The sequence below is a fragment of the Malaclemys terrapin genome, chromosome 1 (assembly GCF_027887155.1).
Source record: "Malaclemys terrapin pileata isolate rMalTer1 chromosome 1, rMalTer1.hap1, whole genome shotgun sequence".
NCBI classification, from domain to species: Eukaryota; Metazoa; Chordata; order Testudines; family Emydidae; genus Malaclemys; species Malaclemys terrapin.
In genome coordinates this window covers 191,627,754-191,699,842 of record NC_071505.1, presented here as the reverse complement: position 1 = coordinate 191,699,842, position 72,089 = coordinate 191,627,754, and the positions used below count along the sequence as shown (strand labels likewise).

The window sequence follows — 72,089 nt, the reverse complement described above, 5'->3', positions numbered from 1 at the left end:
GTTATGAAAAAAAACTACATTTGTAAACTGAACTTTCACGATAAAGATTGAACTATAGTATGTGTATGAGGTGAATTAAAAATACTATTTATTTTGTTTATAATTTTTACGGTGTAATCAAAAACAATATATTGAGCACTGTACACTGTTGTGTTGTAACTGAAATCAATATATTTGAAAATGGAAAAAAATCCAAAATATTTAATAAATTTCACTTGGTATTCTATTACTTAACAGTGCGATTAAACTGCGATTAATTTTTTAAATTGTGATTAATTTGAGTTCATCGCGTAAGTTAACTGCGATTAATCGACAGCCCTAATTATAACTATTAATAACCTTAAGAGCTGCTGCCAGACAGATATCTTTGAAATTATTCCATTTAAAAGAAATTCTCTGGGTACAGACTATTTTTTGCTTCTCTCCCCTTGAACTTTACTTAAGGGCATTAGCCTTGTCAATTTGCTAAGTTATGGGAGCCGATGAACTTGCAAGAGACTTGATGACAATATTATTTGTGATAATCACTTCCACAGTAAACTAAAGTCAGAGAAAACAATATGAAGAAACATCTTCTATTCCACACATTCATATAGCAATATATGAAGAGACAAATGCAAAAATATCTGATGTACAAGTAAATTATTTCTAAAACTGAATAGTTTTTTTCCAAATTTCACTTTCAGAGAGAGCAGCCCTTGTAAAAAACATACCAAGGGTTATCTGATAACATTGTTAGTATTAGAACAGTTTACCTCGCCTTCAGCTCCTGATGGCATCTTGGTAACATTGAACGCTACACGCTTAGTCTGTGTACTGTACACACGCAGCACCCTACATAATGGAAAATATCGTTACCCACAAACAGGTACCTTCTGCACTGAGCAATATCCTTGTCTATTTCATACAGAGTTACAGCACCTTCCTTTTAAATCAAAACTTTCTGGATCCAGTTGACAGTTGTGACAAAAGGACTTCCTTCTAAACAGTCGGAGATTATTACTACTAAATATTATAAGACAGGACATTAACAAATAACCACTAAGGGCATCTCTACCCTACAAATTTTTGCTGCCGCAAGTTTTGTCAGCATAAAGCCACCACAGTTAGCATATTGCTTGTGTGTGTGCATGCTGGGCTCCTTGCATCGGCACTGCGCACATTCACCGGGAGCGCTTGTTCAATGCAGTGAGGAGCATCATGATGTGAAACTTGCCACTGTCCAGCACGCGGTCTTTTGGGAAGTTTTGGCAATGCCTGGTGGGGCAGAAACGAGTTGCGCAGGGGTGACTAGGACTGCAGGGTCAAGTTCCCATCATGCAACTTTCTCCACTCCCATGCCATCTCTATCTCATAATTTTCAAGTCTTTTTTAAAAATTCCATGCACTTGTGTGACTCTCTTGCTGTCCATCATCTCTGACAGAAGCACAGAGCCTGCACAGCTCTGCACTACTGTCGTCAGCATTGCAAACAAAGGACACGATCTTCTGGTATTTGCAGAACCATAAGAAGGGCTGCAGAAAACATAGACCTTTGTGGATTTATTCACAGAAACTTATTTGTGACGTGTGTATGTGCCCTTGAGGAAAAATCAGGGCTCAAAGTGAAATGGAAAAGACCTGAACAATTTCCTGGGACTTCCCTAGTGATTCCATCAGTTTCTACAGAACATGAACCGTCACTGAAAGAATAAATCATACTTCTAGCCGTTATTGTTGCAGTTTCCTTACGAATGTGAATTGAATGCAGGCCTGTGCAAGATTATCTTCCTAAATCTGCACGGGAGAAGTGTGAACAGACTTAATTCATGTCTTTCAGGGTGTGAACTCTGAAGTCTAAAGATAATTTAAATTGTCACTTTATTATTTCACAGCTGATCATTTTTTAGAGAAACATCCAAATATTGTGTTTATCCCGTGGAGATTCAAAAGGACTATTAGGTCTTTCTACTTGTCCTCTCTCTGATCCACTTGCAGGATCTGCTCCAAGTGAGATCAGTACCCTCTGAAATAGAACCCTCATAATTATGAAGGCTTTCCAGATATACCCAGACAGTTTTCTGTTTCTTAATTTCATCCTGCTACTCCTTATTACCCCTCTGGAATTGAGGCTAGTAATCCAGAGGAGAGGAAAGATAAAAGGAAAGAGGAAGATGAAGCGGGAGGGGATTTATTAAAAGGGCATCACTTTACACCTCCAGCCCCTGGAGAGAATAAAACCAATAAAAGATGTAGGTTAACATGTATCCATCTTTTTTTCTTCAGCACACACTAGCGACAAAGGGATAAATATAATTAAAGGGGTAAGACTTTGGTGATAAAAAGGTACCAAAGATCAACTAAACTATGGCACTAGCTACACAATGCCCATGTAATTTCTATAGTCTATGAAGACAGCCCACTGATGGGCTATTCTTCTGCATTACAGAGATGCGGAACACTTTGGTACTAAAGAAATCTCAAATCAGGGATCACTCTCCCAGAGGTTTATTAGCCAGTTGCAAAGTCTATCAAAATAGGATGCATACCCCCAAACAATTTAAAGTGACCTGCTACGTTAAAATGAAAAAAATTGAGTTAAACACAGATTTGTTTGCCAAACGACCTTACTAACCAGGCTGCTGAGGGTGGGGATATGGGGTGGGATGAAAAAAGAGGGACATTCAGCCCAGAAAAATTAAACTTCTGATATCTTCAGTGATCCCAGTGGAGGATCATTTGTTTAAAAGTTTAATTAAAATTATTTCTTTATTGAATGTTCCCTCAGATTTTGGATGCATTCAGCACAGAAATAAATTTGGGATTAACACCAATTCTCATTTCACCTTTGCAGTTCCCTTTGAAGGACCAATGTGAACAGCAATTAAAACTCACATTTCCAGATATTGATACTTGTGAAGTGAAAAGCATTCAGTTCTTTTCTTGACTTAATTAACATGCAACAAAGAATAGTAATAGAAAACACTTAAAACAATAACTTACCTATCACAGCTAAGAGTTGCAATGTACTGGCCGACAGGATCCCATGTTATTCCTTGTACATAACTCTTGTGTTCATTAAAAATTGAAACTTTTTGCCCTGAAAAAGCAAATAGTTTCTAAGTTCCAAAACTCAATTTCTATTTCATAATACACTTTTCATTTCAGAAATAAAACAAGGCCAATTATATATTTTTACACTTAAATAGAAAACATTCTTGTAAAGTGTCTTACAATGACGGTAGTGGGAGAAAAGGCTCTCTAATGATATCAACTCAACCCACAAAACTCTCCACCAACCAGGGGACCTGGTGCTAGGAGGCATGAGGGGCCACGAGTTCCCCCCCACACCCCCGTTACACTGCAGAGGGTGGCACTGTGACGGGTTGGATCATAGAAACCCCCCTGAGAGCTGCCACCTGATGTGCCAAGACTACTTCTATCAGTTTTCCCTGCCAGCTCAGGACTCCAGCACCAAGTCTTGCTGAGCCAGACACTCCCGTCTGCTCCAGCACAGACACAGGGTCTGAATCACTTGCCCCAAAGCTGCAGGTTTACCTGAAAACAGCTCACAGACGTGTGCTTGTCTTTAGCACTCAGATGCCCAACTCCCAATGGGGTCTAAACCCAAATAAATCTGTTTTACCCTGTATAAAGCTTATGCAGGGTAAACTCAAATTGTTCGCCCTCTATTACACTGATAGAGAGATATGCACAGATGTTTGCTCCCCCAGGTATTAATACATACTCTGAGTTAATTAATAAGTAAAAAGTGATTTTATTAAATACAGAAAGTAGGATCTAAGTGGTTCCAAGTAGTAACAGACAGAACAAAGTAAGTCGCCAAGCAAGATAAAATAAAATGTGCAAATCTATGTCTAATCGAACTAAATACAGATAATCTCACCCTTAGAGATGCTTCAGTAAGTTTTTTCCTCAGACTGGACACCTTCCAGGCCTGAGCACAATTCTTTCCCTTGGTACAGCTCTTATTCCAGCTTAGGTGGTAGCTAGGGGATTCTTCATGATGGCTCTCCTCTCTCTCCCTTTGTTCTGTTCCACCCCTTTATATATCTTTTGCATAAGGCGGGAACCCTCTGGGTTTCCACCCCACCCCCACCACCACCCCGGAAAAGCACCAGGTTAAGGATGGATTCCAGTTCAGGTGACATGATCACATGTCACTGCAAGACTTCATTGCCCATTTGCCAGCACACATATATACAAGAAGACTCACAGGTAAAACACAGCCATCTGCAGACAATGGTCCTGGTTAATGGGAGTCATCAAGATTCCAAACCACCATTAATGGCCCACACTTTGCATAATTACAATAGGCCCTCAGAGTTATATTTTATATTTCTAGTTTTAGATATAAGAGTGGTACATTTATACAAATAGGATGATCACACTCAGTAGATTATAAGCTTTGTAATGATACCTTACAAAAGACCTTTTGCATGAAGCATATCCCAGTTACATTATATGTACTTATCATATTTTTATAAAACCATGTAGACTGCAACGTCACAGGCACCACTGACACTCATGTTTAACATGTATGCAGAGGAATCTGTTAAAAATATTACAAGAAGAGATTCCAGAGTATTATACCAGTCCAACATACTGACTCCATGTGTCACAATGAAGAAGCGACTGTCTCATTCTTGCATGGAGGACAACTGCGTACTTTGCAGGAAAAATACTCCAGCACGAGAAGAGTGGCTCAAAATTTTTTTTCATCATTTGGCATAACGAAGCTGCTGCCTTTCAATGTTAAGTGAAGTTTCTTAATAGTTCCCAAGAGGCGGCTGACACTAAAATGATCTTGCATGCCTTCAATGTCACAGTGAAAGATGTGCACACGACACACATGAGCTAGTGTTGTGAGATGCTACCGAAAACTTCTGCAAGATTCTGTTTTTGTGCCTGCTGCTAGGGAACAGAATCGCTGTATATTCCTCAGAGATGTGTTCCTACTACTCGGACCATTAAATGCCACCACACTGCCAGGATGTGACATTACTGGAAGACCAAATTGTCTTACCAGAAGGCATCTGATTCATCCTCCTAAGACATTCTCCACCCTTTGAAGGTGCTTGGAATGGCTGAGACAATCACTGATGAGGTCATAAATAAACTTGGCATATGAATGCCTCCAGTGTACCAGTTGAAGACCAACATTAAAGACACTTGCAGAGCTACATATCACAGGGGTAGCCGTGTTAGTCTGGATCTGTAAAAAGCAACAGAGAGTCCTGTGGCACCTTTAAGACTAACAGAAGTATTGGAGCATAAGCTTTCATGGGTGAATGCCCACTTTGTCGGATGCATGTAATGGAAATTTCCAGGGGCACGAATCAGTCTGCATGTTAATGGATGTTTTCCAAGAAGTAGAAAAACAGAGAAAAGTTATCAAGAGGGGGCAAATTATCAAGCAATGGAATGGCTCTGGGATGATCAAATGCGAACTATCCTCCCCTTTTGGGCATGGATAGGTCTTGGATGATGGACTAATCACACCAGTGTATGTGAAATGCCTCGCACTCCAGAATCAATCCTTTCGCTAATCAAATGCTCACAAAAGCAAAGACCAGATGCTCACCACCTGGCAAACATTTGGCCAGCAGCTTGCTTTTTACAGAGATGTACGAGTGCGCTGCAGATGAGAATCAGTGTGACATGTCTAGCAGTGGTGACCTAGATGGAGACAACATTGACGATGAATAAATATTTTCAGGCCTATATGTCAAGGCTAGCTTCCCTAGAATTACCAAAGATTAATGTCTTCTTTACTTAAGCAATGCATCTCTGTGTTAACGTATAATTTTGAATGTTTTCTCAAATATAAATCTATATAATTATTCAAAATTTGTCACGTTTGGTATCACTGTGGTTGTGGGAGAAAGGGCTTTTAAAATGGGTATCAACCCATCTCTGACAACACTGTATTATCAAAATTTTCACCACTGGAGGACCTGGAGCTGGGAGAGCAGTGAGTCCCCCCTGCCATGCCACAGAGTGACACCATTGAAACTATGATTCTGTAGATTGCGTGAATCAAATTACCCCTCCCTGACCCTTTTGTCTCTAACCTGTCCACAAAATAAGATTTCACTACATCACGCGCCCAGACTAAGAGGTATTTCCACCCCACCCTCACAAATTCAGGAGATAATTTGACCATATTGTCTTAAAAAATATATATATATATATATATATGCTTTTGTTATTTCTTAAGCATTAAGCAATTCTACTTATCGCAGGATGGATTCCACAAAGAAAAATTAGAAACTTAGCAATTACCTTTATTGACATCCCACATTATAGCTGTGTTATCTACTGATGCAGATGCCATGCAGTTTCCATCAGGGGTCCAGCAAATATCGTACACATCCTCTAAGTGGCCTCTGGAATCCGGGGTAGTAGATTGTGATCATTAGTAATAGCAAGAACAAGAGTTATGAACAAAGTCAGATTTTTTTTAAATGTTAAAAGCCTATAACAAAAGGTTATCAATTATTGCAATAGTGAGATGGCTAGCCACTGCTTTTTATTTTTAAACTATATTATATATATTTTCATATATTCATTCCTCCTAGTAGGACTAACACACATATAACCCTGCTAACCTCTGTATAACATGGCATTTTTCAAAGAAATAAAAACCCTGAATTCACAAATGACTTCAAATGATGGAGAATTAAATATGTGAAAAATGAACATCCCCAGGAATGTGTGCAATATAGACAACACACAATTGTTCATGTACTAATAAATTATATAAATATGAGAAAGGTCACTTTTTCAGAAAACTTTCCTTTACAGATACGTTTTTTCACAAGAAGTGTTCAATAAAAGGTTGGCATATCAAGTGGAGTCATATCAAACCTCAGAATCTAAGTTTAGTTCCTATTGCATTTGAACCAATGTCTTCTGATATCAAGTCCAAGTTAGGAGAATCTCCATGAAAAATAAGTTTTAAAAATGGTAAGAATCACTAGCATTATTTTGTAGATTTACACCACAATGTGACTACTTGAATGATAAAATATGTTACATTCCCATTTTTAAAAATTCTAATTTTGAGAAAAATAATTCTAATTAACTTATCTTGGAAGCTGTTCCAGTCTTGTATGGAAATTATACAAAAAATTTTGAAGGCATATTTTATACTATACACACTTTGTACCTATTCAAGTTTATCAGGTAGAGATACTAGATTTTTTTTTTTTTTTTTTTGGTAAAACAGTGTGAATTACTAATGAATTTAATGACCATAAGGGGTGCAAACTGAGAGAACCTGGAGACCAAAGTGCTCAGTTTATCCACAGATGCTGCTCAAACAGAGGATAGTGTTCCACATATAGTCCCATGAAGGGACAAAAGGTGATTTCAATTTCCACAGCCTTTCATTCCTTTGCTTCTCCACTGAGAGTGGCAACAGGATGCCATTCAGTTCCCCTGTGGTAATGGTGCTCTGATGTCTTGCCCACTAGGAACTGGACTGAAACCATGACTCATTTCACTTAGATAAATGAACTATTTTAACTGTGAATACACATACATTTTAATAAGCACCATATATAATGTGAAATAAAGGTTATTTTGTATTAGATGAATACATAATAAAAAATGTAAAAGTAACAATTGTATTACTGTAATTTGCAAATAATATTTCCAGACAGCTGGAATAAGACTTTTCAACAACTCTAAAAACTAGTTTAAACAATTTGGCTGGGACTGACATTTAGCAAACAGGCATGATTCATTTTTATCTTTTGGCACTTTTTTGTTTAATATTTATTATTAAATTACGTTCACTATAAATACAGTAATAAAAATGTCTGTTTTCTTAAAATGTCCCTGTGCAAAAGTGGACAAAGACAGAGCTTTTGAAGTACATAATCATAAGTAGGTGCAGAGAGCTATGCCACAGATATCAGATCTTTTGCCTTTACATCTTAGAAGACTGAGGAAACAGACTGGTACAGAACACCAGCATTCACTGATACTAAATAGGGGCAGAAGTTAGAAAGCATAACAGGAATTAGCTGTGGAGCAGGTGAATTTTCTAAAAACTGTGAAGGGGATTTGTATATGTTGAGTGGAAGGCCATTCCAGACATAAAGAGCATCATTGAATGAAGAAAACTCTCAAAAAGCCCAATAAATTACCTTAAAGTTTTAATTACTGTCCAATTCTCTTTGTTCAGCTGAGCTTCATCTTCATCTTGAAATGCTATTGGTTCTGGTTCTTTGTTATCATTCAATTTCCACAATAAAATCACAGCATCTGTGGAATAATTTGACTTGTTGATAAATTTTTCTGATAATGAATTATTATATTGGCCTTATACTGCTAACCCAAAGATAGACATGTAATGTGCAACTCAACCAGCAAAAATATTTAGACTAGCCTTGGAGATTTTTTTTTGGTAATTGACCTAGAAATGCTTTTTTCCCCACCATTACCTTTATTACGCAGGAACAGTAAACAAATGTATAAGTTAGTTTTGATTTATGTTGATCTAGCCTTTTTCATTAAACAATCTGATTAAGAAGGAAATTTCCGAAGGTCCAAGTGGGAGTCAGGTTCCCAACTTTCAAAGGGTACCTAACTGCCCTTTGTGCCTTTGGAAATCTTCCCTTAAAATATGACACATTTGTGTCAAACACAATAGAGAGCTATCCAATCCCTTTGGTCCTGAGGATAAAGCACTGGTCTGGGACTCAGGAGATGGATTTAATTTCACAACTCGGCCACAGAGTCCCTTTATGATATTGGGCAAGCTGCTCAATGCCACATCTGTAAAACAGGAATAATTCTTTCACATCTGTAAAACAGAGAAAATACTTCCCTATCTCACAAGGAGGCTGGAGGAATAAACTCATTAGGGTGTGTGGGGCACTCATGTATTATGGTAATAGAAAGGGCAGTGGTTCATACAAACCCGAAGATAGACACTTTCTGTGCTCACTTTTACATGAGATGTATGTATATTCTTTATATTGGTCTTTATTATAATGTTACTCACCATCTCCTCCTGATGCTAAAATCTCACCACTGGGAGAGAAACGCACAACATTCACTGCTTTGGTATGGCGAGCTAGATTGGACAAGAATTCCACAATTGCTTTCCCATCTGGTCCTTTTTCCACTTTCCATATCTAGTTATAAAAGTATTACAGATAGTAAATTGGCTTCTATACCTGAAAATTGATCTATTTTCAGTTTTGTAATTAGTGTGCACCATTTTCTTCAGTTCAGTTATTTATATATTTTACAAGGAGGCAGGAGGAGTGCAGTCATTCAAAAATTTCAAAACCCTACCCAAACTAGATGAAATTAGGAAGAAGCAGATTAGCCAGAACTTGAAGACTAAACTCAAACTGATAGAGTTCATGCCCCACTTTCACATAACTGTTCATCTGAGTCACTTATTTGTGGGCAGTGGAAAACCAGAAGAATGTGAAATTTTAAAGTAAAATTAAATTCCTTGGTAGTTATCTTGCACACACTAAAATCAGTGAAAGTTTGGAACTCACACGAACAGCAGTGTCTACTCCTGCTGAGGCCAGTCGATTTATTTTCCCATCAGTTCCGTGTTGGAAGTCTAAGCTATACACCGGCTCTTTGTTGTGCCATGCTATTTCACAAGTGATGACCTTCATTCTTTCTAAAGGAAAACAGGGCAAGAATCAGATATTTTGCATTTATTATGACAAACATTATAATAAAAGTTAACAATACAGTGTCCACAAGCACTGTGGAAATAAGAAAAACATTACAGCAAAGCACAAAAGATGACTACATTTAAGTAACTATGGTTTATAATAACTGAAATTTTCTGTAAGAACATTCTCTGAAAAGGTTACTAAGCCATGGCTCTCCACTCCATTACTAGAAATCTTATGACGACAGAGGTAGTTGTGCTGGAACAGTGCTTAGGTACATTTTCTGTGGGCATATCATTTTTCCCATCCCCAGACCTCAAAGTGGCTGAATTCTTCATGCTGCTCTGATCTCTCTACTCCCTGCTCTGACGGCAGCACAAATCTTGCATACATTGGTGTTTGAATCACAAGCATTGCCAAAGCAGCAAGAGTAATTACTCCTGAGGGCATTCTGCGCCAAAAAATTAAAAATTCTGCACCAAAAAAATAAAAATTCTGCACATAGTATTTTAAAATTTTGCAAATTTTATTTGTCAAATAAACGTGGAGGCTCCAGCATGGCATTAGGAAGCACAGGCCCCTGGCTGCACAGAGGTGGGAGATAATTGTGCAGCTCTCCCGCCACAACACAGACTCAGCGGTGAGGCAGCACCCAACCCTGATACAGTGCAAGGACTGGGTCTGCCCCAGAAACATCCCAGGGCCCTGCCCCTCTGTGACAGGTGCACCACGTGTGGGCAGGCAGGCTCATTAAGGCATGACCCAAGTGTGGAGGGGCTTAGTGCGGGGAGATTCAAGTGAGAGTTGAAAGGGTTGGGGGGGGGCAATCTGGGTGCGGGCGGCTCAGTGGGGAATCCAGATGCACAGGAGCTTGTTGGGGGGTCCTGGGTGCAACAATAATGGGACTCTGCAGGAGGGTCCAGGTGAAGGTAGTTGGGGCTCAGCAGGAGGAGTGTCGGAGGGGTGGGGGAAGAGAGCTTGGCAGGAGAGTGTGTGGGGCTCAGTGGTGGGGTCCAGATGCTGAAGAAGTGGGGCTCGGGGATGGGGAGGGAAGATCCAGGTGCAACTGGTTGGCTTGGTATGGTGGGGATCTGGGTGTGGGTGGTCCAGGTACTGGGGGAGTGGGGCTTGTTGGAGGGGTTCTGGGTGCGGGGGGGAGTGGCGCTTGGCAGGAGGTTCTGGATGCAAGGAGGCTGGATGGATGGGAGAGCAGCTCCCTGTACACGGATCCCTCCCCCTGCAGATGAGGAGTGATGGGTGCAGAAAGCACGGGGGGAAGGGGGAAAGAGTTTGCAGAGCTTCTTACAACCAGGGGGAGAAATCTGGGGGTGGGTCTGACACAGCCCCAGATGCTGTGCAAGGAAAGAGGAAGTCCCATCCTCCCCAGCCCAGCCAAGACTAGCAGCTGAGCCTGGCACAGGGTAGGAGCCACCAACTGAGTCTTCCCCAGTCCTGCCCCCTGCCCCACAGTGATTTACCTCTGCTGGTTACCCTGGGCACCCAAAACATACTGCTGGGGAGGGTCACATGACCATTCTAGTGGCTTCCTTTTGCTTCCCCATCAGAAAGTCATTTTTCTGCAGGGAAGCAAAAAAATCTGCAGGAGACATAAATTCTGCACATGCGCAGTGGTGCAGAATTCCCCTAGGAGTAAGTAATGCTAGAAACCTGGCAAGCAGTGAGGGAGGAAGGGGTAAAAGAGGAATTCACCATTTAGTGCAGACCTCCTGGACCATAAACGTTATCTGCATTTTAAGGGAAAATTACCAAGTGAAATGAAGAGAAAAGAATTAGCATGTTGGAGTGGGAAGGGAGATGAAAGGATAGAAGAAAAAGAGGGAAAATAGAGACAGAACAGAACAAAAATCATTCCTCCTAGGAACAGAGGGCTTGTTAGTCACAGAAAAGATGCTATGCCTCAGCAATAACAAAACAACAACACTCACTTACCTAGCAGCTTTCTTCCAAAGGTCTCAACGAACTTTGCACATCACCACTGTTCTACAGGAAGACTGAGGCACTCAGCTGAGAACTGTCACACAAAGCCGGAGGTGCACAGTTAAAGGTTTGAATCAAACTAAAGTACAATATGCACTCGTTTGCCAAACAGAGTATGAAGTTTAAAAGGAAGGTGAAGCAAGTCAAGCTGACAAATCCCTGCAAATGAAGAGGCCCCCTTCAAAATACTCCATCTCTGGAACAAATCCCACCCCCGGAAATACCAGCCGGACAAGAGAATCCTGGAGCGACACAAACCCACCCCCGGGACACAGAACAATCTAGGAAGTCACAGCAAGGCTGAATGCGGCCCTTTAGCGGCCCCTCGCCAAATCCCATCTCAACAGAGTCGGGGCTCTGTACGCCCAGCATGTCACATGCACCCCGCAGGGGGCACCTCTCCTAGCCCCGCCCTTGCACCCCGTGCCCCAGCTCCCGTCCGTGCGCCCCGAGCCCGCTGCCGCCCCTACCTGAGGCTGGGCGCGCGCGGAGTAGGGGAGGCGGGTCCGACCGGCAGGCGAGGTTCGCCTTTCCCGCGCGCGCGCCGCGGCTCCCCCGCAGTGACCGCGCATGCGTCCGATAAAGGCCGGGTCCAGGGAAAGGGACACGCCCGCTGCTGACTCGTTTCTGGGGGACGTTACGGGGCAACAGCGCCACCTGCTGGGCAGCGCCGCTGCGTTCCGCCTCGTGCCTCCCCCGCGGCCCGCTAAACCCAGAGCCTCGGTCCCAAGCTACGAGCCATAGCTACAAGTGGGGGGTGTATTACGTGTGTGTGCGTAGAGGTGGGTGGGAGAGAGGGAGCAGGGTGTCTGTGTAGGGGTGGGAGAGAGCAGGGTTTGTGTATAGGGCCAGTGTCTGTCTAGGAGTTGGAGGGGGCAGGGGGTGTGTGTGCAGGGATGGTAGGGGGGAGCAGGGTGTGTGTGTAGAGAGGGTGGGGGGAGCAGGGTGTGTGTGTGTGTAGGGGCAGGGTGTGTGTGTAGAGAGGGTGGGGGGAGCAGGGTGTGTGTGTAGAGAGGGTGGGGGGAGCAGGGTGTGTGTGTGTGTGTGTGTAGGGGCAGGGTGTGTGTGTAGAGAGGGTGGGGGGAGCAGGGTGTGTGTGTGTGTGTGTGTGTGTAGGGGCAGGGTGTGTGTGTAGAGAGGGTGGGGGGAGCAGGGTGTGTGTGTGTGTGTAGGGGCAGGGTGTGTGTGTAGAGAGGGTGGGGGGAGCAGGGTGTGTGTGTGTGTGTAGGGGCAGGGTGTGTGTGTAGAGAGGGTGGGGGGAGCAGGGTGTGTGTGTAGAGAGGGTGGGGGGAGCAGGGTGTGTGTGTGTGTGTAGGGGCAGGGTGTATGTGTAGAGAGGGTGGGGGGAGCAGGGTGTATGCATATAGGGGTAGAGCGTGTGCGTTGCTTTACAGAATGATGGAGATTCAAGTGTATTTTCCTCTGTTCATTCAGTCCCCTCCCGTGGCAAAGTGAAAATTTCTCGAGTTCAATCGTTCCACTAGAGTGGATCAGATAAGAAAAGGCCCTTCCCCATAATCGCTCCAGCTGTCTGCTCCGTTCTTTCAGGCTCCTGTAAGCCATTCCAGGTAGGTGCGCGCTGGCAGAGCCGTGGGGTTAGCACAGCCATAGGGATCCTACCCTCTATAGAGCAGCAGGGGGTCTTTTTTGTTAGAGACAATTGCTTAAAGCACATTTTCCTATGTAAGTATTAAGGGGGTGGAGGCATTAGAGAATACCGAAATGGTAACAGAATTGAAACGGTTGCATTGCTCTTATGATTACTGAAATTAATTGTACCTAACCCGACATGGACTCCTCATCCATAGATCACAAAGCACTTTATAAAGCTGAGTATTGTCCCCATTTTACAGGGTGGCAGAGGGGTTACAGCCCTGGATTTCAACTTTGTTTTTGGAATTTACAGCATTTCCTAGTTGCCAAATTTTGTTAAGTTCCCTTAGTGGCATTTTATGCAAATTATGTAGCAATCTAATTTGCATTCTTGCAAGTTTCCATAGGACGATACGCTTCCTCTGATGGCCAACACATTCTGCCCAGAGCAGTAGCAGGATGTCAGGTGACATGAAATTGCACAAAACTTGCCAATTAGCCCCAGGGCTGCTAGACTACTGAGTGGAGGAGGGTGCCTGGTGTGTGTAAGGGTGGATGCTAGGCTGTCAAGGTGGGGGACTGCTAAAACTGGGGAGAGGGTGCTGGAGTGAGTCAAATTGCTAACAGGTGGTGGGGGGGGCAGCAGCTGGCTGTTTGGGAAGGAAGCTGGGGTAGGTAGGGGTACAATCCAGTGGTTGGGAGCTGGCTGAGGGACTGGCTGGAGACAGCCTGGCCCCTGTTCTTCATCTCTTCCCCTGGGTCTGCTACTGGTGCCATCTGTAGTTGTAATACAACAGGGAATATGGTGTGAGGAGACAGAGGTTGGGTGCAGACCCCACAGCAACCTCTGCTGTACTCAATTAACAGTTACAGACTTTTCTGTAACCCATCTGAATGCATGATGTTAGAGATCAGTATTCACAACCCCAAAAGTTAAAAAATAATGATTCAAACCCTAAAATTGTGAGACTTTTACAAAAGCCCATGATTATGTGCCAAAGATTAAATGGTGTTTTGGTCTGTCTTGACTTTTGAATTCCTTTTGCTCACCCCCAAACGTGTATCATAATTACAAAATGGCCAACCCTTGCAAATTTAGGTCTCGCTATACGTAACCTCATACCAAACATGTGTTATATGGGAACAATTTTTAATCCTTGCGGAGCTGGGCACAGTTCAAACAAGTGACCTAGTGCTGAAAGGCTCTGTAGCAGTGGTTCTCAAAGAGGGGTAGGAGTACCTGTGGGGGTATGCAGGAGGTCTTCCCAGGGGTACATTAACTCATCTAGATATTTGGCTAGTTCTATAAGAGGCTACATAAAAAGCACTAACAGAGTTAGTACAAACTAAAATTTTATGATGTGTTTATATTACTCTATATTCTATACACTGAAATGTAAATACAATATTTATATTCCACTTTATAGTATAGATTAAAAATGAAAGTAAGCAATTTCAGTAATAGTGTACTGTGACACTTCTATTTTTGTCTGATTTTGTAAGGAAGTAGTTTAAGTGAGGTGAAACTTGGGAGTATATAAGACAAATCGGACTCCTCAAAGGGGTACAGTAGTCTGGAAAGGTTAAGAGGCACTGCTCTGTAGCTCAAGTAGTAATGCCCTAAGTCACTCAATCTCCAATAAGTGCCAATGTTACACCTTTCAGAATGAGGATTACTTTCTGGAAAGATAAATTATTAAACTTAAGTTCTGGCCTTTTTGGAGCTTACAGAGCAAGAATCTACTCTTTGATTACACAGAGAGTCTTCCATGGATTACTCTGAACCAAACATAAGTAAAAATACAGCAGTAAAGTATATATTAGTACAACATCCAATTTCACTTCCAAATATTTGCAATATAAAATCATTTCAACAAGTGCTTCAGGGCTCTTAAACTGAGTTTTATATATAATGTATTTTTTCCACCCTATCTGGGTCATCTGCAAGGTTGGAACCCACTGCCTTCCAGTCCACAGCACAGACCTCTTCCATGTCAAGATATAACTAGTGGTGGTGCTGGTGTGCGCGCACAGGGGTGGCATATGCTGATATTCTTTACACGGACTAGCCCTTACAGGGAGGGACGGATGGCACATTGCCAGTGGGTTACACACAAGCTTTTGTGGACTGCTGGGCATTGGGAATCTTGGTTTCCATTGCTGGCTTTGGGAGCAGCGTGTGGTCTAGTGCAGGGGTAGGCAACCTATGGCACATGTGCCAAAGGCAGCACATGAGCTGATTTTCAGTGGCACTCACACTGCCTGGGTCCGGGGGACTCTGCATTTTAATTTAATTTTAAATAAAACTTCTTAAACATTTTAAAAACCTTATTTACTTTACATACAATAGTTTAGTTATATATTACTTATAGAAAGACTTTCTAAAAATGTTAATGTATTACTGGCACACAAAACCTTAAGTTAGAGTGAATAAATGAAGACTTGGCACACCACTTCTGAAAGGTTACTGACCCTTGGTCTAGTGGTTACAGACTGGATAACCAAAGATACCTGTGACAGATTTGTCCAGGGTATTGCAGGAAACTGACCAACCTTCTTGAAGTTTGTTTCGTAGGCTATGGATTGTATGCAATTCCATGTGGGGAGGGAGACCAGAGTCTTCCAGGAACTAAGCTGAGTGGAGGGGTTGGGTTAGGCAAATTCACTCCAGTTGTAACACTTCCAGAGAGCTAGCACTGACTGGAGTCTTGCATATACTTGTTCAAACTGAACTCTCCAGGGACCAAAAAAGAAGGAATTTTGTTTAGAGTTAAAACTAATGGAGAACTTTCCTTCTAATCCAGCAAATGGGGAGGGCCCCAATCCTCAGGAAAGTGTTGAAAGGACTGACAGACTAGAGCCCTTGTGGAAGATGGGGTGTGATCTATAGTAAGTTTAGTGTAGGTGTACATTCTTTTATTGTTTTAATGTTTTTTCTGTAATTTTTTTTACTTTAAGAATAAATGTGCTTGCTTAGAAAGAGCTGTGTGGTAACTTAATTGTGGTACTTACACTGTTTACGGTCCCTGACAAGAAAAGTAAAACAGGCCTGCTTAGGCAGTCTGACTGCTGGGTAATTCACAGTACAGGCAGGGAACTGTGCAGCCTGGAAATAACCTCATTAGGAGCGAGAGAGACGTGACAGCTGGGAGGTTAGAATGGGTGCCCTTGCTGGACCACAGAGTGGGAGCAGAGATGCAGTTGCTCAGAACTGTGACAGTACCAACCCTTTGTTTAGGAAATCTGGCATTGAATCTGGGATTTCAGAATATGGAAACACTAGCCTCCAGCACTGGAGTTAAAGAATCAGGTCTCTTAGCATGGAAGTAGAGTCAAACATCTATATGTGGTCTAACTGCTAAAGAGAGTGACAGAACAACACTTAGTGCGGATTACAGAAGCAAGCAATTTGACATTCTTCTGAAAGGCAGCATGGTAAAGTGAAGGCCAGATTTCTCGTAAGGATGAATGTTAAAATAAAGCTGGAGATAGCTAGTATGCATATTCTTATTTAAAACAAAATTATTTTTTTATTGACCAGTTAAAAGTTTTGATCTGACAGAAAACCAGAATGTGCTTTTTACAAAAAAATACATCTATGTACTTTAACAAGTAAACTTACTTCCATTTACCCGCTGTTCCTCAAAATTTAAATGTACAGTATAAATTTTTAATTTTCAATATAGACATTTTACCAGTCATCTATAATAAATTCAACTACAGAAGTATCTGGACAAAACACTGAGAAAATAAATAAACAATGACAAAGAATGAAAAATTGCACACCAGTTTATCAAAAAATAACAATGTTCATATACCTAAGTCATATTTCAGCTACCTGTTCAAAATTAAACATTAAATTTAGCCATTATAAGCACAATAGTATTTCTTTATCCCTACTAGCATAATACTAGATCAGGTATTCAAGATACTCTTACGCTAAACAGACTAGCATAGTACAACTAAGGGAATGCAACCTAATTTAAACAGGACAGTAAGGTTGCTTAAGCCAAAAAAAATGTAGGTTTTGTAGAAACAGATGTTTCACATTAATATGTTTAATATTAAAGGGATGTTTTCATGATTGTTTTAAAGGTTTTAATTGAAACAATTTTTGTTTAGATCACTAGTCAAATGAGAAGGACACCTCTGTTGGCTGGGGAAAAAAAGATGGTTTGAAGGAGCATACCATCACTATCCCCATATTTGTCCTCAACACTTAAATTTAAACATTCACCTGTTTTGCAGATATTGCAGCACAGTGCTGATACATGAGAACCAGGAAAAGAGACTAGAAACAAAAGGACTAGCCCATTTTTGGTCCATAAAAAATGTGCAAAATTTAAAACTGCATAAACAGTGAAAGCAAATTAGATTTAAGTTTTCAGCTTTAATAAATTCATTGGTCATTACCACCATCGGTAAGGTAATTAATTTGTTTTTAAAAATATCTTTAACTTAAATGCCTTTTTAATTACATAATTCCTCTAAAACTGAGTAGCCCATTGTAATCATACATACAGCATGCTGCATTATAGGTATTTTCATGGGAAGCTAAATTAGGAGACAGATTGATTACAGTAGTGTCATTTCAAAGAAAGCTAGTAGAGGGGGGTTTCTATGGCAGAGTCAGTACTCAATATTGCAACAATTCAGTGTTCTGAGGTTTATTATTTTAGGACATATCTTGTCCCTATTCTGTATTTGCCAACATCACAAAACCACTATACAATTTAACATGATTTGCGGTCTTCACTCAAGGGGGTAGTATTAAAATGGTAGTATTTCAGGTCAGTATTGAGATGCATCGGCAGAGCTATGAATAAGCTCACACAGCACATACCAAAACTATGCCTACTTGTGGTTAGTACCACAGCAGTATGCTTCTGAGTGGTATGAGCATCTGCAATTCCCACTGGCTTTGGTGGGAATTGCAGGTATTAGCACTTGTCAGGATCAGACCCATGTTGTACAAAAAAAACCCAACAACCCATATTGCTACCAGGGACCATAGCCCAAAAATTTTATGTACCAACTAAATTTGAGTAAAGGCAAATGCACAAAACTTGCCTGTTTCATTACTGTTTACAAGCAGAATACTGATATTTACAACAATGCTATTGTGGTTTGGTTTTGGAGGGGGATCAGAGAGGGTAAGTTTAGTTTTGGGGGAACAAATACATTTAAGGATCACAGAATACAAAAGTTAAAAGCAAAATGAAAAGCTCTGTAAAAACTGCTTAAGATTCCAAAGTAATAGAAAATATTTGCAAGTTTAATTACAAACATTTATTTTTAAAACAAAATTCTTAATAAGTTAGGTACATCCACGGCCTGTCAATGTTGACTGTTCCTTTAAGGAGAAAGTTAAAGGTACGTGAAAAGTACCCACAGTATTTGTGACACCTGAGTGCACACAGTATATATATATTTTACACTGGATTTATATCTAAATTACTCAAACATAAAAACAAAACCAGTCTTTACAATTTGGAAACCCTACAATATAGTGGAAGATTCAGCAAGTGTCTTAATGTCTTCAGTAAAGGATATTAAGTAGTGGTGATTTCATGCATTTGTTCCACAACTTGTCCTAAAATTTCATCAACTATATCAACATCATAATTTACTTGCTGCAAATCTAGATCAGGCATAATTATGGCCAGTAGCTGTCCAACGTTAACTCGGAGGGATCGCAGTTTCAGGCTGTAAGGAGATAATGTTGATCATATTAAGGAAGATTTTTATATAAAGTGCAGATAAATTCTGAGATTACAGTCCATAACATTTTATATTGAACTTTAGAAACAATATGACTGCCTTATTGAAAAGAGAAGGTTCTGCAAATCTGAGTTTTACAAAGAAACATATCAGCCAATATAAGACATGATGAAATTTAATTTAAATAATCCATGAAGTAACTCAAGGCAAGGATCTAGCTGAACCAGTTTTTTCCAAGGTTTGAGCACCACAGTTCCTGAGCTGGAGGATTACATGCTCATTCCGTTTTAAACAAACGATGGGGATGGAACCAAGTTCTGCCCTCAGCATCACAAAATAGAGGCTCTTTTGAAGCAAAATGAAAGGGATTGTGTTTATTTGTTTGGGTAGCACAAACCCAAATACTGACCCAGATACCTTACTTCAATCTCCATTTTGCTTTCTCAAAACAATTCCAAAGTATTAAAAATTGGAAGTACATGCAGAAACATGATAGGGCATGGCACATCTGGCCCAAGTGTGAGACGCACACTGAAAGCCACCTCTAAAGACAGACACAAGGAGGGGGGAAAATACCAGCTGGAAAGAGAAATTAATTTGTCCAAGAACTACCTTAAAAATAAAGCTACAATAGGTGTGTAAAGCTACTTTTTAGCTATATTTTTCTGTTACACTCTATAGGTTTTTTCCTGCTTCAGCCTCTTTCCTACTTTCCTTTCCTCCTCCTGTTTATTTTTTCTGTATTCTCTCTTATTCTTGCTTTCCTGTGTTCATTTTCTCACCCCATGCCTCTTTGCTGCTCAAAGTTACTTCCAACTCAACTATCCTTTTTCTCTCTCTTCCTTCTGCCTGTACTTCCTTCCAGGTTAGCATCCATTCTGTTGATAAGTCCCAGTCTGATTTGTGGATGGCTAGTAGTGCAACAAATTCAAATAATCCGCAAATCCTTCCATGGAGTACAAGACATCAAAGTTGGAGGCCAACAGCAAAGAAAATGCTGGCAGACAGAGGAGCGATCACAACTGATGCAGCTACAGCTCAAACCTAACACTAGAGATCTGGCTAGCAGTGACAACTCTGAACAGACTTGTATGGAGTGGTAACTCAATCTATTACTACAATTTGCAGTAACATTTGAGGAAGTGTGTCAGTAATCCATAACAAAGAACATTTAACGCCTAGTCTACACTACAGAGTTAGGTCAACATAAGGAAGCTTACATTGACCTAATTTTATTACGCATCTACACTACAGTAAGCTGTCCTCTACGCTGACCTAATAACTTCACCTCCGTGCGCAAAAGTGTGCTTAGGTCAATGTAGTTAAGTTGCTTACATCACCTGTTGCTGCTTTTGACAGCCCGAGCCCCGTTGCCCTTGCATGGAGCCAGCCAGTGCCATCAGCCCCAGCTTCGCTGCCCCCACATGGGGCCAGCCACCCCAGCCCCATGTAGGGGCAAGCGGGACTGGGGCCGATGGCACCGGCCAGTGGGCGGCAGGGCCGGCCGCCAGCTGGTGCCATCAACCCCAGCTGCTCCCGGGTGGGGCAGAGCAGGCCAGCCAGTGCCACCAGCCCTGCTGACTGGCCGGCCGCCATGAGCGCCAGCCCCACCAAAACATACAGCCGTAGGGCACAGAGTTCCCACAGTCAGCCCCGCGCCAACTGTCAGCCCTGCAGTGGTGGGGCTCTGCCCATCAGCCCCCTGCAATGCCCCCACTTAAGTCAATGCAGGCGCGCCTGGTGAGGACACATATCATTGGCACAAGGAGGGTAGTGTGGACATGAACAGCTGATTTAATTACTGCGCTGGCTGTAAGTCAACGTAACTTACATTGACTTAATTTTGTAGTATAGACCTGTGCTAATATACATTTGGAGTAAAAATGCCTGAGAAAAATGGACAATATCTTCTGTGCGTTGTATAGCGGTAAGTAAGCAAGCTGTTAACGCCAATAAAAAGCCATTATTCTACCTGAATAAAGAGAAACCTTATTTCTTCTATTTTTATTTTATTTTTTTTTTAGGATTTTCAGACAAACTACACATTTAGATTCTTTAACACTTGCGATCTGGACCATATTATACATAAATTAATCTGAAATATTTTTTGGAAGATAATAAATTGTGAACAAATTAGCAGGGAAAAGAAGGGGCAGTGAAGATTCAGAAAGCCACAAAAGATTACAGAATCAATCATGAACTTTGACAGGGTTTTAAGGTACAAGCCCGATAGGCAATTCCAGGCAAATTTCTGGTCTAAAAGAAAGAAAAGCGATACCTTTCTTCATCAGAATAACTGACAGGATCTTCAATGTTACTGGTTGTAGAATCATTTGCACATGCTACCACTTGAGGAATTGTAGCTTTTAACTGTGCAACTTCTCTTTTAAGCTCTTCGCACTGAAAACCAATTTGAGTTTTTTCCATTTCCAGCAGTTCAATCTGAGACAGGTAAATCAAAGTAAGTTAATTTTATACTTCTGAAGTGAAGGTGGAGTAATTTAAAAATAAGGCGATTTAAATTATTGGCTTAACTAATGATCAAATCACTTGATTTTTAAAAGTTTACTGATGCTTTAAAAAACGAATCTGAAAATTTGTTTTACTGCAATAAATTAAAATTAACTAAATTATGCTTTCTAAAAACGTCACTACTGGTTGGGTATCATATCTATATTTTACAAAAATGCTACAGGAAAACAAAATATTGAAAATTAAAACAATGATCCTGCAAACATTTAAGCAGGTACGTAATTCTGCTCACATTAATATCAGATTTTCTTCAATGTGACTACTCATCTGCTTGAAACCAACATGAGTGTACACAAGTGTTTGTGGTATCAGAGGTTAAAATTGTAGTTATTAAAAAGTCTTAGTGCCATAAAATCTTTCCATTCAAAACAAATTGCTTCAATATTCACTATCAGAAGTTAAGACCTTCAATACATTAGTGAACATACTTTACATATGCCAAAATTTTCAAAAACAGAAGCCTAAAGTTAGGCATTTAAAGCTAATTTAGACACCTAACAGTTGGATTTTCAAAAGCACTTAACATATTTAGGAGCACAAGTTCCATTGATTTCACACTGCAAACCCTGATGGTTGTATAGACTGGTCAAAGCATTTCAGCTTTCTTGACTTGTGGAAGTTCAATATATCAAAAAGTGGACTTGAGTACAAACACAACATGGGCAATTTACTTATCAATTCTGTATCTGTGTGTTTTCAGATTAAGGCTATTAATGAGGCTCTTAAAATGCTCATCTATGCTGAAAAAGTAAAGTATGAAACTTGGAAGGGCGCAGTCTATAAAATCTGAAATTCTATGAACAATTAGAAAGCCAAAGAAATATAAAAAACATCCACATTAGCAATTTAATATTATAAGATAGGGAAATAACTAGCAACATTTAAAGAATTGATCTTTTAAAAACTAATTTATCCATCCTGTGTGAATTCCAAAAATAAAACCTGTTCGTTTCTAAAATTAGCTGTCACTTTCTTGGTTTTAGCTAATTCTTGGTGAGCAAAAAGTAATGGCAGAGTATAGATACTCTCCTCTAAAAAATGTTTTGAAAAAGATGGAGACAAATTACCCAAACTGATCAATTTCCATAACACACAGCAATTTTCTTTAGAATATTTTTTAAAAAAAATTAATGGCTTCTCTCCAAAATGAAAATTTTACTCCTCACAAAAGATGCCAGATTGGGTGTCAGAAGCTTTGGATGGCAGCTGATCTAGGAGAAGGTCAACTCCAAATTAAAACCACAGCAGGGTCAGCCATGAGTGGGCTACTTAGCTCCTAGGCTCTTGGTGTGTTCTTTGAATGCAAGTATTTAAAACATGTAACTGACACTCTTTTCCAGGCAACAGCGACAAATTGGCAAAGTCCTGAGAATAGCAACTTGGAATGTAGGTTCACTTAGGGATAGGTCAGGAGAGGTGGTAGAGGCAATGACTAGAAAGAAAATCCATATACAATATCTGCAGGAAACTACATGGTGTAGAGGCAGAAGTATGATCTTGAAAGATGGATTTTTTAGTTTGGAGAAAAAAAGAAAATGAATGGGGTAGCTTTCATCATGAGCTCAAATCACTGATGTCAAAGGGTAGAAAGAAGAGGAAAATGACTGATAGTATGGTTGATGAGAGAGAATAGGGTGGTTTGATGTCAAAGTTTGCTCCTCAATCAGGCAGACCTATGGAAGAGAGGAAGAACTTTAGAAATGAGCTGAAAAGTTGGTGGTTATGGTTTAGAGTGACACCTTGTTAGTGACCAGCAATCATGTTGGTGAAGGGAGCCCAACAGAAGGAGTGGTGGGTAAATTTGGCTTTGGTAAAAGAAATACAGAAGGAGAGAACTGGGTTAAGTGGTGTTTAATGGGAGTTCAGCGGTGAATACGGTTTAAAAAAAAATCCCATATGAGGATATAATATAGTGGAAAAAGCAAAGCCCAGGTAGATTATATTTTGGTAAGAGAACATAGGAAAATGGTGAAGGACAAAGGTTGTTCTGCTACATATTCACTCAGTATAACAAGTATTAATAGCTAAAATGTATAACCTGAGAACACAGGAAAGTATGAAATTGAGGAAGAAATTGCACTGGTAGTTAAGTTATGTCAGGGGGCAGAAAGGAAGTTTGCCAAACAGTAAAGGAAGGTTTTCATGCTTTGCCAAAGACAGTGAAGTGAGTGGAGGGAGAATTAAGGAAGTTTAAGAACATAAGAACAGCCATACTGGGTCAGACCAAAGGTCCATTTAGCCCAGTATCCGGTCCTCAGACAGTGGCCAAATCCAGGTGTCCCTGCAGGAATGAACAGAATAGGTAATCAAGTGATCCATTCCCTGTTGCCTATTCCCAGCTTCTGGCAAACAGAGGATACAGACACCATCCCTGCCCATTTCATTAAGGCAGTGAAGGTAATGTGGCAGAATGAGTGGTAAGATAGGGTACTTTTGGATAACAAGTAATTAAAAACAAATAATTATTTAAAGAATTTGAGAAAGGTTGTGATGAGAATAAAAAAAGCACACAACATGCAAAAAAGGCAGTTGCTAAGGCGAGAATGGAGGCTGAAGAGGAATTATACAGAAAGCTGGAGGAAGATGATGTCAAGAAAATATCAGAGGGGTAGCCGTGTTAGTCTGGATCTGTAAAAAGCAACAAAGACTCCTGTGGCACCTTATAGACTAACAGATGTATTGGAGCATAAGCTTTCATGGGTGAATACCCACTTCATCAGATGGGTTGGCAAAAGAGAGGAACAAATGAAACACAAAAGATAGAGCTTTCTGCATGAAGGATGGGAACTGTGTGATGACTAACCCTAAAGGTGTAGTAGAGATTGGAAATATTTTTTCCATATGGCTGTTAAACAAGAAGAGAATTGCAACAATTCTTGCAATCATGGAAAAGCCACCAAGAGGTATTGATCTCTGTAGAGGAGGTAAAAGCTCTGAATAAGATGAACGGTAAGCCATCAAGTGAAGATGAGATAACTGTTGATATGATCAAGGCAATTGCAGATACTCACTTCATACATTACTATGTGTTTGCTGGGATCCCACTTAACTGGAGAATGGGATAGATTGTGCCTCTCTGGGAGGGCATGCGTGATGCAAATGATCCAAATACTTATTGGGCATCACTCGGTTAAATCAGACTCAAAGTTCTTGAAAGAGTTTTGGAGGTAAGGTTTTGGTGCAAGGCGGAGGAAAATATAGGAGAAGAGATTTAAGAAGGGAAGGAATACTACAGACATTATATTTACGATGAGACAGAAGTTTGAAAGAATTATAAATGGAGGGTGTAACTGCTATGTAGCATTTATTGACAAATTCATATGACTTGATTCTGCATTGTTTGCAGTATTGAAATCGATAGGACGGGACTTCAGAAATGGATAGGATAGAGGAACTTTATTGAGGGTCAAGAGCTAAGGTGGTAACAATACATGGAATTTCAGAGAGTTCTGAGGCGGCAGCGGGAGTCAGACAAAGCAGTGTGCCGAGTCCACTTTTCTTCATCCTAGTTATGGAGTTAAGTAATAGGAGAACCAAACCTGTGGAGATAGAGAAAGGTAATCTGTGCTGACCATCTGGCCCTTTTGGCTGATAGCAAAGAGGAACTGGTAAATACTGTATCAGAGTAGGCATCTGTGTTTGAAGATCATAGTTTGAAGGTAAACACAAAAGACTGCAATTATGCAAGTAAGGAAGAGTGACAGAAGAGCTGTTGACTGAAGTTTCTGGAGAGAAGAAAGAATCTATATGCTTGGGAAGTATATTTCATGCCACTGGACCAAGATCTGGAGAACTGAAAAGAACCCCACAATGTGCATGGATGGCAGTGAAAAAGGCAGGAGTACTGTGGAACTTGCAATTAATTCACAAACTGAAAGGAAGAGTATTCACTGCATTTGTCTGTCCCTGCCTGCTCTGATTTGGCAACAGTGGATAACAGAAAATAATATACTGAAGAGAATGGCAGGCAAGCGGAGAGTAAACAGAGTGCACATGGAATAAATTAGGGGGAAGATGAATTTGGGACTCTCAGTGATAGCAAAGAAAGCATGGGAGAAAGAGGACAGCAAAAAAGGACATGGAAGACAGAGGACACGATGGAAAGACTGTCAGGAGAAGTTTGAAGAAAAAAGGACTGGAGCTCCAAAACCTACAAACCTGTGCCATGGACTGGAAGGAGTAGTGAAAAATCAGACACCTCCGACTCCATGTAAATGGGAAAAGGAGTCGAAGTGAAGTTAAAAGATGGCAGATGTAGTCTCCAGTGGTATCTATTCCGTTTATTAACAAAAATGGACAAACAACTACCCAAAAACAATGAGAACTCCTGTATATTTGTCTATCAGGGTGTCTCAAGCTTACTTTGGAGGGATCACTTCTAAAGAGAAGTTAGAATAAGTCTCTGCCAATTCAATGCTTGGTATCTTTTCTAGCTGTTTTTATTAGCTGTGTTACTTGAACACACAATACATGATACATATATTTACCAGAATTGTTATGTTAATTTTTTTAAATTTAACTATTTGAAAAAATATTCATACTTGAATTTTTGAAATAGAGGTAACAATATACTAAAAAATTAACAAAAAGGTATTCACATCTCTAGCAATTTACAACAATCAAGATCTAGCATATACACAGGAGATGTCAGCTAATGAGATAATCCTAATTTATTTCCAATTAACTGATTTGCATCTGGATAATTTTGATAATTTGTATGTGCAATTGCATCCACAAATTTTGACCCTGATCCTGCAGTGTACTCGATGTGGCTGTTCTCTTTGCTCTTAAGGAGCCCCACTGAGGCCATAGGGAGCTCTGTGGATGGAGCTCATTATAGGATCAGGGCCTTGGTGAATATTTTTGTAGCTAGCTTTTTTTTTTTTTTTTTTTTTTTAAAAAACAAGATAGGTCCTGTATATTCACTTTACCTTGCCATAAACCATATTAACAAACATACCTCACTTTTATATTGATCTCTCTCAGTATTGCATTTGTCCAGTTGTCTGAAGACATCATCAAGTTGCACAGCAATTTCATCCACCTCATTTTTATTTTCATTGTTAGAACATTTGCTGCATTCCGTTTTTAAATTTAGCAAAGTACTACACTGTTCCTTTAGCTTTTCCATCTCTTTTAAGGCCTGCTCATATAAAATAGCCACTTCTTCTGGACTTTTCTCTTTGAAATTTTCTACTTTGTCATCTGGGAATATAAGAGTAGTCTCAGTTGACTGATGACACATTTCCTTTTTCACATAGTTATCATTCATTTCTAGTATCTTCTGCTCTAATATTTTCATCTGGTTAGTTAACATTTCACACTGTTTTCGGTAATTTTCTTTTTCTTGGTTTGCTACTTGCAGCTGATTTCTTAGTTCATTTAATTTGATGCTAAAATCCACAGAAGATGTCTCAGAAGCATTAATGATTTCTTCTTGGCTTGTTTCCAACGTTGATCTGAGTAACTGCATATCTGCATAATCTTCTACTTCTTCCTTTTTAACAACTAAACTTGGGATCTCAGTTTGGGTTGATGCAGTCCACTGCTCATATTTATCTTCTGAACTAGCTGCACCACAAGGCTCCTCTTGCATGCTGCCTTGTTCCATGTTAATATGCTCAGTTTTTACTATTGTAACATCACAGTCTGCTGCAGGCTTTGGAGTACTGCTCTCCTCTAAGATGATGACATCCTCATCATCGTCATCTTCAGTGTGATTGTCAAATGTGTGGTTATTTAATCGTGGTGTCTTTGAAGTAATAGGTGAACAACCAGAAATCTTCCGTTTAAGGCTGGGGAGGGCAGAAATGAAATAATCAGCTAGTGCAAACTACTACATTATTCAAAATAATTTCTAATTTCCTAACTGTATAATTTCAAAGTTTGTGTGAACAGTGCTTATGAAAATAAAGTACACATTTGTTGGACTGCACTGGTGATTCTAGACAATCATCTGCACTTTTTAATTTCTAAATTTTGAGGTCAACTTTAGGAGTCGTGAATCCTACCATTTTGGAGCTCCTGAAAACTGGACATTGAGTGAACTGACGCTATACACAGTGAATAAGAGAGGATGTCTTTCTGCTTATCTATTATAGTGAGACTGTTGGTTGTGCTTGGTACAGTTAAGAAGATTAGAAGAGACCAGGTTTCATGGCTGGACTGAATCAAAAGGATTCATCCAAGGCTATTTGGGACAATGGAAGCAACAACATCTTTAGTTAACTAATTCAGAATTAGAGGTAATTAGCAGAAAGACAGGCCAAGTCGAGAGAAAGGTGTTCTTGAATGGAACAGATGTCAGCAGAGAGGCTCTGACTAGAAAGAATGTTATGCTAAGAAAAAACATATCACTAGTCAGTCAGGGTACATATCAACCATTATTTTTATAGTAACCTAGCAATTGACTTGTTTTCACACTATATCATGAAACAGACTACTAATAAACTTTCGGCCAAGAAGTGACAATATAATGAAAGGTTACCTACAATGGAAGCTTGTTTGGAAAAATATACTGGAAAGACAGCTAACACAAATCAGTCTTTCCTGACTAAGAGAAACAGGTAATCAATCTTCCTCCTTGTTAGCAAAATGCTCCCTACATTTGCTTTCACTCTTCAGAAAGCATCTGATCTAATGTCTGACAGCTATCATAATAGCTCAGATAACACATCAATCATTATTATGGCTGTCACAGCCTGGCGATTGACATATTACAAATACCATAATTATTTTCATCTGCAAATTATTTATTCCTGAGATGAATGGAAAGCTACTTTGCACTTATTCACTAACCTGTTTTCAGGATCCAAATGAGGTGAAGATACTAATCTATTATTCGAAGTGTTTATAGATCTTGTAACAGAAATGTTTAAGGCTTCTGTTAAGTGTGATCTTAGAGCACCCTCCTTTCTACTTATAGATGACAATGCATTTTTGATTGAAGAGACAGAAGGTGTTTTAAAATACATTTCATTATTAACCTGTAGAAAAAGCAATATTTAATTAGACTACCTTGAAGGTAGGAGGGGGTACTTGAAATCTAAATTTGGCAGAAATATGTACCTTATTACAGAAATTCACAATGTGTCCCATACTTGGGCCACCCTCACATACAGCTGGAAACCTGCCTCGCATTTAGCAATATGAGAAGGGCAGGATGGTCATGAGCCCTTGGTTGAAAACCCCTGTTTCCCATTAGAACAAACAACCCCAAGCTGACTGTTGTAGCCCAACCACCAAAATCTTATTCAAAAGTGTCATCCATATTCTGTTTCAATACGTTATATTTATGGATGATGGAGCTACTTTGAATGGTGCAGTGCCCATTCAAAAACATCCAACCACTGAAATCCTATCCAAAAGTTCTGTTTCAGTATGATGTAAAAATACATGTTACTAAGGGAGTAAACACAAAAACCAAACGGTGGAGTTCTGGAAATAAAGATTAAAATGTCCTAGACTGGAAACAGGTTCAAATGGTTTAGGAAATATTATAAATAAACTGAACATCTTTGTACGCGTCTGTGTTATTAATATTACCAATCTGCAATTACCGTAAAGAACTGTGCTCACTAAAAATAGGTAAAATATGCTTAACCACCATTAAAAGGACTTTCTAGACAAAAATGTATACTTTAATGTGTAAGAGTGCTAAGGTTGGGGGGGGGCAACTACACTGAGAGAAACTTAACAGGACTGGCACTAGACTTTGAAATCACTATTTTGCTAACAGAGATGCTGTGGAAACAATCAAGCCCTTTGACAGTAGATAGCAGCAAAAGTACTATATCCATTAAATAAGCAAAACCAATAACTCATTAATGAAGCTTTGTTAACTGTATATAACACATGTGATCTTGTAATTGTTTTAAGGAAGTATGGAATTAAGTCAATGTGTGCTAATATGTACGTGGGGGATATACAAGCTATACAAAGTAAAAGTGACTAAGTTATATGCAGCAAGAAAACTTGCCCTCTTACCACAAACAAGTTAACATTTTATACAAGAAAGATTCCAGTTGGTGCAGTGCAAAAAAATTAACAAGGATCCAATTCCATGAACTTAAATGTAAAACCACTGAAACCCATACGGTGTGGAAAAAATTATTTTCCCTCTGTTGCAAGACAGTGCAAGATCGGGAAAGCCCCAGGCTTGTACTGCTGTTCGCACCTGGGAGACACTTACGTGTGCAGCTGTAAAGTCTTACAGACAGAGTTGCCAGTATGTGGATTCGCTTTGGGGAAACCGTCTTCAAATTGCACAGTATGGCTGAAACACTGACGCTGGTAAAGTAAAAACTGTCTATGCTAATGATAATTATTGTGTAGTGGCTAAAAAACCCCGCTTCTAGTATAAATGCAGAAAATGTTACTTTAATTGGTCTATGTTCTGTTTCACACCTAAATTACCTGTAGTAATAAATATTTTGAACCAGTTTATAATATAATTAAAGAAAAGAAAAATTAAAATGACAAAAAATACTTTCAATGGAAATCAAGCTTATAATGTATTATACTCTAGTAGGCTATTCCATAAAAATAATCTTGCACCCCCTGGTTTGTGCTTTAAGCTAGTATTAAATAGTAATTTAAATAATTATAACTGCTATAATGAGTTTAAAATGAGTTGCTAAATAATAAACTTTAAAAAGGTACACAAAACAAAAATATAATGCAAATAAAACAAATACCAATATAAAAAAAGAACAACAAAAGTAGTGGAATGTAGACAAGGCATTTATTGGGAGGCACGGTTAGGAGTCAATCCTTCAAACCCTACATAAGGGTTTTTCTATAAGGACTGAGAGCTGTTAACTCAGAACAAGCACATCCACAAATAGGTCAAGTCCTTCCACATACAACCACTCTCAGGAAGGACTGCGTCTCCCCTTGGACAGAAAGTCCTGCATCAGTTTAAACTCAAGAAGACCTTTCTTTGTTTGCAGGTCTCCAGAGAACCCAGTTTGAACCAGTATATTCAAGCCTGTACCTTTCGAGAGGTGTGTTGCAACCTGAGTTAATTTACCTAATCACCCCCTCTTAGCTCCTGGATGGCTGTAGTCCCCCCTCCCTCCCCATCCCCATGGAATTTCATACAATCCCTGGCCCACAATGATATATAAACTTAATACAGTAAGGCTAAACTTAATCCAATAATGTTTTTCCAGGGTACTGCAGGAAATTGCTATTTCACACGACAAACAGAATGAAATTGGACAAATGCAAAGTACTCCACTTAAGAAGGAACAATCAGTTACACACATACAAAATGGAAAATACATACAAAATGGAAAATGACTGAGTAGGAAGGAAGTACTGCGGAAAGAGATCTGGGGGTTATAGTGGATCACAAGCTAAATGAGAGTCTACAGTGTTGCAAAAAAAAAAAAAAAAACCCCATCATCATTCTGGGATGTATTAGCAGGAGTGTTGTAAGCAAGATACAAAAAGTAATTCTTCCACTCTACTTCCTGCCAATAAGGCCTCAATGAGCATTTTGTCCAGTTCTGGTCACCACATTTCAGGAAAGAGGTGGACAAATTGGAGAAAGCCAAGAGGAGAGAAGAGGCCATCAGCAAGTTCAGGATTGAAATTAGATGAAGGTTTCTAATCATCAGGGAACTCAAGTTCTGGAATAGCTTTACTAGGGGAGCAGTGGGGCCAAAAAATCTAACTGGTTTCAAAACTGAGCTTGATAAGTTTATAGAGGGAATGGTATGATGAGGCTGCCTACAATGGCATGTTGCTTATCTGGGGGTTATAGAGCAGCAAATACCACTAGCAGCAAATATCCCCAACAGCCAGTGATGGGGCACTAGATGGGCAGTTTAGGAAAAATTTCCTGTCAGGATAATTAAGCACTGGAATAAGCTGCCTATGGAAGTTGTGGAATCTTCGTCATTGGAAATTTTTAAGAGCAGGTTAGGGATGGTCTAGATCAGTGGTTCTCAACCTATTTACCATTGTGGGCAACATATGTAGCTCACTGTGTGTTATGTGGGCCACATCCACACTATATATATTAGACACGCACACACACGCACACACAGAGTATGGCTCTGAGGATGTAACATGGGCCGCAGCTGTGTGCTGATTGGGTCACAAGGGGGCCACAGGCCACGGGTTGAGAACCACTGGTCTAGATAATATTTAGTCCTACCTTGAGTGCAGAGGACTAGACTAGAAGACCTTTCAAGGTACATTTCAGTCCTACAATTCTATTATCTGCCTATTAAAGCATATTTTGTGATTTTACCTGCATATTTTTATCAAGCTTTTTTTTTTTCCACGAAAGCTATGCTTGCTTTTATATATTCTCTAGTAATTTCAATATTTAAATAGTTCTATTTACATTGGTTCAATTACTTTGGAGAGTACATTTTAATAGTTTGATAATTAATCACTGAACTTTGAATTCTGCTCCCAAAACATGACTATGAAAACAGTATCTTCTTACTGAATGTATTTGAAAATCTGGTACACGGGGAGCAAAGGGAGACATGCACACTATCTCATTTTATGCACATCATGAAATATGCATATTAAGTGTTCTTGCACACTAAATTTTGCCATTAAAGTAAAAAGATGATCTGGAATATGGACCAAGTTTTCAAATGTTTTTATTTGTTAGCACTACAGCATTAATATAGTTATGCCAGAGAGCCTGTATTTTTTTTTCCAATCTAATGAATCGACTGAAACATTAACTAAGTTCAAAATAAAGGACAAATTTTGTAAATAGTTTTTATAGGTAAAACCCCACTGAAGATAAGGTTGTCTATGCAGAATGGAAAGCAGAATTTGGTCAGCAGAACCTCTATTGCTAGCAATGATACAGATCTGAGGTTGAATTTGCAGGACTGACAATTTAAAAAAATTCTTACTTGTAAATTAAGCAAGTTGAACCTAGAAGGCACATAACATAGAGCCTCTCAATGCTGTTTTAAATACCTTAATTTGATCAAATAGTATATGGCTTCTTAAACAAGCGTAATGTGATCAGATATCAATATGTGTGCACTTGCATATATACAAACATTAAATACGAGAAGTGTGTATATTTGTTTACACATCTTCTAAATAAGAGCAGCAGGCTCATTGCCTTTAAAAAATGTACTAGTAAAACAAAATGCATATTTAAAAATATTATAGTGTTGTGTAAATTATGTTTGAAGTCCCTTTCAGAATGTTATGTAAAAATATTTAAATGCATTACAAAGTAGTTTGAGTAATCTCCCTTATATCCTCTCAAACAAAATCAGACACTCAGATGGAAAAAAAATATCCCAACCTTCTGAAGTGTACATATAGAGTTTTGAATTTACAGCTTTCACTAAATGCACATTAGCGGCTACAGTCCAATATACTGTATGTATATTCTTGAATGAATTACATCTGGAAAATCATCATTCAGGTGCATTTACAGCCAAAACTACCAAATTCAAGAGCAAATCAAGATTGAGAGAGACAGTTACCTGTTGGCTGTACTCCAGTCGCCTCCTTAGTTTTTCCCTGTCTCTTTATACATTGGGGAAGAAAAAGTTTAAATCAAAATATAATTCACTGTAAAAATCAATTTCTAGCTTAAAACAAATACAATACTCTTCACCTTTCAAAGATTAAAACAATGAACAACGGTTTTCACTAACATTCTGAATTACTGAATATAATTTAAGCATGAAGGCTATTAGGAGTTAAAATTAGCATAACCTCAATTACTTGTCAGATTTGAACCACTGTAAATAATCCTTTTTAAGCTAACCCTTTTCATCAGTACTCAAAACAATAGCCTTCCTGAACTGTCAATTAAGGTCCTGTTCATGCTCAAATTACTACTGTGTTGGGGTAGTTGGTTACACCCAACTGTATGTGTAGGCTAGAGCAGGGATCCTCAGGTTATGTAGCCTGCATCACACCTTAGAGTGTCTTCCCATTCAAAATTATGCAACATCCCTGAGCCAATGCCAGCAATTGTTCTAATAATATTACCCTATGAGAGTATTTACACTGACAGCTAAATATGTATTAATTTAGCAACTGGAAAAAAGGAGAGAGTGTCATGTGATCAGCAGTCAAACACAAAAATGACACCAGTGGTCCACAGAACAATTTGAGAATTTCTGCATCAGTCCATGCTAAAAGGAGAGATTATATATGACATTTATAACACTGTAGCGCTGTTCCCATACAATGGTTTGGTCTGCTCTTTTAGGGCACAAACCATGCTGTAACTTGGTAATATTCCCCAAACAGTGGGTAAGTTAAAAACTTAAAGGTGTTTTACTTCTCATATTTCTATTCTATAATAGGTACATCTTTTCACACAAAAGTCTTTGGTACTCACTTTTTCTTACATGTTTTCTCATATGTCGGATGTATTAGGTCATCATCTTCAGGTTCTTCTGGTACACTGCAATTCCTGATTAAAAGTAAAGTATTGAGACAAATGGTGCTCTAATCAACTGAGAAAAGTAAAACATGCAATAGCATCTAGATATTCCTCCAGATCTTACTTTACCTGAACTGTGGATCTGGATTCAACGAACAGTACCACTTCTCTGGCAAGCGATCTATCCCATCTGGAAGCTTCCGCCACTTCAGACATGAATCACATTGAACCCATGTCTGATCAGGTCGTTTTCTGTAAAGAAACATCAAAACATTCATATGAAAATGTTTTCCCCACCCCCATGCAATATCATGTAGGAGTAGAGAAACTAACATGCATGTATTCTAGTATTGAGGCCTTTACATTATAGCTTTAGAGACATCTTACTTACTGTAGATCCTCTACTGGCAAATCTAGAGGATATTCTTCATTTTTCTTTGCTTTCATTTCATTCCAGTAATCATTAAGTTTTTCTCCCAGTGCCGCTATTGTAAGTCTAGCAAAGAAATAGTGCCTCATGAGAAACATTTTGTAAAATATTTATTAGCCAGGAAAACATTTACATTCACATAGCTGAAGTTGCGTATCTTAGATCGACCCCGCACGGTAGTGTAGACAAGCCCTTAGTGATATATTTCTGGCTTTGATTTGGGAAAATTGATGGTTCAAATATTGGACAAGTACTTTGCACTAATAGTGAAAATAAAGGTCTCAAACCCAATTTACAAATGACTTTCAGAGAAGAAATAAAATGAGCATTGAGTAACACGATGGTCTATGGCAGAGGTGTGCAAACTATGGCCCGGAGGCCACATCTGGCCGGCAGAACCGTTCTCCCCGGCCCCATAGCTCCTGGCCCAGGAGGCTAGCCTCCAGCCCCTCCCTGCTGTTCCCCCTCCCCCGCAGCCTCAGCTCACTGCACCACCGGTGCAGTGCTCTTGGTGGTGGGGCTGTGAGCGCCAGGGGCAGCGCAGCTGCAGAGCCCGGCCTGACCCAGTGCTCTGTGCTGCGCGGCTGGCTCCAGCCGGGCAGCGTGGCTGCCTTTCATGGTGCAGCCGCACCGCCAGCCACCAGTGCTCCAGGCAGTGTGGTAAGGGGGCAGGAAGTGGGGTAGAGGGGATGGATGGAGGGCAGGTTAGTTCGGGGAGTGGTCAGGGGATGGGGGTGTGAATAGGGGTGGAGGCGGTCAGAGGGCGGGGAACAGGGGGGTTGAATGGGGGCATGGGTTCCAGGGAGCAGTCAGGGAGAAGTGGTGGTTGGATGGGGCAGAGATCCGGGGGGAGGTCAGGTCGGAGAGGAGGGGTTGGATGGGGCGGCTGGGGGCAGTCAGGGGTGTGGGTTCCAGGGGCTGTCAAGGAGAAAGGGTGGTTGGATGGTGCAGGGGTCCCGGGGGCGAGGGGGGAGAGGTCAGGGAAGGGGGGTTGGATGGGGCGGCGGGGGGTCCAGGAGGGCCGTCAGGGACCAGGGAGGGCTGGATGGGGCAGGAGTCCCGGGGGGCCATCAGGGACAAGAAGCGGGAGGGGCGGGGTCATCGGATGGGGGCAGGGCCACACTTGCCTGTTTGGGGAGGCACAGCCTCCCCTAATTGGCCCTCCATACAATTTCTGAAACCTGATGCGGCCCTCAGGCCAAAAAGTTTGCCCGCCCCTGTCTATAGGAATGAGTCTCTGGTTTAGGTATGAGGGAGTCTTTGCAAACATTCACAGTGGTGGTGAAAATTTAGGCCAAAGTATAATTACAGTCGGTAGAAATAGCAGCAGTTGAAGAAAATAACCTTTGATTCAAAAGGATGGTGACAGATAAGGCAATACAGCTATTAAAAAAATAATTTAAATAGTCCATTTGATGGTCCTGTTAGTACTTGCTCGTGAATATTAGCCCTTTTAGTCCTTTTCTTTTTTGTATATTGATTCATTTACATATTAACTATTCTTTAGAATCTTTGTTAATATCATAAAAAGTATGTGGAATTCTAAGGCCCAGAATACTGGTCCTTGACCTATAAGTAACCCTATTCATGATTCTATGTATTAGGATGTATCTAATAATCCGTGGTGCTTCCATGTCTATAAAACTCCAAATATTCTTGGAAACCATTCCTTTTAAAAAAAAAATGTTATAATATAATATAATGCTTACATAAGCATATATAAAATGGATTGATGAGGGATGATTGTTACAGCAGATGTTTCCTATTGGGGAATCAACAGGGAAGAATGCTTACGGGGAAAGAAGAACTCACTGAGAGATATTATCTTGAAGAATGTTGGTCCTCGGCTGTAAAAAATTATGCCTTCACACATAAATCAGGTAAACTAAGAATGTACAGATATTAAAGGAAATCTCATCAGAACATAAGAAATGACATCAGAACACGGTTCTGGGAGGTTGTTTTTGGCGAAGAGGGGTTATGGCCTAAAATCCCTATATAACAACAGAAGTTTTGGAACTTAGGTGAGGAATGAAACTGTGCATCCCACCTGTTACAGTGAAAAAGAGACAGCATCAAATCTTTACCTTACAGCTAGGGTAGTAATGTATCTATTGTTTCTGTATTCTGTACAGTGCTGTACTAATCTCCGATTCAGGGCCGGCTCCAGGCACCACCAGCACATGCTTGGGGCAGCACCTTGGGACGGGGCGGTGCTCGGGTTTTTATTTATTTATTTATTTTGGTTCGTGGGGGCAGCACTGGAAGGTTTTTTTTGTTGGGGGGGGGGCCTTCGGGCAGCGTGGTGCTCGGAGGGGGGCGGGGGCTTGGCGCGGCGCTCAGATGCTGAGGCGGGGGCTTGGCGCAACACTCGGAGGGGGAGCGGGGGCTTGGCACGGCATGGTGCTCGGAGGGGGAGCGAGGGGTGGCGTGGCGCTCGGGGGGGGTTAGTGGCTTCGGGTGGCGCGGTGCTTGGAGGGGGTGGGGCTTCAGGCGGCATGGCGCTGGGGGGGGTGCGGGGGCTTGCGCGGTGCTCGGCAGGGCTTCGGGTGCGCAGCGCTGGGGGGCGGGGATTTCGCCTGCGCAGCGCTGGGGGGGGTTTCGCGGGGTGGCGCTCGGGGGGGGGGGGGGAGGGAGGTACAGCGGCGCTCTTCTTTTTTGCCTGGGGTGGCAAAAAAGTTAGAGCCAGCCCTGCTCTGATTGAACATCTATGATTAATCAATTCCAATTGAGCCTGTTATTTGACAATCTTGGATAGTCATCAAGTCACATGCAAAAGTCCTCAGCAAGATCACAACAGACTTAGAGGAAGAGAAGTTTTGAGATCAGATTTAAAGATTTAAAGTTAGAAAAAGAAGAGCAAATGAATGTTCCAAAGAGAGGTCTAGAAAGAAACACACAAATGTAGACAGCCACAAAAAAGTGAATCATAACATGAAGGAAGGAAGCAAACTGGAAGGCAGGAGTAAGTAGCAGAGCAAAATGGATAAGAAGCCAGTGAACTGAAGAGGCAAAGACATGGGAATAAGCAAGGCAGAGCAAAAGTTATAGTACATGAATTAAGTAGGATGGATTTGGACCAAATGAACAAAGGATTCTACAAGACCAAACATGACCAGTAAAATGAAAATACTTGTCCAACGGAAAATACAGACGAGACCAGTAGGAACAATTATGGGTATACAAAGAATAGGCAGTAAAGGAGGAATAGAGCTGACATCATAACCAAAGTCAACAGAGCCCCTACATGCAGACACAGGTTTTCCAGAACATATTCAGTTGCAGGGTTGAAGCCTAAGGGAGGACAAGGAAAGCAGACTTCATAGGGTGATGGGAGCAGATGCACAAACGCTAGGTGTCTTTGGAAAGGTGGTGGTGGGGGGAGGGCGGATAAGGTAACACTACTTAATTTAATACACTAGTACAATTTTATATGAATTTCAATATTTTTCATTAGATATTTACCATTCACCTGTCAGTTAAGTGAATTATTTCTGAAGTCTCCCAAACTCTTCAAATGAAAGAAAAATATATATCCACTGTTTAATGAATATAAGCAGCACAATTTTAGATAAAAGTTGAGAAAGTTACTGTCATTGTAAAGGATTACCCAAACCTCTGTGCCCAATCTGGTCTCTCTGAATGCAACCCCCTCATGTGTTAGACCTCGTGCCTTTACCTATCTTGTGGCGTGTTAGTCAATACAAATATATTAGAGATTGCATACATCCCATTAACGGGTATATCCACACAGTTTGTTTACATATACAAAAAATGTTGGGAAGTTATGTTAACTGAATATATCATGCTCTCCCCACAATTCTGTTCAGAAGATCACAACATTTTGCAAAGCTGAAGTCAGCTTTGCCATTAGAAAACAGGAAGCCTGTTAAGCTAAAATACAAAGAGTGGTGGGTCCTAGTACAGATTGGGATGCACCTCTTCACCCAATTGGGTTTGGAAAGTACTAGTCAAATCAGAAATAAGAATAGAACAAAACAAGTTAAAGAACTGTTACAAACTGATGGATTGGATTTTAGTGATGTGTAAAAAGCTTTGTAACTCGTAAAATCATACTACAAATATTACTCAGACTCAGACTTTACGGTCAGAAGGGACAATGATCTTCTAGTCTGACCTCCTGCACAACGCAGGCCACCACAGAATCTCACCCACCCACTCCTGTAACAAACCCCTGACCTATGTTTGAGCTACTGAAGTCCTCAACTTGTGGTTTAAAGACTTCAATGTGCAGAGAATCCTCCAGCAAGTGACCCGTGCCCCACGCTGCAGAGGAAGGTGAAAAACCATCAGGGCCTCTGCCAATCTGCCCTGGAGGAAAATTCCTTCCCAACCCCAAATATGGCAATCAGCTAAACCCATGTGGGCAAGACTCACCAGCCAGACACCCGGGAAAGAATTCTCTGTAGTAACTGAGATCCCACCCTAGTTAGTGTCCCATCACAGGCCATTTGGGCATATTTACCGCTAATAGTCTAATTTTGGCAATTGATCTTTGACTATCCCATCATACCATCCCATAAACTTACCAAGCTTAGTCTTGAAGCCAAATATGTCTTTGCCTTCACTGCTCCCCTTGGAAGGCTATTCCAGTACTTCACTCCTCTGATGGTTAGAAACCTTCATCTCATTTCAAGTCTAAACTTCCTGATTACTAGCTGATAAGCTATCTTAGAAGCACATTTTCTGTGCAAGAATTGCTTCCCAGAAAGAAGTCATGTATGTCTCCTTCACGTATTGTACTGCTTGGTCTTTAGACAATAAATTTGGGTAAGTCTGGTTATTTGGTCTCTTGAACATTTAACCATGAGCGTAATCAAACGATTGTCCTTTTGTCAATAGGTGGGATTCTGCAATTCTCCAATTCTTGAGACCAGGCCCTGGACTACAGTATCCTGTGGATCAACTGTAGTTACTTAACAGGTACAAGTGAGTTCAGGTACCTGTACTTCTTCCCTGAAGGTAAGCTAAGCAGGCCTAACTTCTTCAGATACCCTCAGATACCAGGGTTTTAGTCTGGTTCCCCTAAAGAGCTACCCTCCCTCTTTCAAGAGTGTTCTTTTTGAGTTTTTGATCCCAGTGATCAAAAGCCTTTTTCTGTCCTGGAACTGTCAAACACTTGTGTAGTTACGAGACAAGTGGCTTATCTTGAGTCATTTTTTCCCTTCCTGCTTTTAATCTGTTCACCCCCACATTATACTAAACCACTGTATCCATACAAAACCCATCCCAATCAGGTCAACATCCACTACTCAAATTATTACAGAGCAGCTCCAAATCCCAGTTACCACAACCCTACGCTGCTGAGCAATCTGAGCTGCTTACTTTCTGGTTCATGTGCCAAATCTCTCAAAGATTTAACAGAATTCCCATTCTAATGACCTATCCATTTCCTTCCGTTACAGGTGATTGATATTGCTCAGCCTGGCAGAGAAACAGGAAAGCTGTATCTCAGAATTTTAAAAAGGATGAGTCAACTTTTACTTTTAAAATGGACAAATTACTAATTTACAGCTTTAACTATGGCATTAATTTTTAGACTCCTTAAATACACTCTCCAATAAGTCAATTACTTAATTATCTTTGCATGTAAAAAACAAGGAAAAATAGCAACTCCAAAGTATCTTCAGATGTAGATGACAATGTATAAAACTTTTCTTGCAGATATTACTATTAAAGAACACACAATAGCTAATAAATTAACTTGGCAATTATTTGTTTTCATTTCTCACTTCATGCCTCCCTCAAATACACATACAGCATATGAATTCAGCTTTTCAGCCAGTTAACTCTACCAATAGAAAGAAGCATTTAAAGAGAAAAGCATGAAGGTGTTTGAAAGATTAAGTAACTTTTTAAAACAGAATTAACTGCCTTTGTTTTCAATTTGGTAGCACTTACTGTCCAAAGTGGTGGTAGTATTTCATGACAATTTCGGATTACAAAGTACTTATGCAATACTTAGGAAAAAAACTGACATTTTATAGCTAGGAAATAGCATGCTAGGAAAAGTATTTAATACACCCACTGTAAACCCATTTTATAATATGTCTAGATAAAATACATATATATTCACCTGTATTCATTGGTATAATCAAAATCTTGTTTATTATGAGTTGGTTTTAGGAAGTTACATTCTATAACCCCAACTACACCAACACCCATGTTGTTTGCCTGTAAAAGATTAATATAGAAATTAGAAAAAGATGCCAACTTTTATACTGAAACATTCCTATATACAAAAGGAAAAAAGACTATTGGTAGTTTGGATTTTACAAATATATTGAACTTAGCAACAAGTTTGTCGGAAAAGTTTACAAGCCACATGAGCTGAAGTTATAAAATTTAATTTTGACATGTAGTTCCTCTTGAAAAAAATGGAATTGTCTTGTATTTTGTACCTATCATGGGTGAAAACATACCCAATGTGGATAAAGGAAGGCTTAAAAATAGGTCCAAAGTGGGCAGGTGACAAAAGCGCATAAGTATAAAAAACCCATATTAACAGAGGGCTAGATGTTCGGGGGAAGGGAGGAAGACATGGAAAATTACAATAGGGTCACAGGAGTAACAAGAGGGATATCAGTGGGGGAATCTGCTCAACATGTCTATACACAAATGCAAGGAGTATGGGGAATAAACAGGAAGAACTGGAAGTGTTGATAAATTAGCTTTTGACACAGTTCTACATGACATTCTCATAAGCAAAGCTGGGAAATGTGGTCTAGATGAAATAACTGTAAGGTGGGTGCACAACTGGTTGAAAGACTGTATCCAAATGTTATCAGTTTGCTGTCAAATTAGGAGGGCATATCTACTGGGATGCCAATGGGGTCAGTCCTAGATCTGGTACTATTCAATATTTTCATTAATGACTTGGATAATAGAGTAGAAAGTATGCTTCTAAAATCTGCAGATGACACCAAGCTGGAGGGGTTGTAAGCACTTTGGAGGACAGGTTTAAAATTCAAAATGAGCTTGACAAATTCAAGAATTGATCTGAATTCAACAAGATGAAATTCAATAAAGACAAGTGCAAAGAACTGCATTTAGGAAGAAAAAAATCAAATCACAACTACAAAATTGGGAATAACTATCTAGGTAGTAGTACTGCTGAAAAGGATCTTGGGGTTACAGTGGACCACAAACAGTTGTCCATGTGATGCAGCTGCAAAAAAGGTTAATATGATTCTGGGGTGTATTAACAGGACTGTTGCATTCAAGACACAGGAGGTAATTATCCCACTCTACTCGGCACTGGTGAGGCCCCAACTGGAGTAATGTGTCCTATTCTGGGTACCACACTTTGGAAAAAACACGTGGACAAATTGGGAAGAGTCCAGAGGAAAGCAACAAAAATGATAAAAAGGTTTAGAAAACCTGACCTATGAGGAAAGGTTAAAAAACTGGCCATGTTTGGTCATGAGAAAAGGCTGAGAGAGGGCCTGAGAGTCTTCAATTATGTTAAGGGCTGTTATAAAGAGGACAGTGATCAACTGTTCTCCACATCCACTGAAGGTAGGACAAATAGGGGCTAAATCTACTGCAAGGGAAATAGGAAAAGCTTTCTAACGACAAAGGAAGTTAAACTCTGGAATAGCCTTCCAAGGGAGGTCATGGAGTCCCCATCATTGGAAGCTTTTAAAAACAAGTTGGACAAACACCTGTCAGGGATGGTCTAGGTTTACTTGGTCCTGGTACAGCATAGGGGACTGGACTTAATGACTTTGAGGTCCCCTCCAGGACTAAATGTCTATGATTCTATAAGGACAATGGATGTAAAATCTGCCTTTATTTTTTTTAAACATACTCTGAGAACTGGTAGGTAATGTCCCCCGGGAAGAAAATCTAAAAGAACTGGCAGTTTCTCAAGGAGACAACATTAAAGGCACAACTTCAAGCTATCCTGATGTGAAGGAAAGAGGAGTAATAGTAAGGTGTCAACATGACTCAATCAGGAACTCTTTAATCACCTGAAAATCAAAAAAGAATCCTACAGAAAGTGGAAACTTTGTGGTATTCTTTTGTACTTAGCAATTTATCAAGCATATAGGGAGAAAATCAGAAAGGCTAAGAGACAAAATGAATTACACCTAGAGAGAGATATAGAAGACGAAGAGGTTTTTAAAATATATTAGGAGCAGGAGAAAGACCAAGGAAAGTGTAGGTCCTCTACTTGGCAGAGAAGAAGAGCTAATAACTGATATCAAGGCGGCTGAGATGTTTAATGCCTATTTTGCTTCAATCTTCACTAAAAAGGTTAACAGTGACCAGATACAACACAATTAATATTAACCAGGGGGAAGAATACAAGCCAAAATAGGGAAAGAACAAGTTAATGAATATTTAGATATGTTAGATGTATTCAAATCAGAGGGCTTTATGAAATTCATTCTACAGGTAACTTAAGGCTGAAGCTGAAGCAACCTCTAAATCATTAACAATTATCTTCAAGATCACAGGGAGGGTGGGTAAGGTCCCAGAGGACTGAAGAAGGGCAAACATATTGCCTATTTTTAAAAGGCGGAAACAAGGAGAACCTGGGGAATTATAAACCAGTCAGCCTAACTTTGATATCTAGAAAGATACTGGAACAAATTATTAAACAATCAACCTATTAGTACCTAAAGCACAATAGAGTTACAAGTAATTACCAACATGGATTTATTAAGAACTAATCATGTCAAACCAACTTAATTTACTTCTTTGACAGGTTGTTAGCCTAGTGGATTGGGGGAAGTAGTAGATGTGATATCACTTAATTTTTATTAAGGTTTTTGACAGTCCCACGTGACCATTCTCATAAGCTAACTAGGAAAATGGGGTCTACATGAAAGTACTGTAAGATGGGCGCAAAAGTGGTTGAAATACTGTACTCAATGAGTAGTTATCAATGGCCCACTGTCAGATGGGAAGGACATATCTAGTAGTGTCCTACAAGCGTCAGTCTTAGGTCTGGTCCTATTCAATATTTGCATTAATGACTTGGATAATGGAGTGGACAGTATGCTTATAGAACAATCATGACAGCAAGCTAGGAGGGTTTGTAAGCACTTTGGAGGACAGGATTATAATTCAAAATGATCATAACAAATTGGAGAATTGAAATCACATAAGATGACATTCAATAAAGACAAGTGCAAAGTACCTTACTAAGGAAGGAAAAAAATCAAATGCACAACTACAAAAGTGGGGAATAGATGGCTAGGCAGTAGTACTGGAGAAAAATATCTGGGAGTTGTAGTGGATCAAACTGAATATCAGTCAACAATGTGATGCAGTTGTGAAAAACGCTAATATCCTGGGGTGTATTAAAAGCAGTGTTGTATGTAAGACACAGGAGGTAACTGTCTCACTCTACTTAGCCCTCGGGAGGCTTCAGCTGGAGTACTGTGTCCGATTCTAGGTGCTACACTTTAGAAAAGATGTGGACAAATTGGAGAGAGTGTCCAGAAAACAACAAAAAATGATAGAAGGTTTAGAACCTATAAGGAAAGGTTTAAAGAACTGGACATGTCCTCTTGAGGAAAGAATATTGGGGGGGGGACGGGGGACCTGAGAAGTCTTCAGGTATGTTAAAGGCTGTTATAAAGAGGACTGATCAATTGTTCATGTCTACTGAAGGCAGGACAAGATGCAATGGGCTTGAACTAAAGCAAGGGAGTTTTAGGTTAAATATGACAAATTTTCTGTCTAGAAGGGTAGTTAAACCTCTGGTATAGGGAAGGTTGTGAATCCCTATTACTGGAGGTTTAAGAACAGATTGGATAACTTGTCATGAATGGGCTAGGTTTCACTTTACCTGACTCAGCACCAGGAGCAGGACTGATTACTTTGAGATCCCTTCCAGCCCTACATTGCTATGATTCTCGAGTCCCTCCTTTCTCTTAAAAGTGGCACATTCATGCCTACACTTTGTACATCAAGGTTAGTTCTAAAGCAATTATTTATGATTATGTGCTTAGTACAACTTTCAGTATTAAACTGATGCATTGACACTACAGAAACCAAGCATATTACAAAAGCTGCATCAAAATATAACTTTTTTAAAATTCAGTATTTTATTACTATTAAATTACTCGATTAAACAAATTAGGTAAACTGGTTTGAATTCAACTACACCTCTACCCCGATATAACGCTGTCCTTGGGAGCCCAAAAAAAAAAAAAAAAAAAAAAAAAAAAAAATCTTACTGCGTTATAGGTGAAACTGCGTTATATTGAACTTGTTTTGATCCGCCGGAGTGCGCAGCCCCCCCCGGAGCGCTGCTTTACCACGTTATATCCGAATTCGTGTTATATCGGGTCGCGTTATATCGGGGTAGAAGTGTAGTTTCTAATTCACAAATATTAACTTTTTTAAGGTTGAAGTCTTACCTTTAATTGACAGCCAACCCTTTCATAAGCTTTGATGAGTCTGTTTCTGTGATACATCATTATTCCATAATGGTCTTTGTTTCTGCAGTTAAATCCAAAGGTGATTCTTACAGTTTTAGCCTTGTTTTTGGATGTTAAGGATAATTTGATCACCCAAGAGTTTCTTCATACTGAAAGTTCATTCAAAAATGAGCCAATACTTTCAAACTGGAACAATTCCATCAGCCCCTAGGTTTGGTATAGCATCTTAACATGGATATCTGCAACACAACATTTTGTCACAGAATTGACAGCCTACTGACATCATGTCTTCCCATTCAGCATGCAATGATGTACGTATCAGTAAAGGATACAGCCAAAAATTTTGGTCTATAAATATCACGTTCAATGTATGCAAGACTTTTGGAAATCAACTGCGTTTTCACTTTTTGTCCTCTGATAATGATTTGCATTCTTGGCTTCAAATACAAAATACTGCTGTAAGCCTGCAAAACACATGGTAATTTCTGTTATGCAAACCAACATGAATGGTTTATAATAAATCCTCTCTCACTATATATAATAAATGCTGCTTAACAACAACCCTGATAATTACTTCCTGTTAAACATTTTGCCTGGAACTAATTGATTTGAACTGGAATTGGTCTGGACATTGGCAACAGGCTTGCCACTTATTGACTTTTTTTGCCTGCAGCTCCACAGGTTCCCAGCACTGCCATTCCACATGGAAAGACCCAGGCACAGGCAGGTTTGCAGGGCTGCAGTTAGGGACAGAAGTGCTAGGATGTGTGGAGCCCAGGTGCCAGGGTTGCTGCTGCTGCTGCCGCCTAGATGATGGGGAGGCTGCATGATACCTCTCCCTGTCCTCTCTGGGCTGTGTCCTGCCCTTGCAACAGGGGCATGGCCTTGGCACTCCCAGCCACTTCCCCTGGCCGCAGGCAGGTTTGCAAATGATGGCAAGGAGACGGACTGTTCCTTCACTGAGGAGACAAGCGGATAGTGTGGCTTGCCTCGTGCAAAAAGGAGCACCACCAGGATTGGTTGAAAAATAGTGAAAGGTCTTTGGGGGTGAACTTTGCTTTACAAGGCATTAAACAAGTCTAGATTCTAGACTAAATAGTTAAATAAGTCTAGGTTCTAAATGCATTATGATTTTATTTTATATGTAACTATTTGTTTCCAATACTTCTACTTGCTATCCCTTGAATCTCTTTCCTTTGTTAAATAAACTTTTGCTTGTTTTCAATATAAAAATATCCAAGTGCTGTCTGTTAAACAGAACAGTGATCGGAGGTATAACTGGAAACTGCAGCGTACTGCAGCTGAGAGCACCAAATACTGAGAGTTTCCAGTGGAACAGAGGCTGGGCACTAGGAAGACATTCATGGGCTTGGAGGTTGGACCACATCTATCACTAATCTGCAGAGAGACAGCAGAGCAAGCATAGGCTGAGAGGGGAGTGCTTGTGTTGCCCATGACCGGCGGAGTCAGGGAGTGGACACACAGCAGGCACAGAACAAGGCTTCCTCACACTAAGGGCAGGTTCTTGTTAGGTGCTTCACAATCCTGGGCACCCCGGAGAAGCATCACAAACATACTTCAAAAGCAAATGGATTGGCTTTAAAATATTTTATGGCCACTGCTGCTGTAGTATAATCAATCATTCTCATTGAAAAGAAATATTTTAACTTAGTTTCCAGCTTTGTCATTTTTTTTAGTAAACAGCATACCTACCCGTAACGAATAGTCACTTTCGGGCACAATCTGGTCCTGTCTCTCCTGTTTTTTATACCCTCTTTTCCCTGTTGCTTCATCTAAATCTTCTGGAATTCTGATGTCGTATTTATCCTTATCAAAATCGAGCTCTGTTTCTCCATCTTTATCTCTGTGGAAGGAAGTCCAAAATATAAATAGAATAAATAATTTTTAATTTATATTAAATTGTTTACTTTTTAATTAACTAAATAAATAACCCAACACAATTACTGAAGAAGGCAGGAAACCACAGAGGGGTGGAAGAGGAAAAACATCTTAGCAGGCAAGTTTATTTCAGTTGGTGATTCTAAAGTATGGTTTCCTCAAGGAGATGTTCCTTTTTAATCACAGTTCTCTAATATTTACCAGGTAACACTGCAATGACATTCATTTGTTCTAAATGAATCCTAACAATACTACTACAGAAATGCATCCTAAAATACTCAAGGGGCTGACTGAGGAAATATCTGAGTCATTAGCTATTATCTTCGAAAACTCAAGAAAGATGGGAGAGATTCCAGACTGGAAGAAGGCAAATACAGTGCCAATCTACAAAAAGGGGAATAGAGACAACCCGGGGAATTACAGACCCAGACCATAGTTATCAGTGGTTCACAGTCAAGCTGGAAGGGCATATCAAGTGAGGTCCTACAGGGATCCTTCCTGGGTCCAGTTCTGTTCAATATCTTCATAAATGATTTAGATAATAGCATAGAGAGTACACAAAGTTTTCAGACGATACCAAGCTGAGAAGGTTTGCAAGTGCTTTGGAGGATAGGATTAAATTTCAAAATGATCTGGACAAACTGGAGAAATCGTCTGAAATAAACAGAATGAAAATCAGTAAGGACAAATGCAAAGTACTCCACTTAGGAAGGATCAACTGCAGACATACAAATTGGAAATGACTGCCGAGAAAAGAGTACTGTGCAAAGAGATCTCGGGGTTACAGTGGATCACAAGCTAAATGAGAGTCTACAGTGTAACACTTGCAAAAAAAGCAAACATCATTCTGGGATGTATTAGCAGTATTGTAAGCACAACACAAGAAATAATTCTTCTGCTCTACTCTGCGCTGATTAGGCCTCAACTGCAGTATTTTGTCCAGTTCTGGGCACCACATTTCAGAAAATATGTGGACAAATTGGAGAAAGCCCAGAGGAGAGAACAGGCTATAAACTAGTCATCAACAAATTTAGGCTTGAAATTAGGCAAAGGTTTCTAATCAGAGAACTGACGTTCTGGAACAGCCTCCCAAGGGGAGCAGAAGGGGCAAAATACCGAACTGGCTTCAAGACTGAGCTTGGTAAGTTTATAGAGGGGATAGTACGATGAGACAGCATACAATGGTATGCCGATGATCTGCGACTGCTAGCAGCAAATTATCTCCAATGGCCAGTGATGGGGAGGGCTCTGAACTACTACAGAGAATTCTTTCCCAGGTGGGTGGGGCAGATTCTGCGGCCTGCAACGTACAGGAGGTCAGACTAGATGACCATGATAGTCCTTTCTGACCTTAAAGTCTATGGGAGCAACAAAAATGATTAAAGATCTAGAAAACATGACCTATTAGGGAAGATTGAAAAAAATTGGGTTTGTTTAGTCTGGAGAAGAGAAGATGGGGGAGAGTGGGGAAATATGATAACAGTTTTCAAGTACAAAAGAGATTGTTACAAGGAGGGAGAAAAATTGTTCCCCATAACCTCTGAGGATAGGAGAAGCAGCAATGGGCTTAAATTGCAGCAAGGGCGCTTTAGGTTGGACATTAGGAAAAACTTCTTGTCAGAGTAGTTAAACACTGGAACAAATCTCCTAGGAAGATTTGAGACTCTCTCTCATTGGAGGTTTTTAAGGACAGGTTAGACAAACACCTGTCAGGAATGGTCTACTTATTACTTAGTTCTGCCTTGAGTTCAGGGGACTAGACGAGATGACCTATTGAGGTCCCTTCCAGTCCTACATTTCTATGATTCTATAGGGCCCAATCCTGCAGAGGCACGTGGATGGAGAAGCTGACCTAACAATGTTCTCTAATTTCTACTGACTTTGAGAACGTGACTAAGTAAGCCTTTTATTTTGCTATGGTAAATTGTGTGGGAAAATTCTGGATTAGATAATGTAAGAGTCAACAAACTAGAATTAAACTTGAAAAGTTCCAGGCATTTTAAGTAGACTACTGCTAGGCACAAGAAAGTTTAGTTAAGGAGCTGCCTGGTGTCTCAAACAGCCATTAAAGTATTAAAACAGATAGGATTTAGCAAGATACCACATTTTAGGGCTAGTTTACAACTGCAAAAGCTTTGCTGGTACAACAATACCAACAAATCTCTCTAGTAGAGATCCAACTTATTCTAGCAAAGTAATTCTTTTGCTGGCACAGTTAAGCTACCTCCTCAAAGGACATAAGCTATACCAACAAAAGTCTTTTGCCTGTATTAACTGTCAAACACAGGGTTTTTTGCTGGCATAACTAACAGACATAGCTATGCCAGCAGAACACAGTATAGACCTGACTTTAGTCCCTTTGCCTCTGGCTATTTTATTTGCTCTGTCGAGATAGTTCAGTGGTAGTGGATGAATGACCTTGTATATCTGAAATTTATCAGTCCAATTCCGCATGTTCCCACTAAGTTACTACCAACTCATGCTCATTAGCTTTAGAGAGCAGTTCCAAAGACGTCTAGCTGCTTACCACCAAACTCATGCATAGTAAACACTTATTTTAAGTTCACAAGTTACCAGACATTGGACTTCATCTTACTTTCTAAGGTTCCAAATGATGATTCTTGTTCCTTTTTTCCCCATGATAGCATCAAGCTCTGCCAGTAACTTCTCCTCAGTAGAGAACAAAGAATGTGCCTGGATGGCCTTTAGGCTGGCTTTGTATTCTGGATTAATTATTTGCCGTAAGAACTAAGTTAAAGACTTAAACATTTCACAAATTAAAATAAATTTCTAGGTGAGCTTCTTTGGCACAGCCACAGTACTCAGGGCTTTCTCACCTAACATATCTCAGACACGTGTTATGCTGCTAGCTTACTGCTTTTATCCAACCCCATAGCCCTCCTCCCTCCTTATATATAAGGAGGACATCAGCACAACTGCAATTTCCATCCCTTGAGAGGCTGCTCTTATTCTACTTTTACACATGCAAGTTCTCTACTTTTTATGTCTGAAAATAGTCAAAAGGATATGTTGCCTGTTAAATGATACTATCGGAACAATGACATGTTCTGCCTTTGTAGCTTCTAGGAAGGTCTGAGATAACAGGCCGACACTCATGGTCTCTCCATTTTTGGTGAAAACAATCGCATCTTTTCCCAGGCGCATAGATCCCGATTTAAATCCATTTCCATACAGTCCCACTGGAACGCGGCCATTTATTGTAACTTTGTCACTGAAGCCAAAGCTGAAACACATTGTAAGAATATTTTGTAAAAAGTGTAAATCCACAAAAGGTTGATATAAAAATAGGTTTAAACAGATTATGTTAATCTCCAGTTTTGATATCAGTGATTACAACACAGCTAAAAGCAGTAGTTGCTCAACAACTAGACAAAGGCTGAGGATCAGATTGAGGTTATAATGCTAAACTGCTCCCTAATGTCATCTATTGCCATCTTTTAATATGTCTAAGGGGTATCACCTGTATGGAATTATACAAAAAGAGCTCCCAACGCAGTCTAATAGTCAATTATATTTTAAAAGACTGAACTGGACCTTGGTGAACAGTTTTTCCACTTCTCTCAATTATTTGTAAACAAAAGTCAACTTTGCATTAGTAAATGAGGCAAAGGAGACATTTCATTAAAAGTGATGATCTGTAGTTGTGCAGTGAATTTAGCATTAAGCCCTTAAGTCACAAGAAACAATACCATAGAAAAAAAATATGTACAAAGAAAATATATAACTGTTCATTAGTTATTCCTCATCCCATTAATTTTTCTACAATACCTTCAATTTTGAACAATGTGCAAAATCTGAATTCTATTACATTTCACCTACAACCCACTAAGAAACAACTGAACGGTCATGTTGGCAGTTAATAGCACTGAGTTAACTACCTTTCAACTTTGGCTACCTGGGTTTATATTCACACAAACCCGAGTTTAGCAGGTATGGCCTCCTCTTCTTCCCCTATCCTATTCCACTTACGGACATTACAAAACCACATATTTCTGTATAGACGCTGACTCAAAATAGGCTCAGGAACAGACAAATGGAGATGGGTGATTCAGGAACAAAATGTACTGCCAATCTTGATGAACACTTGACCAGCATCTGCCTATTGTTTGGATCTAGCTACTAATCTTAGTCTCGCTTTCACAAGTACTAAATTAATTTGAAGATTTGATATAAAAATATGCAGGAATGAGCAGAACATTAAAATCTGAAACTGGAATGATTGTGGAAGAATATAAAAATATCCACAAAACAGTTACCCACCTGAGCATTTTGTGCAATTTCTCTGAAGTCATACCATTTCCATTATCAGTAAATGTCAAACATATGTTGCCCTTTATTACTGTTTTGTCTATCCATATCTGTTTAGCATTCACATCTGGATCATAAGCATTGTCTGAAAATCAGGGAAGTGTGAAATTAACAAAAGCATAAATTAAAATGCTATAGCATCCATACATTCAAAAATACATCATTCTAGTGAAGGGCTTATATACCAAAACCTTCTATGAAAATATTATTTTCCAGGTATGTGGATTCAGCATGTCCCATCTCTACCCCATAAAACATTAAATTCCATACACTTCTTTCCCCGACCCTTCTTTTTAAATCAGTTAAAGCCATTTTTAAAAGTTAAAATATTGTACAAGGTCTACAAAATGAGTGGCTTATAGTTGCTGTTTTAGGATCAAACTTGAAGGACAGTCCCCACTTAGTACACACCAATTTTTATCATCACTCATATGGACAGCCACCATATTATCTGTGCTGTTTGCTGATGACATTCCATCACTAATCACTAAGAAAGATGTAGGGTTAAACTATGAGTGCTGGTTGCCAAGTAGCTTTCAAACAAAAGGCCTTTCCAAAGATTAATGAGGATCTGACATTTAGGAACCACTTAAACTATTGCTGGCAATGCTGATGAGCAGCCACTGGAATGAACCTACCACCTTGATTAAATGTAAACCCTGCCGAATTTTAGTAATTTGCATTAAGGCCCATTCTGAATTTGTGAGTGAACAAACATGTAAAAGCAAAGGTGCATAACAAAGATGTCCTTTATCAATTTATTTTGTCAATTTTAATTATGTACATTTCTTCACATTGTAAATATACAGTGGTACTTTGCAAAATTAAATTGTAGTAATACAATACCTCATTACAGCATCTGCCACAAATTCTAATTTGGGGTGAGGGGATACAATTTTTTCCTTGTGACTCGCGCATACAGTTTTGCAAAGCACTGAACAGCGAGATTTTGCTACTTTGTTTAAAAATTAGCATAGACCCTGAAACAAAAACCATACGTTGAAGACGTACTTGATGATGAATGTCAATTCTAGAATTAGAAATGCATTTTAGTTTTATTTTCATCTCTTTGATGAAGTCATCAGATTATATGTAAAAGTTGATTAATAGTCCCCCAAATTGACTCAATTTTAAATACAAGATTAACACCACTCCACCCCCTAGCAGGAATATCAGCTCACATTAGACTTGGGTGAACTATGGTTTTAAACATGTGCAATATGCCCAATGCACGTGGTCAAAAAGAATGAGATCATAAAAAGAGTTGTGTTAAACTTTCAGTGACTCTTCAAAATACCAGTGTTATATTATTTAAGGTTTGTGCTGAAATAATAGAAACCTGGTTCACTGGGTACCAGGTACAGTAAGTAATTGTCTATATAAGTTTAATATATTATAAAAAACTGCTTCATCTGGCCTTAGCTAAGGTCAAATACTTGGCAATGACATCACTTGTTCATTAAAGGGTATTAAAAAAAGTAAACTCTAAGGGTTCATTGCTAAAACCTGCCTGAACAAGTTGGAGCCAACCAATATGGGTATAAGCATTCCTGTAAGCCCTTTTGTAAATATTTGTAATCAAATGCTCATAAGTGTTGTTACTGTTTGGATATTTATTATTTAGGCTTTTAGACATATTTAGAGCAATTGCAGAAATACCATTGGGCCTTCAGATTTAATAAAGGAATTTATGATTGACTTGGTGTCATGGTAGTATCCTATATTAATAATTTCAATACACACAGCCCCCAAACTATGCCCTCTACAATACTGCCTCTATTTATAGTTCAAGATAGATCAGATGTAAAATTCCACTGACGACGTCATCATAATCAAAAAAAGGAAGAAAAAAAATCTTGTTTTCCAGTACCTTGTATAAACAAAATGTTACTAATTTGCTGCCTATTAGGGAAATGGCTAACCTATTTTTAAAAATCTAGATTGCAATGACTGATCTTCATACAAAACCAGATGCTAAAAATTAAGATTGGCCTCAGTTTCCTTCAAACCACCACTGAATGGCAGTAGAAATGGGCAGTTTCTCCCATTCACCCTACTCCTAAGTTTCTCTTTAGTCCTTCTCAACCAGCTGTGCTCCTAACTAAGCTGTACTGCAGTTCAGGAAAAGGAGGCACATGGCTAACAAATAAGGCTATAAAATATTTTCTTGTTGGTCAACCAAATATGAGATACAAACTATTCTGAAAAAATGTACCTTAAAAAAGGTCATTCTAACACAAACTTCTAGCTTTTATAAAACTAGAAACTGTGAACAAAGGTATAAAAGCAAAGTGCAGTTTGGCTTATTGGCAAGTATCTCTTATTACAAGTAGACAGGTCCAACATTTAGGTTTTGCTATTGAAAATTGAACAAAAGTCTAAGAAATGGTTTTATGTATTTTAAATGAGAAAAAAAAGTCTTAAATTTGAACATTTCCCGAGCAATGTTCAAAACTTAAATTATACCACTGCGCTATTGCAAGTGAACCTGACAGATCTACTTCTAAACAAAATAAACCACAAATAACATACAGGGCAAAAAAAGTTTCTTTTTAAAATTATAATACACTGTATTAAACACATGCAAGGAAGTTTTAAATATGATTAAACTGAAACTTTTGATTGCTCTCTATGTACTATAGAATCAAAAATGAAAACCTTATTTCGCCTCCACTTTCTATTACAATAATTATTTTAGCTGAATTTAACTTTTAACGTCAAAGTCACTGCACAATTTAAACAAAAACAAAGGGGTCAAATATTCAATAAATGAAGTGCTGATACCTATAAGTTCTGCAACTGCACTGAACGGCCAAGTGTGACTGGTAGAATTTGTGTGCAAGAACTTTGGACAAAGCTGAAAGAAAAACCAAAAACAAAAGGTTAGTGTTAGCTCAGTTTGTTTCCCTCCACAATATAAAGTGAAAGACAATATCTATTAAATACTGTGACATTTACTGTAGCTATTTTAATACAACAAATATGTCAAATTACCATACTTAAGTCTTGGAAATATTCTTCAGAATTTTTTTTTTTTTATCATCAATATTCCTCAAGAAAGTGACATGATCAGCAAGATTTAGCTCTTGTTGTTATGCTGTGTTCTGGAAGTCCTCAGTCATCCTATGAAGTTGGTTTCTCTTTTTTGGAGAATCTTACATTACTCCTGAGGGAGGTGCAGAGCTACATAGGGTGGCTGAGTGGGGGCACAGAGATGAGTAGGGACAGGGGGAGGGGTACAGGGACACATAGGGATGGGGGAGTGGCTAGGTGAGAGCACAGACGCATGAGGATGGGGAGAGGGGTACAGGGACAGGGGAGTGGCTGGTTGAGGGCACAGAGACATGGTGATGGGAGAAGAGTACAGGGACAGACAGGGGAGTGGCTGGGTGAGGGCAGAGTCACATGGGGAAGGGGTTGTGACCTTGCAGTCTATATGCTTTTTTAAAATATGCTAATGAGTGAATATAATGTAACTGGAATATGCTTCATGCAAAAGGTCTCTTGTAAGGTATCATTACAAAGCTTATAATCTACTAAGTGTGATCATCCTATTTGTATAAATGTACCACTCTTGTATCTGAAACTAGAAATATGAAATACAACTTTGAGGGCCTGTTGTAATTATGCAAATTGTGGGCGATTAATGGTGGTTTGGAATCTTGATGACTCCCATTAACCAGGACCATTGTCTGCCGATGGCTGTGTTTACCTTCCTGTATACGTGTGTACTGGCAAATGGGCAATGAAGTCTTGCAGTGACATGTGATCATGTCGCCTGAACTGGAATCCATCTTTAAGCTGGTGTCTTTCCATTGAGAAGGAGGGGGTGGGAACCCAGAGAGGGACAAAGGATTCCCGCCGTATGCAAAAGATATATAAAGGGGGGGGGGAGAACAGAACAAAGAGAGGAGGAGCCATCATGAAGAATCCCCTAGCTACCACCTGAGCTGGAACAAGAGCTGTATCAGAGGAAAGAATTGTGCCCAGGCCTGGAAGGTGTCCAGTCTGAGGAAAAAAACTTACTGAAGCATATCTGAGGCTGAGATTATCTGTATTCAGTTTGATTAGACATAGATTTGCGCATTTTATTTTATTTTGCTTGGTGACTTACTTTGTTCTGTCTGTTACTGCTTGGAACCACTTAAATCCTACTTTCTGTATTTAATAAAATCTTTTTACTTTTTACTTATTAATTAACTGGAGTCCTGAGCTGGCAGGGAAAGCAGGGACAGAAGTCGTTTGGGCACATCAGGTGGCAACTCCCAGTGGGTTTCTGTGAGCCAACCCATCACAGGGGTGCAGAGCTACATAGAGCCAGGGGAGTGGCTGGGTGAGGGCACAGAAACACGTGGGGACGGGGACAGATGTGCCTGACTGAATAGGAGAGGCTAGGGGTCAGCCAGGGTCTGAATGGGGGAAGCTTCCTAACAGTCCCTCCCCACTCCCTCCCCCCCACCAAAAAAAACCTGTTCCATACTTTTCCCACCCATACCCAACAGCCCTCCCAAGTTCACTCCCAGCAATTTACTTCCCTCTCCCTCAGCTCCTCCGTTACTCCTAACTCCCTCAAGCCTTTGCACTGCTTCTGAAGAGTGCAGGAAATACAGTTCTGTATTGTAGTTTAAATTAATTATTACTCACATTTCTGTATTAATATGCCTAGTAAGGAATCTATTTGTCAAAAAACATTTCCTGAATCTTTTTTGTTGTCTGTATTGCTATAGACATACTTGCTGACAGGTATTTTGAAATAAATGATCAAAAATAATTGAAACTGGTGTGATTATATTCTGCATATTTTTTGTCAAAATAACAATTTTGCAGAATTTTAAAATACTGTGTGCAGAATTTAATTTTTTGGCGCAGAATTCCACCACGAGTATTACATGCAACAAACTACAATTACATGCCCACTGACACTAGAGGTCATCAGAGGAACCAAACCTCAGCTCTCCAGCACAAGCCTCAACCACTTGAGCTAAAAGAGTAATCTTTAGCTTTATGTATGTAACAAGCACTTATTCTTACTGGGGGCAACCACCAAGAGGAGCAATACACTGGCTTCGGCTTTGTCTATACTATAAATGCTTTGCCAGTATAGCTATAACAGGGGAGCCCCCTAGTGCAGACATAGCATATACTGACAGATGGAGTTTTTCCACCAGCATTGTAACATCACCTTTCCGAACAACATTAGCTATGCTGACAGAAGCACTCTTCTGCCAGCATAATTGCATCTACACTGGAGTTTTTGGTGGCATGGCTGTGTTGACAGGGGATACCGTTTTTTCACACTCCTGAAAGACGCCTCTCCAAATTAAACTTTGCAGTATCAACCTGCTCTTAGCGTGTACAATCATGTCTCCCTGTAGTAATTGGGTCTGTTTGATGAAGGCTTATTTATCCCTAACCAAATAGCTCCTTTAGGTCAAGCAGTGGTGACTCATGGTTTGGATAGTCAAGCTCCTAGATTCTATCCCTACCAATGACCAGAACAGCTATCCCAGGAAACCCTTTCTAATGTACACAAGGCCTAAGTAAACATGAGCTAGTCACCCTATCCATTATCCCCACAGATATAATGCTGTTGACCTTTTGCCAAGCAGAGCAGAAATCAGGACCTTGTAGGTCAGTTTTCTGTTTGAAGCGGAAATTGGTGATGCAGAGTCAGGTATTTTCTTCAGGTAACTTGTTTATACAAAACGCACACCAATCCTATTTCCTTGAATGGGGGCAGTAAATGGCACATAAACAACCCTCTCTTGCAGAAACCTCAAGTAAAGCATTTCTGCCTGTTTCCAGGACACTCATCAATGTAACTGCTTAACAATTTCTGAGAATCTTTCTCTCCCTAAACACCCCTGCACTTCTACATGTGAGGGCAGGTGTACACTACAAACTTGCAGTAGCACAGCTGCACCAATGCAACTATTCTGCGGTAGCACTTCTGGCACAGACATTCTAAGCCAATGGGAGGAAGCTCTCCCGTTGACTTAACTCCACTTCCATGAGAGGTAGTACCTATGTTGGAGAGAGTGCTCTCCCGCCAACATAGCGCTGTCTACACCAGCGCTTAGGTCAGTATACCTACGGTCATTCAGAGGTGTGGATTATTCACACCCCCTGAGCAACAGTTACACTGAAGTAATTCTGTAGTGTAGCCCAGGGCTGAGAAAGTCCTAATCCCACACTGCTCATGGAGACCATAAGGCCCGAAAGCTGAGCCATCAACACTTTTACACAGCACTCTGCAACACAAAGGCAGCTTAGAAAGGTCTAACCACATGCACAAAGGACTGTGATTTAGCTCACACAATGTCCTTAATGACTTTCAGAGAGTGGTTATTGCATGAAATCTTTAACTTCCTTTGGAGAGCTTAATCTTAGGTGCTTTTATATTTTTGTATATGTACACACACCCGCCTCATGGGCAAGCCACTAGTGTTGTTATACTACTAAAAGGTGGTCCAATGAAAGATATTTACCTCACCCAACTTTGTCTCTAATAACATTGCTCATCCCACATGAATGCTGTAAAGCAGAGGTTCCCAAAGTGGGCGATACCGCCCCCTGGGGGGCGCTGGAACGACCCAGGGGGGCAGTAGTCGCCTTGGGTGCAACTGGGGGGCGTTGAATAAAAATAAGGGGGTGGTGGAAGTATAAAGAGAATATAAGAAAATTTTGAAAAAACGTTCGTACATGTTTCATCTGTTGTGTAACATAGAGTTAAAGTTATAGTGATTACTTTATTTTCCAAATAAATTCACAAATTATAACCGATCAGGTGTCAAGTCCGCCAACAGCTCTTAACAAGCAAGTGTTGGCAGGCAAGCGTGTCGCGCATTGTCGGGAAGTCCAGCATGCATCGGCAGGAATATGTGCGTGTAATGACTTGTTTACAATACAATACTATAAATAGGCGACATGTATGAAATCTAATTTAGATTGTTTCTGACTTGCGTAAAAAGCAGTTAATAATAGTGCAATAAGCATTTAAAAATTTTTATTCATATTCGATACCTTCGATCTTTACGGATTACGGATCACATACAAAGCAAATTGTATTATTGTTGTTTCAATAAAACAGCAATTTACACGTGAGTATTTTTATACATTTTCTTACATATCTACCGTACATTTCTGTGTCTCTAGTGCTTACTAATAAAATCGTAGCAGGCTTGTGTCGGTACAGTACTATTTGAAGTGTACAGTCAATATATTTGTCATATTTTATTACAATATTAACAAAAACGGGGGAATGAAATCGTAAAAAAACTGTTAACTATTAACGTTTATTTATATCTATCGAATCATCTGTGTTAAGTGGTAAATAAGGCGTGTGTTAATAAGGAACAATTATTTAAATAAGGGCAAACTAAGTTAAAACTATTAACTGATTTTTAATTGCATATTGATTATTTTTTAAATTAATTATTTCTTGATAAATTTAGTTTGATATTTGACAATTCAATATCAAATACATATATCTAATGCTGAGCAAAGAACAAAACCCAGTTTATTAGTTTCATTAGTATTTTAGTTTGGTTGTCTTTTGTCGTCTTATGCAAAAACCACTGTATACCTGATGTCGTGGGCGATATTCTAATAACACATCTTTCTTTACTATATTGTAGGATGTAGGTAGAAATATAGATACATAAAAGAACGCAAATTTGTCACTGCATCTTTCTGTTTGTTCGCTTAAAGAAGGTAGATTTCCAGAGGGGCGCTGAATAACTTTTTTTCTGAAAAGGGGGCGGTAGGCCAAATAAGTTTGGGAACCTCTGCTGTAAAGCTTGTCTGAAAAGCAATTTTTACATACATGGAAGAGTTAAATGGAGCCCAATGCACATAACAGGAACACGTCCTCATGATGTATATGCTCGAACCCTTTTCTATTGATTAAATTAAAACTCATGCACTGTCCAGCAAAACTCAAAGGTCTAACATGTCTTTGGCCTTGCTTCACTGCAAAGTTAACTTGAGTTATACTTGAGTCATCATCACACACAAAACCCCTTAATTAGAATGCAGTGGTGCTCTTAACTCAAAATGTCAGGCCCAAGAGGAGCATAGCTCATCAACTGTATAACTATTGCAGTGTGGATGCAGGCTAGCTTTACTGTGGTGCCACCATTAGTCCAATACCTTCCAACAATTTTCCCCATGTTCCAGAAAGGACAGACAAGTTCTCCCACAATGCACTAAGAAATAATTCATAGAATAGCTTAAATTTCTACATTGCTAAGAATCACAAAATTTGCCCCCAGAAGTTGTAGCACTACTCAATGAGTGAGTACAGTAACTCCACACTTAATGTTGTCTCAGTTAATGCTGTTTCATTGCTGATCTATTAGAGAACATACTCATTAAAAGTTGTGCAATGTTTGCATATAACATTGTTTGGCCGCCGCCTGTTAGCACGTGGGGGCTTGGAACAAGGGTGGGCCAGCAACCCTCCATTAGGTCCCCTCCAACCCACCCAGCGGATCAGCAACTCCCTGCTCCTTCCCCGTGCCTCCTGCCCGCAGTGCCGCGTCCTCGCTCCTCCTCCCCCCCCCCGAACCTCCTGAACATTGCGAAACAGCTGATTGCTGTGGGCAGGAGGTGGAAGGAGGGGGGAGGCTGCGCTAACTAAAACCTCTCCAGCGCATCATCAAGGATCTACAACCTATCCTGAAGGACAATCCCTCACTCTCACAGACATTGGGAGACAGACCAGTCCTCACTTACAGACAGCCCCCCAACTTGAAGCAAATACTCACCAGCAACTTCACACCACACAACAAAAACACTAACCCAGGAAGCTATCCTTGCAACATACCCCATTGCCAACTCTGTCCACAGATCTATTCAAGGGACACCATCACAGGACCTAATCACATCAGCCACACCATCAGTAGCTCGTTCACCTGCACATCTACCAATGTGATATATGCCATCATGTGCCAGCAATGCCCCTCTGCCATGTACATTGGCCAAACTGGACAGTCTCTATGCAAAAGAATAAATGGACACAAATCAAACATCAAGAATTATAACATTCAAAAACCATTTGGAGAACACTTTAACCTCCCTGGACACTCAATTACAGACCTAAAAGTGGCAATTCATCAAAAGCTTGTGCCCAAATAAACTTGTTTGACTAAGGTGCCACAAGTACTCCTGGTTCTTTTTACTCTTACAACAGTTACATTTTCCCCTCTGTTCCAACTTTATAAGCTTAATTCTGCTCATCTTTATTTTCAACTTGTTTATGACAGATGGAAACTGGAATTTTCAATTGTATTACCACACACCTTAAACTTTTTCTAGCTTTGTACATAACAGTCCAGATGAAAATAAACCGCAGAGCTATCTGCACTAACGGTACGTACCTAGCACAAAGTGCATTATTAGCAAACTTCAACAGAACATACATCTTGCTTTTGACAGATTCTGCATATACAAAGAAGAGAGATTACAACAATTTAAATACTAGTGGGAATTTCCACAATAATGCTGAGCATGAATACGAAAGATTCTGGGAGATTTTAACAAGTTCAATGCACTGACAACGTGAACATTTGAGACTATAAATGTTTACCTTCCTTCACCTATTCAGTTCCATACTTCTAAATAAATAGGTTTCTGAATCTTCATCTTCCTAATTATAATTTTACTTCAGAGATACAGTAGTAACATTAGCAAAACTTCCATTCTAAAAAAATTCAGAGCCACTATAGATTTTATTACATTCCTTCTGCAAACAACTAAAAGCTGATTTTTGAAAATAAGATTTGTTTGTTTTGATTATCTTATACATTATATCTGAATACTATTTAATTGTGCATGAAGTTTTAGAATCACTTTTCTTTTGGAAGGACCCAAATATTAGAAAACAAGAATACTAGGGTTGCCAATTGTCTAATCACAAAAACCCAAACACCCTTGCCCTTCCCCGAGGCCCTGCCCTACTCACTCCATCCCCTCTCCCTCTATCACTTGCTCTCCCCCACCCTCACCGGGCTGAGGCAGAGGGTTGGGGAGCAGGGGGGATGCACGCTCTGGGCTGGGGCCGAGGGGTTCGGAATGTGGGAGGGGCTCCAGGCTGAGCCTGGGGTAGGGGTGCAGAAGAGGATGCGGGGTACAAGCTCTGGGAGGGAGTTTGGGTACTGGAGGGGGCTCAGGGATGGGGCAGGAAGTTGAGGTGCTGGAGGGGGCTCAGGGAGTTTGGGTGCAGGAGGGGACTCGGGGTGGAGAAGGTGAGGGATGTGGGCTCCAGTCGGTAGACACTTACCTCAGGCAGCACCACAACGGGGCTAAGGCAGGCTCCCTGCCTGCCCTGGCGCCACGCCATTCCTGGAAGCAGCCAGCACATCCCTGCGGCACCTGGGTGAGGGGCAGGGGGCTCCATGCTCTGCCCACACCCACAAGCACTGCCCCTGCAGCTCCCATTGGCCACAGTTGCCGGACAATGGGAACTGCAGAGTCGGCGCTTGGGCAGCACACGGAGGCCCCCCCCACACACACACATCCACAGGGATGTGCTGGCTGCTTCTAAGAGCATTATGGGGCCAGCGCAGATAGGGAGTCTGCCTTAGCCCTGTTGCACCTCCCAACTTTTACTGGCCTAAAATCTCCCAGTTTGGTTTCAGTAGCCTCTGGGATACAGGATCTGATACCAGGAGACTCCCAGCGAAACCGGAAGAGTTGGCAACCCTAAATATTACTAGTCATTTTTAAACATCCAGAACTTCTAAGTGATTTGGTCAACTGGTTTTAGCCCTTGGTTATAGCCACAGCCATGGACAATGCTAGTTGCCAGTATCATGGTTAGCTGTGCCTTTGACCCCTTACTGATCTCTCTAAGTCCGCTTCTCAGGTCTCATGCCTTCTCCCCTGGACAATTCTGCTATTCTCCCACTCATAGAATGGGTGTTAGGCTACAGTAGCCTGCATATCAACTGTGTTTACCCAACAGATCTGACTAGTTTGGTGCCTACTGTCCTTCCTTTGGGAATCTGTGACCAAAAACGAGGCTTCTTAAAACAAAGTATTCTTTAGTCCCAACAGTGGGAACACAAAGAATAGCATAAGAGAAAAAAGTTTTTTAAAAACAGAAGATCTACATGCCTGTCTATCTTATCTAAGCCAGAGTTCTGTTGGTGAGAGAGACAATCTTTAAAGCTACACAGAGCTCTTTTTCAGATCTGGGAAAGTACTGAGCCCTAGTCTACACTAGGGACTTATGCGGTTATAATTATGTCACTCAGCAATACAGTACAGACCAAACTTCCTGTATACACAGTGCTATGTCAACAGGAAGGCTTCTCCCCTAGACTTGGTAAATGCCTCTCAGTACCTGTACCTGAAGTGTAGACAAGCCCTCAGAGGCCTTGGCTACACTTGGGGATTAACAGCGCTGCCGCAGCAGCGCTGTGAAGCGCAAATGTAGTTGCGCCGCCAGCGCTGCGAGAGCTCTCTAACAGCGCTGCAAGTACTCCACTTCTCCAAGGGGAATAGCTTGCAGCGCTGCAGGCGCTGATTACATTGGCGCTTTACAGCGCTGCACTCGGGGGGAAGCGTTTTCACACCCCTGAGCGCAGCAAGTTGCAGCGCTGTACAGCACCAGTGTAGCCAAGGCCACAGTGTCACAGCTAAATTGTTAGCACATATTCTAAGGGACCGTTCAAGGTGAAGTGGCCCATTAACATCCATATGTCATATGACAAAAAGTGGGAATAGCTGGTTACAGATTACTGTAATAAACCATGAAGCCAATGCCTTTATTATAACCATGATTTTTAGTATGTAACAAAATTATGAATTTAAGCTCTCACTCATCTTTTGGAAGTGTTGTGCAAGTTTCCTTTGAGGATAAGGATTCATAAGTCAGATATAGAGTGATCGCTTCATGAAAAGTGTTCACCACAAGTGATATGGCATGTCTCTTTTTTTGTCCAAAAGAAGTTGGTCCAATAGAAGATATATTACCTTGCCCGCCTCGTGTCTCTAATACCGTAGGACCCACACTGCTACAACAATACTGCATATTATCTATGCCTTTCCATCACGTGAGAAGGGGACAGGAAAGCTTAGCTGTTTAATAACCCTGCAGGGGTGTGTGGGTGCCAACAGGTTTCCCTTGCAGAGATCCCTGACAATTGCCTAACCCACAGAATGCTCATGTCCTTTTAAATCTAGCCACTGTTTTTGTTCTCCTCCGCCTCCCAATCTCGGGCTTCCTGCCCAAACCTGTCCAGTGACCTCCACAGGCAGGGCCAGAGCATCAAACCGAAAGGCGTTTGCAGTCTCTCCCAAGTCCCCCTTCTCGAAACACTGAGGGACGCCTCAGCTCAACTCAGTACCTCGCCTTCCTGTTTCCAAACAGCCCCGATGACACCGCCCACAATAGCCACGCGGTGACCATCCCCGCGGCCAGGCCGGCACAGAGCGCCGAGCCCCTCCCAGACCCCCCCAGCAGGGCGTGGAAACGCCCCTCCAGGGCCCTTCCCCGCCCCCCCGGACTCCCCCATGGCGGCGCGGAACGAGTCCCCCCCCCGGCCCGTCTCTCGGGAGCCGCCAGCGAGCCCCGCGGTGTTTTGGTTTTCGGAAGCGCAGGTTTCCCTCCCCGGGGCCAGGCCTCAGCCCGCCCCTCCGTGCCCCCGCCGGGCTCGGCCCCACACGGTCAGACTGGGGGTGCGGGCGGCTGGAGCAGCAGCCCCCAGGGAACGGACCCGAGCACGGGGGGGTGGGGAGGCGGGAGAAACCAACTCAGTCCCCCCCGGGGGAGCCCGCCCGCCCGCTCGCTCACCGCGCTGAGGCGAATCCCGCTCTGCGTCTGCGCCGCCATCTTAGCTCCGGTGCAAACCTAACGCAGCAGCGGAGTCGTCCCACTCCCGTCCCGACCCGCGCCCGTCTCCGCCCCGAGCTCTTCCGGGGCGGGGCCGACCACTTCCGGCCCGAGTTGGGGGCGGTGCCGGGCGCTGAGGAAGTGCCGCGAGGCGTTAGCCCCGCCCCCCTCTGAGTGCGGAGCACCCGCCTGCGGGCGTGGGGTGGGGGCGAGGCGCCGAGACGGCGGCGGTTTGTGCCCCCAGCTCGCGCGCAGCTGCGGGGCGGGGAGGCTGGAGAGGAGCCGCGGTCAGCCTGTCCGCACCGCCCCACGTGACAGCGGGAGAGCGGCTCGCGGACACCCCCGCCCGGCTGCATGGAAACCCCGCCCCCGCGTACGCACCCACTCACCATCCCTCCCGCACATGCACCTCTCGCTCGCTCCCCGTGCACACACCCCCTGCCTGCATCCCCTTGGGTATATCCCCCCCTGCAGTCTCTGCTCCTCCATACACACAACCTGTGTCCAGCCAGCCTCCCGCCCATATATACCTGTATACCCGCTCTACACACACACACCCATCCATCCTCCCCCCACACGCTCGCCTGTACACATCCATCCCACATCCCCTGTATGCCCGCACCCTGTGCACACCGAGCCCTGCATGCCCACACCCTCTGCACACCAACCCCCACATCCCTTGCACACACAACCTGAATGCACCTACTCCCATATCCCCTGCACATGCACACCCACCCCCACATCCCCTGTAGACACACATCCCACATCCCCTGCACACACACCCTCGTACACATCTCCTGCACACACACATACCCTGTGTGCACACCCACCGATATCTGCGCGCGCACATTCTGTGCACACCCAGCCCCACATCCCTCGCATGCACACACCCTGTACACATCCATCCACACGTTCCCTGTGCGCACACACACTGTGCACAGACTCGGACGCATTGTTTGAATGTTGCCACATTCAAGGTTTTCCTGTGGAATGGCCTACTTATGCATGCCAGTTGTATTTTTTGAGCAGTCACAGGTTGCAGTATTTTGGGTAAGTTTGCTTATAGTCTGCTACATTTGGGGCTAATTACATTTAATTAGATGAAATATGTATATATTTGTGGCACCTTAGAGACTAACGAATTTATTTGGGCATAGTTGGGGGCTGAAGGTGACGGCTAGTGGCATCTTGTTACTTTCTTTGTTGGGCCTGTCCTGGAGTAGGTGCTTTGGGTACCCGCATGGCCCCACAGTATGCCAACTTTTTTATGGCTGACTTAGAACAATGCTTCCTCAGCTCTCGTCCCCTAATGCCCCTACTCTACTTTCGCTACATTGATGACATCATCTGGACCCATGGAAAAGAAGCCCTTGAGGAATTCCACCATGATTTCAACAATTTCCATCCCACCATCAACCTCAGCCTGGACCAGTCCACACAAGATATCCACTTCCTGGACACTACAGTGCTAAGTGATGGTCACATAAACATCACCCTATATCGGAAACCTACTAACAGCTATACTTACCTACATGCCTCCAGCTTTCATCCAGACCACATCACGTGATCCATTGTCTACAACCGCATTTGCTCCAATCCGTCAGACAGAGACAAACACCTACAAGATCTCTATCAAGCGTTCTTAAAACTACAATACTCAGCTGCTGAAGTGAAGAAACAGATTGACAGAGCCAGAAGAATACCCAGAAGTCACCTACTCCAGGACAGGCCCAACAAAGAAAGTAACAACACCACTAGCCGTCACCTTTAGCACCCAACTAAAACCTCTCCAGTGCATCCTCAAGGATCTACAACCTATCCTGATGGATGATCCCTCACTCTCACAGATCTTGGGAGACAGGCCAGTCCTCGCTTACAGACAGCCCCCCAATCTGAAGCAAATACTCACCAGCAACTACACAGCACACAACAAAAACATTAACCCAGGAGGAACCTATCCTTGCAACAAACCCCGTTGCCAACTATGTCCACATATCTATTCAAGAGACCCCATCATAGGACCTAATCACATCAGCCACACCATCAGTAGCTCATTCACCTGCACATCTACCAATGTGATATATGCCATCATGTGCCAGCAATGCCCCTCTGCCATGTACATTGGCCAAACCAGACAGTCTCTACACAAAAAAATAAATGGACATAAATCAGATATCAAGAATTATAACATTCAAAAACCAGTTGGAGTACACTTCAACCTCCCCGGTCACTCAATTACAGACCTAAAGGTCACAATTCTCCAACAAAAAAGCTTCAAAAACAGACTCCTACGGGAAACTGCAGAACTGGAATTAATTTGCAAATTGGACACCATTAAATTAGGCTTGAATAAAGACTGGGAGTGGATGGGTCATTACACAAAGTAAAAACTATTTCCCCATGCTAATTTTTCCCCTACTGTTACTCACACCTTCTTGTCATCTGCTTGAAATGGGCTATTCTGATTATCACTACCAAAGGTTTTTTTCTCCTGCTGATAATAGCCCACCTTAATTCATTAATCTCATTAGAGTTGGTATGGCAACACCCATTTTTTCATGTTCTCTTGTGTGTATATATATATATATCTTCCTACTGTATTTTCCACTGCATGCATCCGATGAAGTGGGTTTTAGCCCACGAAAGCTTATGCCCACATAAATTTGTTAGTCTCTAAGATGCCACAAGTAATCCTTGTTCTTTTTGCTGATACAGACTAACACGGCTACCACTCTGAAACCTATATATATATATATATATATATATACTGTATCACGGGCTCTCCTTACAGTATCTCGCTGCCCGCTGGCTTTTCCTGGCTGAGGCGAGATTTTCAGCTGCAGGGTGAGCTGTGAGCTGCGGCCATGGTGAGTGCAGGCTGCAATTACCAGCTCTTTTGCTCCCTGGTGGGACGTGAGCTGGATGTGCAGGGCCTTGGTCATGGCCTCTTCCTGCCAGGGGGTTTCATGTCTATGTCCCAGGACCAAACTGCCTGGCTCTGGGCCCTTGACGGGTGAGTGCTGAGGAGAGCAGGTGGGGACTGGGTTCTGCGGGCACATGTGAGGGTGACCAGGTACTGTTCTGCTGCCCTCTCTGCTTTTGGTGGCCTTTGCTACAAGCAGAGGACATTTGGGCTCCTCTTATAGCTTATTTTAGCTCAATATCTCAGAGTGCTTTATAGATGCCACATTTGCCATCACTCATATAAATGTGAATCCCATTTTACAAATGGGATTATTGAAGCTGTGAGAAATTAACATGATTCTCTAAGCTTAGACTCTTAAAATAAAATCATGTTTTTTGGCAGAGACGATTGTTCTGAATTTTTTAATTTTTTTCACAGTTCTTTTAAAAGAGGATTTCTGCTTTGTTTAATGTCCACAATGGCTTCTTCCGCAAGATAGAAACTGATTATACAGGTACTGTATACACTGATACTATCTATACACAAAGTACAGTCTAATGCACAAAACAAACTGAAAAAGAAAAAGAGAAACCTTTTTGGTAACTTCTTTCAGTTATAAAAATCTTAGGTGTGATAAACAACTGTACAATGCTGTCTCTAAGTACACTTGCCAGGGTTACACTGTGAATCATTGAATTGTAACTAAAAGAGCAAGTCAGGAATTGAAACTGAGAGAGCTGACTCACAGTCCTTTGTTATAATCGGTAGATGTACTGCTTTGTAGTGTATACTTAGAGCAGCAGCAAAACTTATCTCCTGCTGTGTGTACAGTTTAAAATTATGAACCATATCCCTGGTTTAGTGGGTATGCACTTTCCTTTCCTAATGGAGAATGGAAAGAAAAGCAATTGACAAGTTTGTCTGAATATTTTGCCTGGTGGTTGTCATATAAAACTGTGATTTGGGTGAGGGAAACTAGAGAGAGCCTGTTAAACACATTTGTCACCGAAGGGAGAGAATCTTAAAATTTCCTAACACATTTATCACAAAGGATGGAGTTGTCCTTGTCATGTTATTGACAGGAGCTGTGACTGTATAGATCATTGTTGCACCTGGTCTTGTACAGAGGAGGCCAAGTGGGGTGTCTATGGAAAGGTGGTAGTTTGCTGGTTATAATTATGCTGTCTGTCGGTGTGTATCATTTTTGTATTTGAAGTTATGAATGTTGGCTATGTACTTGTTTGATTTTAAGTAGCCTCAGTGAAGCATTTGGTCAGCTTCTTGAGTAAAGACTATTCTCAGTTAGTGCCCAATGAAGAAACACTTAAGCTGACAATGGACTTTGAGAGATGCCAATCCACATCTGAGCTTTAACGTTGGCCTGTAAAGAACTGAGTCATGCATGGACATGTGACTTGCCCATGTAACTGCAAAACTCCATCTTGTAACTGTGATTCTGTATAGGAAAACACAAGGGGTTTCCACCCACAAGAGAGACTATATAAGGCCCTGGGAAACCGTTCCATTTTGTCTTCAGCTGGCACAAAAGATAGCCTCTCCACCCCAAAGAGATGCCTGAAAGAAACTGGAACAAAGGACAGTAACTACAGGGGTGTGAGTGATTGCTGGACCCAGACTAGGAGGAAGTCTAGTCTGTAAAAGAGGCTTATTGGAACATCTCTGAGGGTGAGATTTACCTGCATTTAGTTTCTTAATATATTAGGCTTAGACTTGCATGTTTTATTTTATTTTGCTTGGTAACTTACTTTGTTCTGTCTGTTATTACTTGGAACCACTTAAATCCTACTTTTTATATTTAATAAAATCACTTTTTACTTATTAATTAATCCAGAGCAAGCAATTAATTCCTGGGGAAGCAAACAGCTGTGCATATCTCTCTATCGGTGTTATAGAGGGCGAACAATTTATAAGTTTAACCTATATAAACTTTATACAGAGTAAAATGGATTTATTTGGGGTTTGTATCCAATAGGGAACTGGGTATCTGGGTGTTGGACATAGGAGCACTTCTTAAGCTATTTTCAGTTAAGTCTGCAGATTTTGGGGGACGTGGTTCAGACCGGGGTCTATGTTTTTAGCAGGCTAGCATGTCTGGCACAACCAGGCAAGGTACTGAAGTCCCCAGCTGCCAGGGAAAACGGGCTCAGAGGTAGTCCCAGCACATCAAGTGGCAATTCCCAAGGTGGTTTCTGTGACCCAACCCATCACAGTTCTCTTCCCCCAAATGAATGCAACAGCTGTTTCTAGCTCTCCTCCACTATGTTAGTGATCACAGTGTGGGTAATAGCAGTATGTCCACTTTAGGGAATTATGGGGATACCACAGAGAGAGAGATCAACAGGTTAGCTATCATACAATTTTTTGACTGAGTATGGGGTTGCTACTGTGGGGATATGTAAGGGTTAAATAAAGACCTGGGTAACCGCTATCATGGTAATAGGGAGTAAGGCACAGGCAAGCACTATTTCTTCACTTGATAGATAAAGTTGCCATCCTTTTCCCTTCCCTTCTGCTTGTTAAGGATAGATAAGCGTTGCAGCTGCATAAGGAATATGGTTGTCTGAAGGAAACCCTTTGTGTGGAAAAAGTGTTATCTCCCCACTTCCTTCCTCTCCCAGCTACATAAAGGAGCTCAGGGTCATGGCCCCTTCCTTCCTCCCCTGTGAATTGCTGATTAAGGGAACTTGTGGCTACAATTACTGTAAAGAAATGTATCTTCAAGGTAAAAATGTCTATATAATATGCTTAGTGCTGTAAACAGGGGCAGGTATAATTATATTCAGAATATAGCTATTAATATTCATTATATGGACATTCATATTATTAAATAAGGGTTTTGTGGGTGTTGTAGTAAATATGAGTATTTACATATTAACTTAAATAAAAGTGTAATGTGATTAATTTGAGGGTTACTCAACAATTGGGTAGAGGAGAATAAGTACCACAATAAAGAAGTCCGTTTACTCAATCCACCTCTGGGTCCTCCTGCTCCTTCTTTCCATCTCTAACAACCCTTCATTCTACTTCTTTTTGGTAGAGGAGAGGTTTTAGCTGAATATTAAATGTGTTGTGACCTCTGTATACATGCAGTATTTGTGAGGTTGGGGCTGGGGTAGGCAACCTTTCAGAAGTGGTGTGCCGAGTCTTCATTTATTCTCTTTAATTTAAGGTTTCGCGTGCTGGTAATACATGTTAATGTTTTTTAGAAGGTCTCTCTCTATAAGTCTATATTATATAACTAAACTATTGTTATATGTAAAGTAAAGGAGATTTTCAAAATGTTTAAGAAGCTTCATTTAAAATTAAATTAAAATGCTGCTCTTACACCGCCAGCCTGCTCAGCCCACTTCCAGCCTGGGGTTCTGTTCACCTAGGCCTGCAGTGGGCTGAGCGGGGCAACTTGAGGTCAGGGCAGAGGGCTGGGGTGTGTGTGGAGGTGCAGGGCAGAAGGCTGGGTGTTGGGGGGAGGTCAGGGCAGAGGGCTGGGAGGTGTGGGAGGTGCAGGGCAGAAGGCTGGGTGTTGGGGGGGACTCGAGGTCAGGGCAGAGGGCTGGGGGGTGTGTGGAGGTGCAGGGCAGAAGGCTGGGTGTTGGGGGGGACTCGAGGTCAGGGCAGAGGGCTGGGGCTGTGGGGGTGCAGGGTAGAAGGCTGGGTGTGTGTTGGGGTGGGGGGGGTTCAGGGCAGATGGGTGGAGGATGCATGGCAGAGGGCTGGGGTGCTCGGCTCATGGGGGTGCTCCCAGCCTCCTGCCCTGAGCAGCTCATGGCAGGGGGCTGGGAGGGATATGCCTTGTTCCACCCCCTTCCCCCAGGCCTGTCCCTAGCTCTCTCTGCCTCCTCTACGGAGCTGTGTGCACGTTGCCACTCGGCTCTGCTCTGCTCCCCCTCCCCCTCGCAAGGGCCATGGTGGGCAGGGAGAGGGAGGAGGAGGGGCCGGAATGCACCACGCTGTGGGAAGAAGCGGGGGAGGAGGGAAACTTGGCTGCCGCAGGACCAAGCTTCTGCCTCCTGCCCCCGCAGGGGAGAGCGGTGGGCGGGGGGGCTGAGTGGGGTGGGGGGCCGGGACCCCCCCCCCCACCGCTCTCCCCTGCTGGGGCAGGAGGCAGAAGCTTGGTCCTGCCGCAGCCAAGCTTCTTTCCTCCCCCTTCTTCCCCCAGCGTGGCGCTTTCCGGCCCCTCCGCCCCTCCTCCTCCTCCTCTCACCGGGCAGGGAGCGTGCCACTCAGAATCGGCTAGTGTGCCATGTTTGGCACGAATGCCGTAGGTTGCCGACCCCTGGGTTGGAGGAAGGGGAGGGGAAAGGATCATGATTTTTATAAAAAAGCCTTTGCAGCGTGGGGTTAAATAACATTTGTCATTGACAAGGCCGGCTCTAGGCACCAGCAAAACAAGCTGGTGCTTGGGGCGGCACATTTTTAGGGGCGGCATGGCCGGCGCCAGAATGCCGCCCCTAAAAATGTGTGCCGGCCGCCCTAGCTCACCTCCGCTGCTGCTGCCACGGCGCGCAAAACAGCTGATTCGCGCGCCTCTACTCGCCCCCCCTCCCAGGCTCTCAAGCCTGGGAGGGAGGGGGAGCAGCGGCGCGCGAATCAGCTGTTTCGCGCGCCGCGGCGGCTCGGGGTCTCCCCTTCGCTCCCAGGCTCTCAAACCTGGGAGGGAGGGGGAGATCCCGAGCGGCCGTTTTGCGGGCCGCTGCTCCCCTTCCGTCCCAGGCTTGAGAGCCTGGGAGGGAGGGGGAGACTCCAAGTGGCCGCGGCGTGGGCGCCGCTTCTCCCCCTCCCTCCCTCCCTCCTAGGCTTGAGAGTCTGGGGGGAGGAGGCAGGGCTGGGGATTTGGGGAAGGGGTGGAGTTGAGGCGGGGCCAGGGGTGGGGTAATTAAAGAACTGGGGGGGGGCGGCCAAAATTGTTTTTGCTTTGGGCGGCAAAAATCCTAGAGCCAGCCCTGGTCACTGATTCCTGTGCTTCTGAGACATTCAGAGACAGGAGGGAAGGAGGTAGACACAGCTGCATACAGTACCTGGGAAGTGAGCTTAAAGTTGTTTCACATTCAATATCTAACAACTTCATTCACCATTGTAATAGGAAGAGAGAGCCGGAGACATGAGGCCTGGTATAAGGAGCCTGCTGAGATAAAGCAGAGTTAACAAGAGTCAGGCCCTGCTGTGTTTCAAAGCAGATGCTGCCTGCTTGCAGGTTCACTGTCCAATATATGAAACTAGCAAGAATTGGGAACTGGCACTGCAAAAACACAAGCACTCCTAGATATTAAGTATTCATGTAAATACATTCCATAAGCGTAGTACCAGAACACCCTGATACAAGGTTATGATTTAAACACACTTCCTGAAGATGATAGA

General features: G+C 41.4%; 2 protein-coding genes across 3 annotated transcripts in view; both read right to left on the bottom strand.

The window, feature by feature from the left end:
* The window catches only part of CHAF1B (chromatin assembly factor 1 subunit B), a 24,587-nt gene extending 12,383 nt beyond the window's left edge, over positions 1–12,204 (bottom strand). For both annotated transcript variants that reach the window (XM_054048886.1, XM_054048895.1), the window contains exons 1-8: positions 12,125–12,204; positions 11,607–11,688; positions 9,528–9,658; positions 9,017–9,149; positions 8,157–8,274; positions 6,286–6,389; positions 2,983–3,079; positions 756–834 (exon numbers count right to left, since the gene is read on the bottom strand). In XM_054048886.1, the coding sequence (XP_053904861.1) occupies positions 756–834; positions 2,983–3,079; positions 6,286–6,389; positions 8,157–8,274; positions 9,017–9,149; positions 9,528–9,653 (657 nt within the window). In that variant the 5' untranslated portion in view covers positions 9,654–9,658; positions 11,607–11,688; positions 12,125–12,204. The remainder of the gene's footprint in view (positions 1–755; positions 835–2,982; positions 3,080–6,285; positions 6,390–8,156; positions 8,275–9,016; positions 9,150–9,527; positions 9,659–11,606; positions 11,689–12,124) is intronic.
* A 4,547-nt stretch (positions 12,205–16,751) lies between these two features.
* MORC3 (MORC family CW-type zinc finger 3) lies at positions 16,752–63,885 on the bottom strand. The gene is made up of 17 exons (XM_054048872.1): positions 63,770–63,885; positions 53,755–53,827; positions 50,923–51,055; positions 49,673–49,885; positions 49,238–49,384; positions 46,456–46,606; positions 45,075–45,206; positions 44,722–44,841; positions 40,422–40,519; positions 34,286–34,390; positions 34,024–34,146; positions 33,850–33,924; positions 32,981–33,023; positions 28,299–28,486; positions 26,461–27,295; positions 21,247–21,410; positions 16,752–18,953 (listed from the first exon to the last, which is right to left on the bottom strand). The coding sequence occupies exons 1-17, from the start codon at positions 63,806–63,808 to the stop codon at positions 18,800–18,802; spliced, it is 2,793 nt and encodes a 930-aa protein (XP_053904847.1). The 5' UTR covers positions 63,809–63,885; the 3' UTR covers positions 16,752–18,799.
* Between the last annotated feature and the right edge of the window lie 8,204 nt (positions 63,886–72,089).

Bases quoted from the DNA above. Each gene is read 5' to 3' on its own strand.
- MORC3 (XM_054048872.1), bottom strand. From the start codon at position 63,808: ATGGCGGCGCAGACGCAGAGCGGGATTCGCCTCAGCGCG. The intron at 44,842-45,074 runs GTATCCTTTACT...TCCAAAAACAAG, and splicing joins ATAGACCAAAATTTTTGGCT to GCTAAAACTGTAAGAATCAC. The intron at 33,024-33,849 runs GTGAGTACCAAA...CAATGTATAAAG, and splicing joins GAGAAAACATGTAAGAAAAA to AGACAGGGAAAAACTAAGGA.